Source organism: Anguilla anguilla, chromosome 15 (genome assembly GCF_013347855.1).
Source record: "Anguilla anguilla isolate fAngAng1 chromosome 15, fAngAng1.pri, whole genome shotgun sequence".
Lineage (NCBI taxonomy): Eukaryota > Metazoa > Chordata > Actinopteri > Anguilliformes > Anguillidae > Anguilla > Anguilla anguilla.
The window spans coordinates 3,645,477-3,717,565 of record NC_049215.1 but is presented as its reverse complement, the minus strand read 5'-3'; the positions used below and the strand labels follow the sequence as shown (position 1 = coordinate 3,717,565).

General features: G+C 40.6%; 4 protein-coding genes across 7 annotated transcripts in view; 3 read left to right on the top strand and 1 right to left on the bottom strand.

Moving 5' to 3' along the window:
* LOC118214564 (sodium channel protein type 2 subunit alpha-like) overlaps window positions 1–3,856 on the bottom strand; it is a 42,543-nt gene extending 38,687 nt beyond the window's left edge. Inside the window, exon 1 of the mRNA XM_035394637.1 lies at window positions 3,391–3,856. The gene's annotated coding sequence lies outside the window, so the exon portion shown is untranslated. The remainder of the gene's footprint in view (window positions 1–3,390) is intronic.
* Window positions 3,857–12,901: 9,045 nt separating this feature from the next.
* cobll1a (cordon-bleu WH2 repeat protein-like 1a) lies at window positions 12,902–25,735 on the top strand. 3 transcript variants are annotated; one of them, XM_035392576.1, is made up of 12 exons: window positions 12,902–13,039; window positions 13,546–13,583; window positions 16,663–16,849; window positions 17,414–17,621; window positions 17,984–18,209; window positions 18,450–18,491; window positions 18,607–18,704; window positions 18,839–19,069; window positions 19,467–19,581; window positions 22,671–22,890; window positions 23,054–23,139; window positions 23,558–25,735. In XM_035392576.1, exons 3-12 carry the CDS (start codon window positions 16,716–16,718, stop codon window positions 24,652–24,654), a joined length of 2,457 nt encoding a protein of 818 aa, XP_035248467.1. In that variant the 5' UTR covers window positions 12,902–13,039; window positions 13,546–13,583; window positions 16,663–16,715; the 3' UTR covers window positions 24,655–25,735. The 3 variants fall into 3 exon arrangements, with proteins under 3 accessions (XP_035248467.1, XP_035248468.1, XP_035248466.1); XM_035392577.1 differs by lacking the exon at window positions 13,546–13,583 and having other exon boundaries at window positions 23,561–25,735; XM_035392575.1 differs by lacking the exon at window positions 13,546–13,583.
* Window positions 25,736–26,389: 654 nt separating this feature from the next.
* Window positions 26,390–30,710, top strand: LOC118213600. Its single transcript, XM_035392578.1, has 3 exons — window positions 26,390–27,740; window positions 29,325–29,471; window positions 29,947–30,710. The coding sequence occupies exons 1-3, from the start codon at window positions 27,696–27,698 to the stop codon at window positions 30,676–30,678; spliced, it is 924 nt and encodes a 307-aa protein (XP_035248469.1). The 5' UTR covers window positions 26,390–27,695; the 3' UTR covers window positions 30,679–30,710.
* Window positions 30,711–31,981: 1,271 nt separating this feature from the next.
* Window positions 31,982–65,396, top strand: LOC118213672 (growth factor receptor-bound protein 14-like). Of its 2 annotated transcripts, XM_035392694.1 has the most exons (14): window positions 31,982–32,686; window positions 39,328–39,418; window positions 45,314–45,470; window positions 48,873–48,994; window positions 50,684–50,758; window positions 50,959–51,096; window positions 57,975–58,085; window positions 59,076–59,171; window positions 60,283–60,345; window positions 61,482–61,598; window positions 62,242–62,311; window positions 62,967–63,054; window positions 63,735–63,828; window positions 65,059–65,396. In XM_035392694.1, exons 1-14 carry the CDS (start codon window positions 32,562–32,564, stop codon window positions 65,203–65,205), a joined length of 1,494 nt encoding a protein of 497 aa, XP_035248585.1. In that variant the 5' UTR covers window positions 31,982–32,561; the 3' UTR covers window positions 65,206–65,396. The 2 variants fall into 2 exon arrangements, with proteins under 2 accessions (XP_035248585.1, XP_035248586.1); XM_035392695.1 differs by lacking the exons at window positions 31,982–32,686; window positions 39,328–39,418 and adding an exon at window positions 44,237–44,738.
* Window positions 65,397–72,089: the final 6,693 nt, after the last annotated feature.

The window sequence follows — 72,089 nt, the reverse complement described above, 5'->3', positions numbered from 1 at the left end:
ACCTCATTTTCCTAATTTCTTCAAAATAATTTATGACAATTGGACGTTTGTCAGCAAAATAATTATTTCGGTTGGAAAGCGGTATCGGAATTCAGTGGATCCAGTGCTATTTAAGAGAAAAAATGTGTGCGTACGAAGACCTTTTTAAAAGATTCAAACGCCAGTTCGAATCAGACTGTGACACGGACGGTGATGTGACACCCCAGAGAGAGGTGAAGCGGAAGTCCTGTTGACCGGCATTTCCAGTACACTCCCACACACTGCTGCGCCAGCGCGGTACATCATAGACGGCAACAGTGACAATTTAATATAAGCAAATGAAGCATTGGATTGTTTTGCAACCACAAAATTACAAGGCTTCACATCATCAGCAAATGTTGCATTATGAGCAAACGGTTATTTGTGTACCAAATACAACAACAATGATGACTTTATCAGCAGACCAGCCTCTTGGGACGTACCAAAACAATCTTGCACATGGGGGTTTCTCTCATCGCGCTTGACTTCGGGTGCAGGTTGTCCTTGATAGGCTACCGACCACAGCGTTTCTGTGAATCGTGAGTGCCATTTTCAAATTGCAGTTAAATTGGTTTTTAAATTTTGTGGGTTGGGATGACAGATCACTACTGACACCCCTGCCGGTGGCATGAGAACTGACCAAATTGTGGAAATTTTGTTGATATGAAAAGGGAAGCATTATGGAGACAGAGTTTTAGACTATCTGAGCAATCTAAAAACACAAGACGCTGCATTTTAATAATTGAAAGTCTCTCAGTACATAGACACACATTTAACCCCTGAAACACATACTTTGAACCCAGACTGAAATGCTAAGTAGTTTGCTTATATTTAGCTTTCACCCCTCTGTTCAATAGGGAGGAGTATACAGGAAGTATCATTTCTGAAACTTCCGCTTCACCTGCCTATTGAGAAATTACCCTTTGATGCGGAAATCCACATATGGATAAAGGTTTTGCTCTGTGTCACGTCAGACTTCTGAGGCCTATTGAGCATGTGTTCCACATGCTGAAGAGAAATCTGAAGGCAACCAGCCCCCAAAACAAGCAGGAGCCGAAGATAGCTGCAATACAGGCCTGGAGCATCACCAGAGAAGATACTCAGCACCTGGTGATGTCCATAGGTCACAGACTTCAAGCGGTCTTTGCATGTAAAGAAAATGTCACAAAGTACCAAACATGGCTAATTTAATTTGCATAACATTAATATGTCTCAAACATTGTGGTGCCCTGAAAATAAATAAAAGCTGAGAATGTGCACTTTAACCATATGTGAATTGTTTGATTACAAATCTGCAATTGTGGTGAACAGAGCCAAATCAAGAAAAAATACTCCTTTGTCTCAAACATTATGGAGCTCACTGTATATATATATATATATATATATATATATATATATATATATATATATATATATATATTAGGATTCTTTATGTTGGTATATTATGGTACAGTCATATAAGATGAACTACAGGTGCTAGAAAGTTCCAGGCCCTCCCAGCAGTCTGCTGGGTGAATGAGTAGGGACTGGTTCTTTCCCATTACCTCTTAAAAAATGCTCATAAAAGAGAGGAAGGCAATAACGGGGAGCAATCACTCGATCACAGTGAAGTCCGCAGGGATGCGCACAGTGCTAATCAGATTCCCCTCAGCATAATGGGTCGTAACCACAATCCTGAAAAATACATACAAAAATAAATTAAACCTATTCGACTTCTGGTAATCATTTTATTGTTTGGATAGGCCAGACAAACAAATCATAATTACATTATGATTATTGTAATATTGGATTATGGCCGGCGGTCAAACGTATCTGGTTATGTCATTTATTGGCCATCATCCATCAATTAAAGACTGGGAATTACTTTCAAAAACAATGTTTATTTGACAATTTACAGTAACCTTTAATAGTAGGCTACTATAAATCAGCACTGCAAAAATCTAAACTTGGGTCAAATTCGCCCCTTTGAGACGCAAATCAAGAATTATAAACTGTAGGATTATGAATGAAATTATTAAATAAACGCCAGTCTCAACAGGTTAAACATACAGTATATCTAGTATTACAAAACCATGCAAACACTAAAATATCAAAAAGATTACAATCGTAATTACATTTTTAATTTTACGTATCCTACCTGGAAGGGTATCCTACATAAGTGCGATGGAAATGGCCGATTACCTACTGAATAGGCTATGCGTCTACATATGACCTATAGCTGGAAACTTCTCGGTATGAAAACCACTCAGCATGTGAAATCACAATCTTTTCCTTGTCCTTCGCAGATTTAAAACTGGCAAGGGGGCACTGCAGCTTTCGATATGCAGGAAAGAGACCCATTCAAAAGAGACGGCTCGCCACTCTTATTGACAGAAAACAACTCCACCCTGCTCAATGAGTCTGGCAGGATCAAAAGATCCCCATCGTTTTCCATTTAACTGTGAAAAAATATCCATGCAGCCTTCCTATCTACAGAGGAGGGCAAACATTCGCATACTTTCAAGTGTCGACGTTATTTTCCTAAAAAAGGTTGTAATGTCCAATGTATGCGAATTGACAAGCGGGATAGTTTCCCCGACTTCTATTATGACAAGCAATACTAGTACCACAACGAGAAAACTAGGGACACGGTGCCAAAACATTTGAAATGATTCAACTCTCTTATCAAACCTGAATCGTGATTTGATCTATGCTTATGTGCAGCCTTGGCAACTGTTGAGTGAAACTCCGAGTGAAAATTTTGAGAAATTATACAGGAACCAATTTTAACCGGATCTAAGTCAATTTGATAAAAGCTACAGTAGGCAAGTTTTCCATTTGACAGTGGTAGTATGTGCTCCCGTTTCAGAATAAAAAAGAGCACCCCAAGCACTGACCTATACACATATCACATAAAAAGAAAGAAAATGACAGTTGGATATATGTGTAGTTACTTCCATTTAAAAAACGACCAATAAAGCTGTATGTCGTTTTTTAAATAAAATAATTTAAAATAACACTTTAACGGCATGATCCTACAGTGCGCACCTCACGATTAGAAACTGGATTTGTAGGCAAAACAATATACTAATTTTCAAAATTACAGAACTGTATACAGTACAACAATCAATAAAAATGTCATTAAACTTGTTTTCATTTTTGGCTTGGGTTGTGTATGTAAAAGCATTCGCAACCTACTACGCAAGGAAACCGACCTCGAGAAGGGAATCATTCGTAATAACCTCATAACCTCAAAATAACCTCTGAATCACAAGTTTTATCACAATTTCGAGATTCACCAGTAATTTTAGAAGAAACAGCGCATCTCTAATTGTAAAATATTTTTCATAACCTTCATGCATTCCCCACCCGCCCAAGCATCTCTGTACTCACCATTATCATACAAGGAACGTGGGTATGTTTTGGACGCTGGTTCGATCCTTTGTTTTCTGATGATTGCGTCAAAACTTTGGATATAATAACCAAGGATAACTTTCCACAGAATGTTAATAGTATGTTCCAGGGTGTGGTGCATATGATCATTCATACGAGAGTACTACTCCATTGCTGCCAGTCTACGCTTTTAACACTCCGAGCAGCGCTTCCGGCCACTCATTACTTGGTAGGAATGACGCCAGCTTTTCCGAGAGCTCCATACCCTTTCATGTGAGCTGTCCAAGAAAAACTCTGTGGTAAAAAATGTACCGCGAGTAGAAAATAAGCTGCTGACAAAGATGTTGCGGAAGGTGAATTACTTCTGTGGTACACGTTTCTATTGGCAAGTACTTTTAAGGACGTATATACTTCGTTTGCTCTGAAGTCCACTTTCTACCTCGAGGCTGGTCCTGATCAGCGTCTGCATGATGGGCTGCAGTGTCGATATCGTACAAAGTTGTTAACGTCATCCATTATAATATAGTGAAATGCACGTGACTGACAGTTAAACGTGACGGATGAAAAGTTTACTTAAAGCAATATTCACAAACAGCAGTGCCCTAATATTAAGTTGTGTGTCAAAATATATTCACTATTAAAACCTAAATGAAATCAGTTTACAAAAATGGAAAGAACGAGTGTGCAGAAAATAATTGTAACAATACTAAAACAAATAATCAATTTAGCCCCTTTCCGTTTCTTAAAAAATACTGTTTTTTCGCATCAAAAAACGTAATAGACAAATACCACACGCACAATGATTGGAAAATGATGGCCAAAGTTTCTCACCTACCCAAAGAAAACAGCAAACAGAGAAGGGATGCCATCTAGTGTCAATACATAACCAATACAGGGAAGTTCCAACATCGCATTATGTACTGTCCAAATACATTTAATCCTAAACAACAACAACAACAACAACAAAAACCCCCTTATTTTTGCAGTATTGATGTCAAAATTGTACTGGACACTACATACCCAGATCCAGAGGATTTCTGACTACTTTAAATATATTATAAACTCCTCGATGGTGTATTGTTCATACAAAAAGCCCTGCGTTGTCTCATTCCCATGGCTTCCTACCCAAGCACGCTGATGACGCTGACAGTAAACTAGTGTTACCTGGTGGTTACCACGGGAAACAGCGTAGCTCCACACAAAGATAATTTAGTCAGCAACTGAATGTTCTGCATTACAAGACTTAATTTGGGCATATTTACAGGCTTTAAAACGTATTCCAAATTTTTTATCTGAAGGCATAGCAAAGCAACAGTTTACCAGCTGTGCTGCATTTAGCAGAAGATACGTATTTTGCCACAAAGAGTAAGTCTTGTATATATTTGAGTTTCACAGAGGAAGCATTTGTTTGACCACTGTTTAGATATCGCAACTGTCAAAAGTTTGGACCTTTGTATTCAGAACCCTCTAGCATCATCATAATCCTTTTCTACAAGGCTTTCTTTACATGTAGTTTGATTCAATGCTTCTACAATAATAGAACTCCACTCAATCGATCAATGAAGTTACCTCTAACCCTGTCCAGTCTCTATTTTTTCAAAATAATTCCATTTAGCTATGTTTTAGAAACGATTATTACTGATAGGCTAGCACGTTTATGTGAAAAAAGGGGGACCACTCAAGAATTATCAGAGTAGTTTTAGGAAGGGAAATCTTCCATGGATAATGTAATAGCACTAGATTATGAGATAAGGAGGGCATCTGTGAGTAAACAGGTACGTGTAGCTGTATTCTAGGACATAGAGAAGAAATATGATATGTTGTGGAGGGAAAGCTTGCTCAGAAGCCTCAGACACGAGGAATACGAGACTATGAAAACTAATATTAAATTTGATTTAGGAATTCTGGCAGACAGAATAATTCGAGTAAGGGTCAGGTCAGTGTTCTCAGATACTGCTTCTATTGAAAATGGCACACCCCAGGGAAGTGTAGTATCCAGTGTTGCTCCATATATGAATGAATGATATTTTAGAGATGCAAAACTGGGCCTGGGGGAAGGGTTATATGCAGATGATGAGGCAAAATGGAAGAAGGACAGGAGTGTAGAACATGTCAACTCCAGAAGGCATTAGATGCATTTGAGAAATAAGTAAGCAAGTGAGGCTTTAGAATCTCAACAGCAAAGACAATACATGCAGTGTCTATTAAGAAAGGCAGAACATTGGTTGCTTAATGGTCTCCCGTTCCCAGAGAATCCAATACCTTCAGAAAATTTTGCAAACAGCCATTCTGCGTTGGGATGCTGTGGATGATTATCGGTGTCCTGACTGATCAGCTTTGTCTCTGTGAGCTGGGTCAAGGATGATGGGGTTTGTAGTGTCAGGCTCTTACTGGTCACTATGACAAAGTCTACCACCCACACAAATGAGCTTTGTGATGAAATCATACTCTGAAGCTGAGGTGACCACGCAGTGGTACTGCTCTGTTTACTGCCAAGTGCTTGAGATCCTCTGGAAAACATTCTGCTTGTGCTCACCTAAGGTGGTCTTCTGCTGAATGACCGCTTTGTGGATCAGCCACCCCACAAGGGCATAGTGTCGTCCATTTCTCTGAAATGGCTAAGCTGGTTGGGATCTGGTAATGGGGGGGGGGGGGTGTCTTCCGGTGTGATGGCCAGACCACAGAAGAGTAGGCTTTCTCACCTCATGTCAATCATCGCAGACTTCTATGTCAGGTTTAGCAGCTGGCCAGTGGTCAGGTGATTGCCGCACTTAGGGGCTACTCTGGATCTAGCGATCAGAAATGCTCCCGGGACGTGCCCCTGGGGGGTTCTCTGTGTGCAGATATGCCTCTCACCCATAAGTGCTTTCGGGTGAATCACACAATATGTGTACATCTCTGATGGTGTTTGGGAGGTCCGCCTCATAGCTTGTGTTGCAGCCGGGAAAGTAAACCAGGGGTGAGTGTTTCATTTCTTCTTTCCAGGCGTTCCATGCTTCCTGCAGGCCACCAGGGAAGCAAGTGGTCATTCCGTTGCTGACCTGGGTCAAATATGTATTTGCTTTGGATTGAAATACTTTTCTGTGCTCTGTTGATCTTGCCTGGTGTAACTGAGCCTGCCAGAATGACCAGAAGGCAGGGTTTGCACTTTTTGAGAGTATCTCATTGGTTCCAATACACCAGACAAGATCAGTAAAGCGTAGAAAAGTATTTGAATTCACAAAAAATATGTATTTGACCCAGGTCTGTTGAATTTGGTTTTCACCAGTGCCTTAGCCCTTGTCGTGTAAGGCACAATATTGAGTATCCCAAAGGCTCATCATCTTGTAGTGCATACGGCTGTGCAGCTCGATTTCCGCTGTGGAGAATGACCTTTGTGTTTTGTGACTGCAGCCAGCTCACCGATCCAAGCAGAAGCCATCGCTAGCAGAACTCATGAAGCAGCATCTTCTCCTACCAGATTCTTGCTGAGGTCGTGCAGGACTTCCAAGTCCTACAGGTTGCTTTAAGCTGTTGCTTTAAGCTGTTGCTGCAGTTATGATAGCCTGCCCATGTTGGCGCTTACAGTGGTGCCCAGCCATCAAGGGCTCTGAAACTTGTGGTGAATGGTGAATATTACATTTTTTTAAATTGTGGTACTAAACAAAGATCAACAGCATAGAAACAAAAAACTGTAGTAATTTCAAACTAAAAGTGTCGTCTTTTTTCTCATCCTCTGGTTCGCAAAAGCAACGCTTGCCAATCTGAAACAGCATAAGCAACAGCAGGATGAAGAGGCCAACTGGAGGGTGTCTCAGCCCGATGCCTCCAGCTCCAGGCCAGTCTGGGAATATCCACCCAGCAGAACTGTTCCCGGGAACCATCTATTATAGCTTTTAGCACTGCCATATAAATGCCATAATGTTTAGCAGTATTACATTGTAACTTGGCGCACGCATGCATGGTACATATTTTTCTCCCCACCTGTATCAAGTGCAATAAAATCAATACCATGCAATAAAAATCAGCTTGACAGTGTGCAGTAACTCTGAAGATGGCTCCCTCTGCTGTAATAATATGGTCACTGCAGAGGGGTCATGAAACTATGGTGCATTTGTCTCAAATACATCTATCCTTGCAGGCTGTCCAGAAGAGACTACTCAAGCTAAAAGGCAATAAAGCTAAAGGAGATGGCGGTATATTATATATTTTTCCGTCTCATACAGCTCAGATAAGTTACACTGATTTAATTGTTTTTGGATGGTCATGGATGTTGAGGTAACCCAGTTCAGCTGCTCTACCTCATGCTGACAGGTATGTCAGGCTCACAGCCTCATTTTATGAGATTTCTAAGTAGAAAGGTAGGAAATAAAAAATGTCTGTAAATCAATATTTAACTTTATAAATAAATATTTTCATAATACGAGCCCTGGCTAACATTTTTTGTGGCACTGAGGGAGTGAACAACATAAATACTGATGTTGTGAATTTTCATAATGTTTACGTCCAAATTCTGTATTTTAGTAAATCTCACTTGCTTTTGTTTCCATTACTTTGTTTCTGTAAATAACTATTGACAGAAACATCTCAAACTATTGCAGAATAATCAATATGTTATAACGCAATCTGTCTCTGTACAGCCGCCTTATCTAAATATTTCACTGAATTGCTTAGCAGTTGTTTATTTCATTTTTTTACTTCAGTTTTTCAGAAGAAAGAAAATGTATTGCAAAGCCAAAGAAATATTGACAACAGTATTACATAATGGCATGTCTGAGTCAAAGGCTATAATGCTTTTCTTCTGGAAAAAGAATAAAATATTTTAAAATGTCAATGAAGGAAAAGCCACAGTGCATCACGCGATATTCTTTATTTCAGTCCAAAATCTTGTTTCTTGGTCTGAAACTAAAAGTATATAAATAAGGGCATACCCAGAGCAACAGAACAGCTTCTCTTTTCTATAAAAAGAGAATTTTTAAAATAGGATTAAAAAAAAAATCTGCAGCTGTTCTTTTGTTTCAGATAACCCGTGGTCTGTTTTTGGTATGTGTCACTCAATAATCACCCATTATATTGGCGGGTGTGTGTGTATGTGTGCACATTCAAATTTTCACGTGTGTAGGATCATGTGACGCTGCTCTGGGCAGGGGGGGCAAAACTGCTGTACACACACTGGTGCACACACACACTGCTGTACACACACTGGTGCACACACACTGCTGTACACACACTGGTGCACGCACACTGCTGTACACACACTGGTGCACACACAATGCTGTACACACACTGGTGCACACACACTGCTGTGCACACACTGGTGCACACACACTGCTGTACACACACTGGAGCACACACACTGCTGTACACACACTGGTGCACACACACTGCTGTACACACACTGGTGCACACACACTGCTGTACACACACTGAAGCACACACAATGCTGTACACACACTGGTGCGCACACAATGCTGTATACACACTGGTGCACACACACTGCTGTACACACACTGGTGCACACACAATGCTGTACACACACTGGTGCACACACACTGCTGTATACACACTGGTGCACACACAATGCTGTACACACACTGGTGCACACACACTGCTGTATACACACTGGTGCACACACAATGCTGTACACACACTGGTGCATTTACCCTGCTGTACACACATTGCTGTACACACACTGGTGCATTTACACTGCTGTACACACACTGGTGCACACACACTGCTGCACACACACTGCCACACAGACTGGTGCACACACACGCTGCTGTACACACACTGGTGCACACACACTGATGCACACACACTGCTGTACACACACTGATGCACACACACTGCTGCACACACACTGGTGCACATACACTGCCACACACACTGGTGCACACACACACTGCTGTACACACACTGGTGCACACACACTGGTGATGGGTGCTTCCAGCTCACAGCTGGCTAGCTGCCCTCAAAGCGGGGCAGCGCTATCTCACTGAGGCACAGTAATGGAGGTTCCGGCAGCCGTAAACAGACAGCTGGGCAGCTGCAGTCTGGGAACAACAATGCAGTATTATCGGGGGCAGGGCACACTCTGGCCATACATATGCAAACATAATTACATTACATACTCCTGTTAGCGTGCTCCCTGTGGCTCAATGGAAAGCTTTTCATTCGCTGATTGTATTGACAAAAAAAAAAAAGAGATGTACATCTCATGTGCTCAATGTGTGGAAAACTGCAGGAATGTTTTGACTGTATTAGATGGAAGAGTACAAAACCGACACTTGTGAAAGAGAGGGAGAAAAAAAAAAATTAGGAACTACAGGCCAAATGTTGGTGGTCCCATAATGAAAAGCTTTTTCATTGGCCATTGGCACTGGGGAGAGTTTTATTTGTAGCTCTTTCCAGGTTCCAGGCAGAAGGCCTCTCGGTTGTGTGTGTAGGTGTGTCATTGAGTATTTCTATACCCTCCGCGCACCTTGAGACATAAACGACTTCTTCGTTTTTAGGGAATGGAAAAATGATCACGCACAATTCTCGCGCTTTTATTTTTCTGTAAATACACATTCACATTCTGTACGCACATTTGTGAATAATAAGACAAAATCAGAAATCATATTGAGATCAAGCATAAAATTTTTTACTGGTATTTCTTTCGCTGTTTTTTTCTTCCTGGTTTGTTGTTACCAAGCCTTTGCCTAATCACTGAAAGAGCATATGAGGAGCTCTTAAACATATCAAGTAGGCATTAAACATCCTTTTCTATCTAAACTAACATTAGATTTCATATGCTGAAATTCAAACCTGATGTGGACAGAATTTCCTCACTGCATCCTCTTATTAGATGTGGAAAATTAGATGTGATAGTATCCCCTCCATATTTATTTATTTATTTATTTATGGCATACGACCATCAGTTTTTGGAAGGCTGTTGTATCACATGGTGGATTAACCATACAAAAATCTTGAAACAGGATGCCCATGGAAAGGGCCTATTGAACATATCCAAAGCAGTAGAAGCAGTAAAAAAAACATTTTTTACTGTAGATTATTAATGGACACAGCTTGATAAATTAAAATACGCTGCTAATAAAAACAGAATAATAGTGCAAAAATTATACTATCATTTTACCGCAGCATCATCTTGCAATTGAATAAAATTGCCAAATTAAAAGAAAACCTCTTTTTCTACAATGCCACTTTACAGTTGTCTTGGCACCGCTATAAATTATATTGCTCCAGTAACATAAGTTATAGGACCAGTATTGAAATACAGTCGCACGGTTTTGTTGTCTGATGACCTCAGTGGATTTCTGATTTCAAAACAATACAGTTACAATCAAGCATTGCAACCATAGAAACCATCTCAAAACATTTTTTTGACACATGTACCGGAAAGGCTGGGCAACTGCTGATAATCTATTTGAGTTCATAGTCACCAGAAATTATACAACATTGATCAGATGATAAGATTACAAGATGACAATGAATAAACTTTTCATTGGCAATACTTGAGTTTATGAAGATCTTCCTTTGTGTGATATTGATGGGTGTGTGTCTGTTGTAGAATGATCATTTCTGTCTAGTTTGTCACTAAATCAATATTTTAGTTTGGAGGTACACACACATAGATACAATACTAGCACAAATTATGGAAACACTGAATTTATAAACTCGTTTATACTGTGAATGACGATGAGTTTGACAATAAATGCAATATTTTACAACAATGTCTCTTTTTGGCAAAATAAATGTAATATCTAATACATTTAGCAACAACATAAAATAAAAATGAAGAAATAGTTAGCATTTGAGTTAAACAAATAATAATCATTGGACCTTCCTATACGTATTACTTCATATCTACAAAATTGAGAAGTCTAATGTATCTTACTGTTGGAAATTTTATAGTCAACTTGAACGTGTATTTCTTTGTCCAGTATTTTTACATAAAATAATAATAACATTCATATAAAGAAAACTGTTTATTTTGTAGATAAAAGTTCTCTGGTACATAAAATACAGAGCAGTTCATGGTTCCTTCAAAGTTGACAAGTTATCCAGGTCCCAAGCCAGCAAAGCATCCCCACACCATCACACTACCACCCTATTTGGCTGTTGGTATGATGTTCTCATATTGTTGATATATTTCAACAATATGAGAACTTTTTCTGTTCTGGAATTCCCTTTGATCGTGGCATAGTGTGGTTGTAGAAACTTTGTGGTGACCTTTTCACTCTGATGGTAAGATTCAATATGAGTGAGGTTCAGATTCAACAGGGCTGGCTGCAATCAAGCCTGGCTGTGTTCAATCAGCTGAATCTAATTATCAATTACATTTAGTTAAATGATTAATTGAGTAACTAATGGGGCAATTACTTTTTCACATGGGTGATATGGGTGTTTGATACGTTTTTTCATTAAATAAATGTGTTTACTGAGTTTGCCTTTGTCTAGTATTACATTTTGTCTAAAGATCTGAAACCATACAGTTGTGACAAATAATGCAATAATAGAGGAAATCAGTAAGGGGGCAAATACTTTTTCACGACACTGCATATGTATCCACAAATACTGTATAGCGGCAGCCACACACTGTATGAGTATAGCTTGAGATATGTTGCAGAAAAGCTGCCACTGTCTGCACTGCATTTAATTGGCTAGAGTGCAGGAGGCCCAGGCTGGTTACAAAGCTGATTACCTGTCTGCTCACAATTGGCTGTGGAGCTCCAGCAACACAGAACTAAAGAGCTTTCTCCCAGGAATGGCCACGTCAGAGGGACGTAATGCCGGACGCAGATTTACTGAAGCCACGGGGCTGGGTGGAGCAAATAGCTAATCTCTCCACAAAACAAGGCCAATCAAGTTCCTGGAACCCAGAGAAATTGCAAGTATTTAACGGGAGGAACCACAGTTCAGGGTCCAGGAGAGGTAAGGATTCAAGCAAATGGTGTAGTCCAACTGGTAGGCCATCTGTTGTTGAAATCCTCATTCTGAAACATGCTGGATTTAAATGGATGTAGTCCTCTGTAACTATGGTACTGGCAACACGTGTGGCAGCACACTCTTCAAGCTTGCATTTGGAATCATTTCAACTTTTTTTTTTTTTTGCCATGCATAAACTAATCTACATTTTCATTTGGCAATCCTTAAACCCGATACTTCTGTACGTAGGCAGTTTGCACCACGACAAACATCAACATTTAAAAAAAAGTATAAGCAATGCAATTGGGTAAGATTATTAATAATGATGATTTGGTTTAGCTTTCTGTCAAATAGGCTACGCATCTTCATTCAGCATTTACGTAGATATTTGAGAAAATATCCATAATTGCAAAGAAAAAAGCATGCAGTAGTGAAGTTCTATTTCTGTAGGTGACCAGTTAATGAAAAATTCCGCGTACTGTCTTTTTAAAACCAAGTGTCACTCCAGTGACCACGCGCACGTTGCTGTGAAAAGGCGTAACTCCAGCGGTGCAGCTGTTTTTGTTGGTATGCGCTGTTTCACTCAGATCTTAAAATACGCTGGGTGTTGTAAGATCAGGACGCTTTGCATACAATTTGCGTGCGCACACCTTCTCCCTAAGGACCAAAGGGGTACTCCGCGTTAGTACAACTTGTGAAGACAATAATAGCAAAGCTTTCAGTTGGGTGATCTCCTTTTGAAGTGAGTAAATTATTTTATTAATGGTTGTGCTTGTGTTTCTTTCGCTTTTCGTGTACAGTGCAGCGCTCTGATCATTAGGTCTTATAGCCTGTATCAATATGGTCACCTTACCTAAGATAAAATGATAAAATGTTGTACTTCATGAACTTGATTGCCCTTTAAAAAAATGTGTATTGGTACGTGGAATGTTGCTTCGGAAGTCAAAGAATACATTTAATCTTGAATTTCAAAGGAGACCTACAGTACAACAACGTGCATGTACAGTAGGTGTGCGCGTGTGTGCGCGCGCGCGCGTGTACTGCATAGCCTACATATTAATACATAATAGTTTGCAACATCAAAACCCTTTTAAGTTGGCTGACGCACTTTTATATTTCTTATTGAAGTCCGAATTACATGCAGTCGTTGTAGGCTATTCGACCAGAAATAATAATTACACAGTTGCGCTTATATGTTTTTTTTTAACCTACTAACTTGAGGAATGTCCTGTTCATGCCTCACTGAAGGTAAATGAAGGCTCACTGAAGGCTACAATTTGCTTCAGGTTGGTGACAGCGCCGAAAACTCTCAGAAACATTTATTGGCCTGTAAATGTGTCCGGTGGCACGAATCCATAGGTATCTGCCCGAAAGTTGTTTTGACCCAGCGCAACTATTTTCCGTTTTACATTAATAAAAGCGAAACTGGCAAAAACGAAATTAATGTATTTTTAACAGCTTTTTCGAATGGGAGTTTGTTGCGCTTGGATTCAATTTTGGTTTCAGTTCCTAGATTTTTCTACAAGCTGCTGCATGATTCTGTTTTGTTTTTGGAATTCATACAAATATATATATAACACAAACACGAAGTTGTAATATCGCAGTCACACTTAATATACATTTGAAATAAAAATACGCATGTTTTTTCGTTTATTTCAATCAACATTTTATTGCTTTAATTCTTGGACCAGTTCGAATATGGAGCCAGATTGCAGTTGCTAGTTGTTAAAATATTCTATTAGCTTCAGTATTTCAGTATTGAAATTGGTGCAACCTGGGATGTGCACGGCTGCCCGTATGATATCTGCTGTGACGACATTTTAATCATTTATTTTTTGGTAATGGTCAAAAAGCTTTTCCTTCCAAGTCTGTACACTATTGACAAGTAGGCTACATGTAAAATCATTTCGTATGACTACGAAGAACATGTCTGAAAGAGGAGTCAGTTTTTTAAAAATCCAGGACATATAATCAGGGTAGACGTAGGGCGTCACAGTTTTTTCCGTGTCACCTGTGTTATACTGTACGTGAATACGTGCATACCGAGGAAAAGCTGATGGAAAGGCTCATAACTTCTCTGCTTTTTGCTGTACATCCTCACTAAACACCTGTCTACATTTAAGTTCCCTAAGCCTTTCATTACCTTAAAAAATCTTGCTGTAATGTGTGGACTGTAGACGAGACAGTTATTTGTCTCGAGAGTATTCACTTGCTAAATACATGGATGCGAAGCTTCGATGAGGGCCGTTGAATTACATTCTTGCTTTTCTTTTTTTCATTACATTTTTATGCTGCAGCGTTTCAGAAAAGTACAGTCAAATTTAAAGAGTTGCCCTGTGTACATTTCTCACAGATATAGACACAATGTATTGCTTATTTTAATGGGTGAAAGTATACCAGTGAAAATTGGACTTTACACTTTTGTGTGGATTGTGGCATGTGTCTTGCCTGTGGCCTCTTGACATTCGAGGACTTTCAACCCCTCTAAGGTATTCCTTGCTGCTGTAGAACTGTACAGTGTATGTGCCAAATTCCTCTGTTTGTATCTCACTGTTGATTACCATTGTACAAAATAAGTAACGCAACTTTACAGCCAGAGCAGAACTCTGCACATACTGTACAGTCAAACTGAAGCCTAACAGCTATGGTAATTTGAGTAGTGAAACTACAAACATTACATTACATTACATTACATTATAGGCATTTAGCAGACGCTCTTATCCAGAGCGACTTACACAACTTTTACTTAGCACTTTACATTGTATCCATTTATACAGCTGGATATATACTGAAGCAATGCAGGTTAAGTACCTTGCTCAAGGGTACAACGGCAGTGTCCTTACCCGGGATTACATTCCAGTATACTGTATATGTATGTTTGGGTTATATATAGTGTCAAACTTTAGCCTTCCATTACTCAAAAGTACAGATCAACTTGAGAAATTATTTTTTATTTTTTATCCAACCGTGAAGCACAGCTTCAAGTTGGACAACTTTCGGCATGTTGAATTTTTGTGCTATTTATATCATTGATGTTGGTTGACTTAGATACTGTCTTCACATTAGGTGTGCTGTAGTTGTAGTATATCAGTTATTACCCCATAAAAACCAGCTATTCAATTAAAATTTATTCTAAATGTGAATTTACTCCAATGAAAACTTGTAGTGTATTCAGGTTGCCAACAATACCTTCAGTTTTAGAGCCAATTGGTGAATCAGAAAGTAGTTGGTAAGGACAAAACTTTCATTGTGAACATTTTTATCTTCTAATTATTTCAGCTCCTAGTTCCTGCTTAGGATGCCTCATCAGTAAGATGCAAAAAATAAATAAATAAAAAATCAGAGGATCTCCAGAGTTTCTTAGCTGCCAGATGGTCCGTAGATAATTATTCTGTCTACAGTATGTCACAGGGTTCTTTAACTAATCACAGATGCAGTGTGATGGCAGTGAGGTTCCTCATCTCCTGTAGAGGTGGGTCTGGGATAGTCACAGTATTCCCACCTTCACAGTCTTCCAGGCTTGTATGGCCTGAACAGATCTGATTTCCTACCCTGCACTGCATGTAGCAATATTTGGTGATTTTGTTTATGTACTTCATAAATTATTTGAAAAATTTCATAATGATGGGACTAACAATAAATAACAATGTATGAACAATATCCAAGGACCTTAAATGTATGTTAAAATAAAATGAACTTAAACCATTTTTAACACCATAAAACTTGCGTTTCTTTTCTTCTGTAGTCAACTCCCAATTTTCAGAATGTGCTTATGGTTAAATTTGACTTATCTATACGGTTGATAAGTAATAATTGTGGAAGTAGAGATCTTTTCTCTACTTCATCCAGATCATCCAGATGATCATTTTCTGGATGACAAAATGTAAACGTGTAAACACTGATTATTGATGACAGGAAAAAGCGTGTTTTGGCAAGTATCGTTTATGATAAAGCAAGATAAAGCAGTTTGAGCAAAGGGATGCATGACTACATTTAGCTTACGTTTTGTAACGACTCTTCTTCTAAATCACTGAATACAAACTCAGTAGCATCCACACACCAGTGCTTCATGGTTTTTAGAGATTTACATCTGTGCCAATAATCTCCAATACCAGTGATATTTTACAGCAAAGTACAACATCCATTTCTGTTTCTCATGGTGTTACACACTTACACAAGATGTATATGCAACAGCATATTCATCTTTTTTTATTGCACACATGCAATGGTCTATCCATAATAGCCTACATATTACGGTACACCAATCATTCTCTGTTTTGATAATGAAGGTACTGTACTATATGTTCGAAGTGGCGCAGCAGGACTGTTAATTGCAAATCTTTTGCTTCTCTGCTCTTTCAAAAGATTCCTAAAATCCCCACCTCCTCCCACCCTGCAGTGAGAAGTTTGGATAAGACATGACTCACACTGAGATGGCCAAAAAATCCCCAGACACGGACATGAGTCAGGAGGAGAACCTGGGTGAGAAGGACCTGACACTGGGCGTGGTCTTGCCTGGTGGAATTGAGAAAACAGCCACTATTCACGGGAGGTGAGGCGGGCTCTGATGGTCATGTGACCAGTCATTGTCTGAGACTGAGAAAAGAGGAACAGGGCTTAGTGCATATAGAGCAGTGGTTCTCAAAATTGGTCCTGGGGGACCACTATGTATGCTGGTTTTTGTTCCAACCATAATTGCAATCCTGGAATTTTAACAAGCAGTTAATTTGTCAAATTGCAGGAGTTCCCAATCTTATCCAGAAAGAGCCAGTGTGGGTGTCGGCTTTTGTTTCAACCAAGCAGTAACACACCTTTGACTAATTCTTCTACTAATCAAGGTGCTTTACAAAGACTGTAGTGGTTGATTAGAAGAATCAGGTTTAACAGCTTGTTAAAATTCTGGGAATGCAATTGTGGTTGGACCGAAAACCAACATACACAGTGGTACCCCAGGACCGAGTTTGAGAACCACTGATATAGAGGCTATTATTTGCTTTTGCCTGGACAATGTTAGAACAGCTTCAAATATCTTATAAGTTCACAGGTTTGAACTGTTCTGTTATATTGGATCTCTGACATATTAGTAGGACTAATCTTCTCTTCATTTGGGGTGTAGTAAGCCAGTGATGGACCTGTTGGTCATACTGTGTGCAAAATACCACCTGAACCCATCCAACCACACCATTGAGCTAATATCCACTGATGGGAACCACATCAAGCTCAAGCCGAACGCTGTGATTGAAACTCTTGAGATAAAGAAAATCCTAATCAAACCCAAGGGAATGGTTGACGACAACAACAAGCGAAGCCCTTCAATGCCAGAGGTAATCCAGAGCTTTGACTAGGGCGAATGGTCTGCATTATACAGTAAACTTGCCTTCTGGTACGCTTATTAGTAAACTTATTCTGGGCCTTGTTACAATCTGACCATACTAATTCATTGTTCAGTTATAAACATAAATAAAATTGGCACTGATGTCCAGGACCAGAGAATGGACCCTGGATGTTTCAGTATCATTTCTGATCTTGATAAATATTTTTTCCAGAACATCGCAGTATATTCCATATTTGGAAGGCCTGATATGCCACTTGCTATACTATTTATATTTTAAAGTAGATTTTGTGGTGATGTGGTCCAATTTGAATGATCGTGCAATCCAAACTTCATGTTTGTTTTATTCCGCAGGCTACTGTTCGCCTTGTTATAAACTACAAAAAGACGCACAAGACTGTTCTGAGGGTCAGTCCCCAGGTGCCTGTTGGGGAGCTAATGGCTGCAATTTGTGCGAAGTGTGAACTTGACCAAAGTACCACAGTTTTACGGAGGAATCCCTGCTCAGAAGAACCGCTGGACTTAGCGAAGTCCCTCAATGACTTTGGCTTGAGAGAGGTCTATGCTGTGGACTCAAACGGTATGAGGTTAATCTCCTCGAAATATGCCTTCTGCAGTTGTCCATGAAATTATAGCAATACAAAAACAACAAAATGTCTTTGTGTGTGTGTGCGCACGCACACAGAATTACGTGTCCAGAATTATGTGAATTAACTGAATTGGACTTATTACTCTGATCAAAACATATGCAGTATATTACAATCAATACATTCTGTATATTGCATGCATGTTGTGACATCTTGTGGTCTGTCTTTAACAGGTGTTAACTCAGACGAATTGCCGGCCTCACCAAGACTTGAAGGTAATATGCTAGTTACATTCACCTGTCTCCAGTATCAGCAACTTGACTCCAAATATGGTGTTGATTTAATTAGAACAAACCTCTTTTTTCTAAAGAAATGCTTCTTCTATTCTAGAAGATAAAAGTCTGTCAAGCAAAGAGAAAGTGCTGAAGGAGAAAGAAAACAAGGGATTGTTCAGCATTTTTAGAAGAAGAAAGAAGAAGCCAGACCAGGTCTGTGCTGTGCTTTCCTGTGGTTTACTTACACTTCATGGTTTTATAGTTCAAGCACACAGGAGGATGAGTGTGTTTCTCAGCAGATGGAGATATGGTGTCCTTTTGATGGTTGTAATGGTTGCTCTTTTAAGGTTTGTAGTGCGAGTGCTCCGGCTTCTCCAGTCTTGGCCAAAGACAGACCTGGCAGCCTGACGTCTCTGAATGGCCACGCCTCCACGCGCAGCTCGAACGACGGCCTGTCCGTCACGTCGAAGAAGAGACGGGCTCCCCTGCCCCCCATGATGGTGTCTCAGAGCTTCCTCTCCAACCTCAGCGATCAACAGACGGATTCTCAACCCCATGACAAACCTATTAAGGACCAGGTCAGTGAATCAGCCAAGGTGCCTCTAGAATTGGGCATGTCATATATATGTGTGTGTGTGTGTGTGTTTAGAAGACCAAGGCAAGTCTCCCTGGTTGAAGGTATCTGGTTACAAAAAGTAATTACATTTCAAATACGCATTGAGAACTTTTTTTTTCAGACCAAAATACTCCTCAAAATATATAAAAAATAATGGCTGAGGAGAATCTTGTTCATATATCATGAAAGGCTATTATGTGCTGAGCTGTATTTGGTAATCGCCGTTGATGTTGAAAGCTGAAATACATGCCACTTTAGTGGAGCTACAGCATGAACGAGCTCCCAGATGTTTGTTCAGTGGCATCTGGGGCCATTCACTGTAAGATCTGTAAAGTTGTTTTGTCTGCGATGTTTCGGAGGAATCTGGGATCGATCACAGATCTCTGAAAGGATCGAAGAGGAAGGCTCCCCCTCCCCCCATGCTCCCCTGCATAAGTACGCCAGAGGAAACCACACAGGATAAGAGCATTAAAGGTTTGTCTCATCTCCCACAGTTAAGGTCACGTGGAAGTGCATTATACGTTTCATTGTTTGTTTTTCTACAAACAGGTGGTGGTCCTTAGAGGAAAGGCTTTATTAGAGGTAAAAGATTATTGGTTATTGTCGGGCCTGAAGTTACTGTACAATGCTACAGCTACTGCTATGAGTTCTATGTCTGTAAGCCAGTCTCATTGCCGCAGTCTCCTCCATTAATCTGGCAGATTGACAGCAAGCTCAACCTCTCTGCTTTGGCCACCAGCTGAGCGACAGTCAGTGTGTCAGACACATCAGTGTACTTAATGATGGATTGTCAGACACTGCAGGCGCTCATGTGCCCAGAGGATTTGCTGTTGAGAAAGAGAACTGTTCCACTGTCTGAACTCCACACTTAACTCTGAGGAAAAAAGGGTTCTTTGGCATTTTTCCATACAAGAACCCTTTTTAGTTCTTTATGTAACCCTTAACGGTAGGTGTGAAAAGGGTGAAACCTCCCAGATGATCCGTTTTGCCTGACAAAGAACCCATGAACTTGACAGGGTTCCTCTACGGAGAAACAGAGGAGCCTTTTGGAACCCTTTTTTTGAGAGTGTTCCTGGGTGACACTACAGCTTTGGGGTGCACAAACCAAACTGTCGTCGGAATGGCTATGTGGGAACCCAGTGTATTACGAGCATGAGCCGTCTGCAAATGCAGAACTTTGTTTGGTGCCAGAAGGAAAAGTCGCACTACTGAGTGAAAAATGTGACTGCTCTGCAATGCACATTGAACGTGACGCTACTACTGTAACTGGCAAAGCAATTCTAATGATGATGCCAGTAAAATGGTCCCAGTATTTCACATCCACAGTAGCGTAAATATGTTTATTAGGTCCTGTATCTTATTGGGTGGGTGTTTGTTTGTGTGTATAGCATGTTCACGAAGGGCATTTTGAAGCCGTGGCTCTTTTCCAATCTGCAGACTCAGAGTCGCAAGAGGAGGGTGCTTAAGTATCTGAAGGGCTGTCAACTTCCTGCTTCCTGTCCTGTCGGCCCGCTCCGTGCTGTTGATCTGACCTCTCCAATCATCTCTTCTCTTTGTGGTGGCCTCTTCCATCCTTTTATGCAATTACTTTTGTTTCCTCTATTCTTAAATCATTGTTGTCTGGTTATCTGGTCTTCTTTTGTTAAATCTACTGTAGCTCTTTCCATGCATGGCTTTTTTTTGTTAAATTCACGGTATTGGTTTCAAATTGATATAACTGACTATAAATTAAATTGCAACATTTTACATAGGCCACAACTGTCAGAATTCTTTATATATATATATATATAATGATTCAAACTTTTTTTTTTTACATGAACACAATCCTTGAATTGGGAAGACTATGTATAAAAATGGCTGTAATTTCTACATGGTGAAAACAAAATGTATAAATATAATAATAAAAGCTGAGAATCTGCTCTTTACCCACATGCAAATTTGAAATTGTGGAGTACAGAGCCAAATCAGGAAAAATATGTCTTTGGCCCAAAAATTAATGATGCTCACTATATTTGCATAGCGTAAGGATCAGAATATGTGTTAACACAGAAGGGCAAGCTGAGCAAGTTTGCATACTGTGAAGGCAGACCTTCATGTCAAATATAATATTAATCTAGCCTTAGAGTGGTTCCCATGAACCACCTGCAGAGGACCTCCAGGTTTTTGTTTGTTTTCTGCTTTGAAACTTTTTTGTTCCTGTGTTTTACGTCTTGTCATCTTGTCATTGCTTGTAATTTTCTATATTGTTTGGTTTTTTGTGTAATCCCTAACATCTTTGGAAATTGACAGAACCACTGACAGTGCTGTAACTGGATTGTCTTTGTTTGGTGAACTCACAATGTGAGGGACTGGTGCTGCATGGTGTGTGGGCCTCCTTCCTACAAAAGAAAGCAAGATTGAGAGATGAATTCTGGATTAACCTCTTTCTGGGGAATAGTGCATTCCCAGTAAGCATTTTGTGAATGTCAGGGCTGTTATTTTTTCGAGTTTGTTTGTGCCTAACCCTAGAACATTCCGTACCTTTTCTTTGGAAATTGTCTATAGAAACCAATGAATGGAACAATAATCTCACAATGGCAAATACTGATATTATATTAGTAAGTATTCTATGCATATATAGTTTAAAGCTCATGTTGTTTTAACTGGTTAATGCATTTCTGATGAGCTTTTTAAAACTTATGGAAGAGACTTCCCAGACACCATTCCTTCATATCTGTGTATGCATTTGTTACACACTACTGAATTTTATTAATCCTATTAATATTAATACGATTGCTGCTTCTTGTTTTTTAAATGATTATGTCTGTTGCATTATGTTTTGGCTGTCTGTTTCTTTCGGCTTCAAGTATATTTTAGAAGCTAACTGGTAGTATTTTGCGTCAGGTGTATCTTAAATTTATTGGAATGTTTTTCTAAGCCATTATTAATCTTAAGACAATCCAGTTCCTTCCTTTTTAAAATAAAAAATTGTCCTTACAAAAATATGGGATTCCCCCCTGCCTGCATTTTGTGTGAATGGTCTCACCCTGGGCTCTGAGTTCTGATTTCTTCATGCAGAACTGTTGGGGACCTCAGTTGACCTCAGTGACCTCAGTCAGGGACATTAGCCAAAAATAGTGCTTCAGTTGTAAACCTAGTGTTGAGTTTATCTTTATTTACACTTATATTATCTGATATTATCATGATGTTTGACAAAAACTGCACCACATGTGAGACCTTGTAGCACAAGATTGTTATTTTTAATGTGCTATTTTAGAAGTAGCTCTTTGTGCAATTTCCATTCTAAAAAATGAGTTTTAACAGATTTGATTGGATGATTGATTTATGTAATAACAATAACAGTAGGCTTTTTTGTTCAGTTACATTGTACAGATAAATAGGCATTCCTGAAACGATATGAATAATTTATGATTTACACGCAAGCACGCACACAGGCGCACATGCGCGTGCGCACACACACGCACGCACACACAGACGTGCACACACACACACACACACGTACACACGCACACACACACACGTGTACATATTTTTCCCTTCATTATTGTTGCTTTGTGGTACAGTGACGGCCCTGAGTAACCTGGAGGAGATCGGTGAGCTGGAAGAGACGGTGGCCACTGCAGACCCAGATTTCAGTGCTGTGTGTGTTTCCAAAGAAAATGGCGACAGTCTCAGCGTGTCTACTGATGTCCCAAAGGATTCTGGGAAGGCAGAGCTCACCTCGCCACCAGTGGACATGGAGACGCAGGACACTTCACTGAAACAGGGCAAGGGGGAAGATCAGTTGAGTATTCTGTCCTCAGATACATGGTACTGTAAACATGCTTCAAACAATATATGCCAGTTAATAGTTAATTCCAAGATTACAGTGTATCTGTGTTTTTATGCAAAGTATTTCTCAAATGATTAAAAAAAGCATGGCTTTGCTTGCTAATTTGTTTTCCAGACCAGAACTGGACCCGAACAGTAATGAGTGCACTCAAGAAACGCTGGAAGTTGAAGAAACCTGTACTTCTGATTTGGAAATAAAAGGTGGGTGATACAAAATGTGCAACAGTTCATTTTCCCCATGGGCATACAGTAAAAAATATTTTCCACCAGTCTGTTTGATGAATAACCAAGTTGTGAAAAAAACATCTTTCAGAACAAGTCTAAATCACAAGTGTACTAATATGAGTGCATGTGTATTCGTTGATTTAAAACGGAATATTATAGAGTCTTAGTTTAAAAGATTATCTATATTAGTTCCTGCAGACTGCAACTCATAGCCTTAGCCTGAGACCCAGAAAGCAGGGAGGCAGTCTTTATATCAGGTGAATACCAAAGACATCTATGGGGTAGAATCATAGAAAGTAGGAGGTGGAGAAAGCAGCATCTCCTCTCTAGTGTAATCCAGTCACTATAGCTTAACATACCCATTCTGGGTCCTGACCCTTCTCATCTTTCCCAGCAGGCTACAGGAATGAAATGGTAATGTCCAAAGAGGAACACCACCTTAGAGAGAGACTGGCTGCATTACCCGAGGAATCACCTGCACACCAGTGCCACAATGGAGGAAAATCCGCTCCCTCTTTTGTCGCGGATGAAGAGCTCAAAATGGAGCCCCCCACTGAGCTGGCCAGGCAGTACGTACCCAGGCCTGGGTTGACCACTTACACCATTGTGCCTTCAAAGTCCTTGGAGAAGCTGAAGTACTTTGAGGTGGAGTTGACCCTTGTTGAGGATCCAGCTGTGGCTCTGAAGGAGAATGAAGCTGTAGGCTCTCCCAAGCCTGCCAACCATGATTCTGATGAGCCTCAGGTCTCAGTGGGTCAGCCAGAATGCTTTATGACCCAGGGGGAGGAGCTGAGTAATAGGACTGTAACCAATGAAAATGCTCACTGTGGCCACATGGCTCCCACTCTACTAGCCCCTGCTGGAGTTCCTGAAGCAGAAGAGAACTGCCAGCCCTCCTCATCTTACGATAGGGCCTTCGAGGCAGGACCAGACCAGGAAACTAAGGAAAAGAAAGTTCCTCCAGCAATAAAGCCAAAACCAGACTTTCACAACTTGCCACAGCAAACCTGTGTGGAATATGTAACCTCAGCAGTGACGAAGAACAACGCACGTGCTATTTCTCACTGTGGTCAGGGGGAAGAGTCAGGGACGGCAGGGAAAGAAGAGCCAATTGGAGCCAAGGAGGAGAGTTTCTTCCCACCTCCTCCTTCCTATGCCCCTCCCCCTCCTCCTCTTCCCTCTCAGGCAGGGCAGGAAGCTTCAGAGAGGCAGCGGGAGGATGAGGTAAAGTCCAAGGGAATAATCGGTCCAGGCGATGGCGAGACCAAACACATCACCAGTGGGCTGGAGCAGCCGGAGGAACCGAGCCTGAAGCAGCTTACCAGCTTGGCCACGCCCAATCCATACGAGCCTGCAGAGCCGTCCCCCTTCTGTAAGGCTGTGTTCGCAGCCATAAAGAGGTCCCAGAGCTTCGCCCCACCCACTCAGCCTCCTGATTCCGAAACGTTGCTAAGTGGGACCGTTAGGATGTCTGCGGATGGAGAAAAATAAAGGCCCGTGACTCTGGGAATTTCCTTCACCAAGATGAATGAACTGGACATGTGCAAACCCCAGATCACATGCACAATATTCGCAGAGCAAAGACAAAAGACAACAGATACAGCCAAAACAAAATGCAATAACACCCATAAATTCCAGGGTGTGGATACTACAGCTCTTTCATGGACCCAGTAGCACTCCCTGGGTGGGTTAGCATGCTCGCTTTCAGATTCATGGAACACCGCAATGATGCAATACTTCCTTGATTTGTTTTTACTACATGCATGTAAATTTACCAGTAGGCCTCCTGCTGTGGCTGAAACTGAAAAATACCCGGTGAGGTGTAAAAAATTTTATGCAGTTGCTCCAAAAAAAAGTATCACTGTTTGAAGCACTCAAAAGACATGCAACATCGCCATCTGCTGGTCAATACATGGTGGAAATGTACGGAGAAGCTTTTTTGCAGCTTCACTCATTGGGATCTCACTGAAATGGAGCATGTATTGGATCTATCTATGTATTTGCATCAGTGCCAATAAATCTGTGCCTTGCAGTAATAATATGAATAAGAGGTGTGTCATACTGAGGTGCATGTGCCTTGTTTTTGTAAATTATGTTGTTTCATATGCTTCTTACCCCTATCAATCAAAATATTTAATGTACAATAATATTAGGCTAAGTTGTTCACTGAAAAAAAGTTAACATTTTCATAATTGTTACATGCATCTTTAATTTACCGACAATGCATTCAATGCAGGGCTTTAATAGGTTTGGTGGACATTAATGCAGCCTTGCCCACAATGCTTAGCTCCTGTGATGGAGCTGGTCTACATGTCAGGAATTATTTAATTTTGAGTGTAACTGTGTAAAAATGTAAAAATGAAGGGTCTGATTCATTGGCTGAGGGGGAATGTGTGTGTTAATTCCCACTACAGACCACAGGCAATATAACAAGCAAAGGAACAACATTATTTTAGTAAATAAATTCACTTTTCCACTAATCTAGATATATTGCGTATTTGTTATAATCTGCAAACTGCACTCAAAAAGGTTAGTCATTCAGTTTCAATAAACTTAGACATTATAATCCTCACATGTTGGGACCAGTGTTACAGATTTTCTTTTACACACAATACGATCATCCATATCAGTCAGAGACATTTTCCTTGGTGAAAGCGCTTGCTGGATTCAGCAACTGGAAGCTCATTCAGGATGTTCAATCATGTGATCACAAGTATCCACATTATCCCCTGACCCACAACAGGAAGTCTTCAGCCAAGTTTTACGAACGCAAGAGGAAACGTGTTCCTGGGTGCCATAGAACAAATACTTAATTCAGTGACGTGCCCGACCCCCTTGGTCCAGACTGAATCCTGACTGTACAGGCATGAGAATGACCCATGCACATCAAAATTTATTGGCTTATTGCAACCATGTTTTTAACATAGAAACTTTATTTATATAACTTCTAAAGCACTTCCACAGTAGATGCTCTATATCAAGTTTAGTGCAATTTGGTCAAATTGTCGAGGAGGAGGTTTTTCCACAGAATTTAATATTGCAAAAAGTACAATGCGGTGTCTGTGTTTGCCATGAGCCAGATAATGAGGAAAACATAATATTGACTATATGCCAAACAGGTCAAATAACTAATAGCGAATAGCTAATATCCTTCAACAATAACCATTATTGTGAACAAACAGGTCGCTTGTTACATTTCCAAACAAACGCAACTTCATATTTTTTCAAGTGACTTCAGAAAAAAAAACAAGCCCGAAGTCACATATATAATAAGCAGGCTTGTAAATTTTGGTAATACCCTGCTTAAATACAGTATCCATAAAAAAGAAACATCAATCAACCTTATGACGATATAGTGCACAAGCCTGCTGCCATGCACCATCCACCACATCCGACCTAGAAGTCAATCGCAGCTTTTCCAAACAGAATATCGATGATATCCCAAATCAGTGTGTGTCTACTGTACTGACACACTTCTTAAAGTCGGGTTCAAATCGGGTCGGCTTTTAAAATTCTGCAACATGCGAGGTCTGGTCGGGCTCGGCCTGTAAAGAACGCGGGCACTTGTCAGGTCAGGCTGAAATGTTTGGGCCTCTTTCAAACTCTGGTTATCTGCGTAGATTGACGTCACCCAAGATGATGCTTTTTATAGTTGGTGTGAAAGATGGACAGGAATTCAGAGAAATCAGCTATGGAAAAAGGACACTACTTAGGGTGACTGCACCTTTGCAGGCAGACATTGAAGTATTACAGCATGATATTTGAAAGAACAGAAATCATGTACACAGTGTAGTACCCAAAAGAATAACATTTATACTTTTTTTAAAACACAAAGCATCCCCACAGAATTGTATCCCATAAAGCACAAGTGACTGTGTATGTTCTGTATCTGTGACAAACCAAATAAGAGGACAGGTATCGGTTTTGGTATTTTATTGGTTTTTAATTACATATACAGGAATTATTTCTCATTTTCTACTAAATTTGTCTAATTGGCTCAGTCCTGCTCTTATAAGAACAGGATTTTTATCCAGCATGCGGCCAGGATCAATTTTTAGTTCAAGTACATAACTTGTAAGAAAGAACAAATTATTTTCAGTAAAACTAAAAAGTAAAACCAGTTACAGTTAAAAGAGCCAGTTACAAAGTCTTGGGTATGTTTGGTTGATCTGGGTCAAAACTGAAAATGTTGGTTCATTTTTATTCTGATTGTTATTGTGATTGTTATTTTGGTACCTGTGAACTCCAGAAATTGATTTTTTTTTTCTGAAATGGAAAATGATTTCTTTTCTCCCTTTTGAAAAAATATAAAAATAGTGTTTAGTTAAATATGTTTTTGTTCCACAGTGCTCAGATATAAATTGATTAAAGCAGGTTCGTTAGATGTGTCGGTTTGTCTTCTGCCGAGGTGGAACTAACTGATTGTTTTTCCTATTTTACATCCTCTTTCTGTACAATTATAAAGATACTTCTCTATTAAACATTAGAGGCATGTTTCACACAACCAAGCCTACAGACACCAAGGTGGCAGGATGCTGAAAGGCATATTTGCTTCTCTCATCTGCATCTACATACAGGTATGCTTATACTTGTGCTTATATGTGTCACTTTCTAAAAATAACTCTCAGTTTTTTTTTCCTACTTCTACCTGCTACTAAATAATTTCTGCTGTGCGGTTGTGTATTTTAAATTCATTCTTATCTGTCTGAAGGAATCCGTCACCCAACATTCATATTTTCAGGAAGACCTCAGACCTAATGTCGTACATCTGTCCTGAATTTTGTCTAAATTTCTTTGAAGACATGCTGAGATTGATGGTACATTTGACTCATTTTCCAAGCTTGTATTTCCAAGGCTTTGTGGTGACATTGGTAAAGAACAGTTTCTATCCATATCTGTTTTCCTGTTTTACTGGTTTAATGGGCTGAACACAAAGGGGAATAACTGGAGTGTAAAATATAAAACGTATTGGTCATGTGACAGCTGATGACATAGAAAGCACCTGACACCTCCAGTGTGGTTAATTCAGTAATATTCAAATGTTAATTAAAATTTATTGTTACAGTGAAGTTGTCTGTTTGACTGTTATTTTTTATACACTATAAATCAATCAGAGTGTTATAAGGGACCTATGAGCCAAGATATTTTACACTCTCTTTCTCTGTCATATTAGCGATGAATAAGCACTACAGGATATTAGCATAAGTTTCGCATTTTAAACTACTAGGTAGTATGTCATAGTAGACGTCTGCATATGGACCGGAACCCAACAGGGCCCAAAAGTGTGCCGTGATCGGGCCAGGTAATGGGTCTATTTTTAACTCTGTGACGTCGAGTTAGACTGGGTACACTGCCAACCTGGAAGTTTACAAACAGTAGCGTAGCAGCACTTCTGCCAGCTGTTAACAATGATTGACAACAATGGCTCAATTTTTCAGTTGTTGTAGTGTACTGTTATGCTCAGCTAGAGCATAAACCCCTTAAATCGCACCGGCCTGTATTGGGGCTGGAGTTCAAATTCATTCATACTGTTTTTTTTTTTTTTTACAGTGAACCTTTATGGAATTTTACACCTCTAATAACCAATAATATGACACTGAAGTTAGATGGCTAGCTTGTTCTGATCATTACAAACATCAAAATGTAATTATTCCTTTATTTTACAAACATACTTTATGCAAATCCATACTGAAAGAAAGAAGACATTACTCCAGTGCTGTTTGTTACAGAAGTGCAAGAGACAAGCTTAACGTCACATTTAACACATGGAAAAGCTCACATTATGTCTGTTTTAATTAGCTAGTTGAGTACACTATAGAAACTAGAAGCTGTGGTTTACCCTAGTGTTGCTCACCCACCCAAACCCATCCCCCCTACCCCCTCATTCTGCACTTACACTGGCAGCTGTCCTGTGGGAAATGCTGCAGTCTTTTGCATTCTGCTGTAGGGTGTTGTTGGCTTGTTATTTCAGCAATCAGGGTCAATCGGGTTTGAGGCTTATAATTTGGCTAGAGGTTCTTGGGCTATTTTTTTTTTGTGATCATTGTCATTGAAGATCATGTCATTGAAGAACATTGTAATAATGTTGACGATTGCTTTGTAATGATCAGTGGTGGTTGCACCATCCTCCCTGAGTAAATTTGTTTTGTCTGTTACTCCAGGTTCCAGTGCAAAGCCAAACAGAAAATGCACTTTCCAGTGAGGTCTCCGCATACGAGGCGTCTATACTGGCTCTGCTTGTTCTGCTCAGTCTTTTCAGCATTGGTACTTTCACAGTGGTCTTCATTGTGTGCAGAAAAATTGACAAGGTACATGTAAAATATAACAGTTTGATGTAATATTTATTGTATATTAAATATTAAAATGTTAAAATGAATGTGTTAGTGTGGCTGTTATAGTCCATATCATATCTAATATGTATATTTATTTATTTATTTTATCTCACTGTTCTGTAATTGATTCTGACGCTCCAAACGAGGTTCCCTGGTTGTAATATTATTTAGATCAGGCCTACTCAACTCCAGGTGCTGCAGACTGCAGTGCACTACACCACCTGATTTCAGCATTGAGCTTGCTTCCTAAAACAGGCAGGTAAAATAATCAGTGAAATCTGGTGGTGTAGTGCGTGGGAGGTGCACATACCCGCAGACACTGCGACCTGTAGTAGACTAGCTCTGGTTTTGATGATGGCCCCTCTTTGTTTCGTTGCATCAGCAAAGCTACATTATGTTCAACTATCTGATAATGCTGTATGTATTGCCTTTACTTCCCACTCACGTTCAGATATGGAGGGACCTGTCGGAGAAAGAAGTACCCTGTGACTATGTGAATCATCACGCCAGGCTCGGTGCGTCTGCTCTACCTTCCCCACTATGGGAGGAGGGGGAGACTGCGCGCGCAGACAGCCAGGCGCCAACACGACCCTCTTCTCTCAGTCTCGCGTCCAATCAAAATCAGGAATCGTTCCGGTCACCTGCGACCCCCTCCACGGGTCGAAGCACCCTAAGGATGAAGCCCCCTCCTGACTACGAGGACACAATGTCGCGGCTGGCGAGGCAGAGCAGGGCGCTGAGGTCGTTGTCGCTTGACGGACCTGTGAGAGCAGCGAACGCATCACGTGACGACAGCCAGTCCCATTACGTGGAGATGAAGTCATGCATAATCAGCGCTTTCTCCACCAATCAGGGACCAGAATCCATGTATGACACTCCCAGAAATTCCCACGGCATCCTCAGACGCGCCTCTGCTGCCCAGACCCCACCCTCTCTCATGGGTTCTAAGCACTTCCGAATCCATTCTGACCCCAGCGGCTACACTGCACGTGTAGTACACCCCAAGATGGCTGCACACCAGCCAAGAGAGCACCACTGTAGCAGGGCAGGCTTTAGCTCGCAGCCGCTGAGTCCTGGAGAAAACGGCAGATCCAACTCCATCACATTAGCAGAAACAATACCCTCTGGCCACAAGCGGAAATCTACTGTGAGGAGCCACAAGCAGCCACCTGTTGACATATAACTCAGTTTCAGTGCAGTTTGTTTTCTTTCCAAATTCTTCTTCTTCTTCTTCTTCTTCTTCTTCTTCATCTTCTTCTTCTCGGATTGTTGGCCTGTTCGGAAATAACTGACATAAATTGAATGTGTTTATGATTATTTGATATCATTGGATCAAAGTTCCATATTCACTATGTTTGCTGACATTTTTATACTTGTATTAATGAAAAAAAAGATTTTATATTTTGTTTGAATATTCTGAGTGAATTGTGTAGATTTGAATTTTCTAATTGTGAAATTAATAAATTGAGACATGATTTAAACCTTTTTTGAAGCTTTCACTATAAAATTGATATTTAGAATTCATGAGTGAGTTTAGTTGTTTTGGTTTGAATTCAATAACGTTGAATTTACTGAGAGTGAATATATTTAATCATTTTAAATGTGTTAATTTGCATTGAAATTGTTGTACCAGTTAATCTTGATTTCATGTTATATTTTTTAAATAAATGTTGGTGCCCAATGTGGGGCTGAACATATCCCATTTCTGAGTGGGTTTCCTCCGGGTACCCCGGTTTCCTCCCACAGTCCAAAGACATGCAGGTAGGCTAATTGGAGACTCTAAATTGCCCATATGTATGAGTGTGTGAGTGAATGGAGAGTGAATGGTGGGTCTGCCCTGCGATGGATTGGTGGCATTTCCAGGGTGTATTCCTGCCTCTCACCCAATGCACAATGGGATAGGCTCCATACCCCCCACCTCCTTGACCCTGCCGAAAAATACGGTCACAGCAGTTCTGTTGCTTGGCGTCCTGAATATGTATAAAGTTCCCCTTTAACTGTGACTTTAATAGGTCAGTCAGGAACCTGAAATCTTCCTGATGTGTGGAGACTGCTGCATTCTATCCATTGGATGGAGGACATCTCTGCAACAGGATTGGCTTACAATTACTATTGAGGATTCCAAACTTTGTTAAAAATAAGTACAACTGCCCTGTTGAAAAATGTCTTCTTTTAATTCTGGCCTGTATGTGTTACATATACATATACACGTATGCATGTCAGCCTAGAACAGATGTGAACAGTTTAGAGTCCCTGGAAGATCCAAATGGGGTCAACAGGGTTTATGGGAAACTCCTCCCTCCCTCAAACAGATTGACTGAGTGGACTTTTGTGCAGCATCTTAGATAGTACGTTAATCATTTCTGAATAAATTGAGTTGTCTGCCCGCTACCCCTAGGTTGTTTGTAACACCCCCCCCACTTCCCTATCGTTGACAGTTGGTTGTCCCAACTGCTCCTAACCCCCGACAACCTCCGAAATCTCACAATTTCATCTCATTGGAGGCGATGCCCCCTAAAAGAACTGCACTCATGGAGGTGTCCTGTACCTCCCTCTATGCCCTGAGCACAGCGGTGCATTTGAGTGACCAGGAGCTCAGTGCAAAGTCTGCGGCACAGAAGCAGTTGGTAAACAGCCTTGTTGGTCTCCAGCCCTCATTACAGAACTAAGTGGCATAACAACAAAGACGCTTTTGTGCGAAAGAGCTTTGTATTGGGTACGCCTGGATCAAAAAACAAAAAAAAAAAGCAATAATTCCAGGAGAGGAATGTAGAACGCGAAAACCGCTCTAGGAATGCGGGTTCTGGGAGCCGAACAGGGTGCCGCGCGCGAAGTCGGGATTCTTTCCGAATCTTCGCTTCAGAAATAGCTTTACTGCGGCGGATCGTGTTTTGTGGCCGCGAGGGCCCTCGTGGGTAACAGACGAGCCCGTGGTGACAGGGAGGCTCGCGTGTTTGGTTTGGGCGGAAGGTTACGGCGGTGCCTGAGATGTAGCCGAGCTCCGCGCGCGCGCTGCGAGGGAAGGCCTGGAAGAAGACGTACGCGCCGCCGGGGAGACCGGCGGAAATGGCGGCCGTCAGTCAGCGGGGGAACGGCGATGCGACAGACTCGTCGAACTCCGCACGCCCGAGCTCAAGCTCGCTGGCGGCACGCGCTCTGAGCAAAAGGACAGCTCTGCGCAGAGAGAAAAGGTATGGCGCATGTTTCACTTCAGATGTCCCATTACATGTCGGTTAGGAACCTTTTTTTCATATTGACAGTAATATTTATATTTTTTACACCTGCTGCTGCTTCCAGTACTACTACTAATTACATTATTATCATTAGTAGTATTACAATAATTTACTGTCTGGGAATTCTAATAATAATAGTAATAATAATAATAATAATAATAATAACAATAATAATAACTGGTGGAGTGAGACCAATCAGCAGAGGTGTACAGCTGAATGCTTGGGGTTCTGACTAGCCCAGGTTCCGTATCGGTACTGATGGCCTGGTTGGAGCAGGTGTCCATGGGTCTCTGGAGCTTGGTTCTGTCCTAGGTCTGGACTCTTTGCCCTGCTGTAATAGCTATCTTCCTCACTGCTGAACCCACATGGTCTCCTATCACAATTCCGCTTAAATTATAGTAGCAATAATAATAACAACAATCGCGCTTCTTAATATACAGTAATAACTATGAACACAGGCATAATTATAATATTGTGATCACCTATCATGCTCTGTGGCATGTACAAAAATATTGACCTTGATTTTGTATCAAGATGGCAGGAGAAAAAGATCTAAGTAACTTTTAAAAAGGCTTCATCATTGAAGAACTGATGGCAGGAGCTTCATTCACAAAGGTGTTTCAATAGGAACAGTGACTAAAGTGACATCTGCATTTAAATCTATAGGAAAGATATCAGCAATTGTGGGGTCAGAAATTGTGGTTGAAAGCGTACATTCGATGATCGTGATGCTCGGGCATTAGTGCAATATGTTAGGAAAAACAGAAGAGCAATTCTTCCTCAGGTGACTGAGAATGTCAATGCAGGGCATGATCAGACTGTGTCAACAAGAACAGTCTGTCAGCAACTACATAGAGAGGGATATTATAGTAGGGTTGCAGTGCATAAACCCCTCATTACAAAGACATTTGAGAGTTCACTGGTGAAAAAACCATAGGCACTGGTCTACAGAGATGTGTAGAAAAGTGATATGGTCAGATGAGTCACCCTTCACCATATTCTCGACATGTACGTGGAAGCATTTGTGACGTACACCAAGAGAATGGTACAGGCCTGAATGCTTGACCCCTACAGTGAGGTGGTCCGGTGGTTCTGTTGAGCTGTGGGGGGCATCTTCCTGGCATGGTATGGCTCCACTTAGAGAGAAGGGTCACTGCAAACCAATACAAAGTGATTCTGAGTGATCAGCTTTATCCTATGATGAAACATTTCTATCCCGGTGGGAGTGGTCTCTTCCAGGATGACAACGCCCCCATCCACAGGGCACGAGGTGTCACTGAACCGTTTGATGAGTATAAAAACAATGTGAGTCACCAGATCTCCACCCAGAAAATGAACGTGTCAGCTCTGGCCAGCTGTTGGTTTGTCCCAATCACTGAGTCAGGGGTCAAGCTCCATTTCAGCAGCACTTGAAAAAGCTATGACATCACTTCCCTGCCCCCCTATTGAGCGGATGGCAGCACGCCTCACCACAGGCTGCTATTGGGACTGGCTGTGAGTGAGCTGTTGGTTCAACTTTGTTAAAATATCTGACTTCATTTTAGGAATGTTTAATTTTCTAACTGAATTCTGCTTTAGAAATGATCTCAAACTCAAACTAACAACAACAACAACAACAACAACAACAACAACAATAATAATAATAATAATAATGCATTTGCTTATCTTTTTATTTTGCATGCGCATACACAAACACACAAAATCTCAATTAAATTTTTTTACTTTAACTTTGCTAGTTTCAAGGAAGTCATCAAGACAGTTCTACAAATGTTGTCTTAACAGACAGTACTGTTCTATAATAATGAAATTAATTATTAAAACATATTTCTCCACCATCAATCCCCATAGCAAAGGCTAGAGTGGTTGTAATATTCAAGAGAAAGTGTGCAGAAAAAGTTGTAATGACTCTGCTTTGACATCAGCTGATCAGACACTTCTAAGACATCTGCTAAGAACCATGGAGCTGCTATCTAAACAATACAGACAAATATGTGCAACAAGGGTTGTGTTTGGATGAATTAAATGCACGAAGGGGAACACTGTTTTGAAGTATTGTAAAAATTTAAGTATAAAATCCTTTTGAATGGTACGAGGAAATCTAAGCTGGTTGCCATGACCACTCATTTCGAGGGGGTGTTTGACCAGTTGTTGCCTCGTTCTCCGGTATCGTTTCAGCTGTGCTAATTTACAGAGGGCAAATAGGATGCTGACTACGAAATGTTGTGGGATCCAAGTCTGTAAACATAGCTGGCTTGGTTTTACGGGGGAGCTTTCAGGACTGCTTCAGCCTTGAGAAAGCATTTTGTTCTGCCCCCCCCCCCCTCCCCACAATGAAGCATTTGCAGTGTCATGGTGGATTAGCATCACAAAGCCTCAGAATCACGACCAGCTCCTCCTGCATGGAGACGCTCTGACTCATGAGCTTCTGACAATGTGCTGAACGTGTTAATAAAGAAAATGCTAATGCACACAGCCCCTCGTTAAAGCATGTAAAACTGAAGCAGGTGCATTTACATTTAGATACATTAGGCTCACTTTTACTCTGATTTCTTGTGTGTCCAAAATCCAACGTCGTCTTGATAAATATTTCCTTCCTGGCATGCCCTGATAAACACATTCTGCTTCAATAATATGAAAGTCACTTAAAAGTTATGGAGATTACACATATTAATATTTACAATAATGTGAAGCTGTACATACAGTTATAAGAAACCACCCAGTCTACCTCCCTGGTTTAAAAATGGATACTTTATTATCCATTTTTTTTTTTGCATGAGGTTGTCCAAGGACATTCTCCTAGACTCCTACTGATTTGGCAAAAACACACTGCGCAGCACAAAAGTTTCAAGGTAACGAATATGGATATTATTAGTCAAAATGTTATCTCACTTGTGGCTCTGTGTCCTTATTTTTTGTCTTTTTCTATTTCTGTATTGGACGAGGAATACTCACTATGGAAAACAAACCAAAAATAAAATCACAATTTTAAAAAGCCAAGTCTTTTCCAGTTTACTTACAAAAAACCACTGATTTTCAGTTCTCAGGCTAAATTGAGACAGACAATGGTTGTAATATATTTACTGATTCAGGAGTAAATTAAACTGAATGAGATTAGTGCCTTTCAGACCAGTTATCAAACTGTGGATTAAGAGAGCTGTTGAGGTTGGTCTCAAAATGACATTAAAATAGCTTATACTATATATCATTTTCTATTCCAGATTTGTATATATTATTGCATATAAATGAGTAGTAGGACACAAAAAAGAAATAGCTCATTACCTGATTGGCTGGTGGAACAGAACATTAGAACATTGGTGTACGTTTGAGATTTAACCTCAGTGGCCTTCCACTTGTACTCCCGCTGTTCCTTTTCAGCTCTAACAGTGTTCAGTCACACAATGGTTTCTGACCACTCCTTTCAATACTCTTTCTCAAGGCAAGTCTAAATTTTGCAGGCAAATTGTGTGCTGTGATACTACCTCTCTGTCTTACGTTCACTATATTTCCAAGCTGTTTTTTGCACAGGGAAGTTGTAAGTTTGGAAATTAGTCTTGTAGGCATAATTTATCTGTTTAGATAGACACTGAACTTACTATACTTTAACAAAGATTTGAACAAAGCGAGTAAAAATGTACTTGCTTTTTAACAATTTTAAAAAATGACCGTTATCTTTTTCACAATTATACTTTTCTGCTGTGCTGCCTGATCTGTTGCCTTTACCAGCTTTACCACTTTTGTGTTGTTAGATACTGTTTTGTTCTGCTTCTATATCGGTCCATCACCCCATCCCCCACCCCCTACCATTTCTTTCACAGGCTGCCCTCATAAATAAGAATAGGTTTTTAAGTGAATTGCCTAGTTAAATGATGGTTAAATAAAAATAATTCCATTTGGAATTACTCATCGTAACTGTCTTTCATCAGCACTGCTTGAGGGGCATAAATACTCTAAGTCAGGTTAAGTGAAGATTTGATGGTGTTTAATGCAAAATAGAATAGTGTCAGTACCCGAGGGAGTTACAGAATCAGAGTGGCCACCGCACAGGATTAATCTGACAAATTACTTTTGCTCCCCTAAAATGGGAGGCTCTGTGCATAAACAGGGCTGTAATTTCGACGTGGATCACCCGATATGGATGTGAATACCCCACATTAAAGCAGGCCGTCTGCACTTTAGCCTCAGATTCATTGTTTCATTTCCAAACTAACGGACTGGAGTACAGAGCCAGAACAATAAAGACTGTGTCACTATCCGAATACTTATGCATTGTACTGTATGCATTGTAATGTAATGTAATGTAATGTAATGTAACGTAGGTCCTTACCAACAGAAACAATTTCCAGCCCAGAAAGAAATGTATTTATCACTAATAAATTAGGCCAACCCCATGAAGAGGTATTGCCTTTGTGAAGAACAACAGGAAAATATTTTCAATCACTTTGGTGGTATACAGGGTTGTTAACAGTTGGGAAGTAACTGGCACTCATTGGTTGACATGCCCAAGGGCATCTTTTAATTTCTTGGCCCAGGAGAGGCAGTACATTGCCTTCACTGAACTGCAGTATATAAGGATCCTATCCATTCCATTTTTAATGTTTTACATTTTACAGTTACATAATCAAGAGTTCTTGAACAAATGCAACATACTGCCTCCTGACAATAGCTGATAATATTGTCATAATAGTGCTTAAAACCTAAATATACGTATATTTTATATTCGTTTTCTGCCATAATATGAACAACTGATTTAGGCCCAGGTGAGGTGAATTAAGTGTATCAGTTACTTTAATTGGTCCATTAAGTGTTGAGTAAAAACAAAGGTCACCATACCTGTGGCCATCGAAGACCAGGGTTGACAAAGCCAGTGTATTTGCGTACCGCTTATTTTACTTTAAGTTTCCACTCCAGGAAAGAACTTACATTGGCAAACGACGATGAAAATGTTGGCATTTAGCACAAATAATGAGTCTGGAGCCTTTATTTTTTTCTGGAAACGATGTTCCCTCTCATAGATAATGCAAAGAAATGCAGCCACGAATCGATCGCGCACAAACCCGTCTCCCCTGCAGGCCCTGCAGTTAATGTTTTGCTATCAGTTTTGAGGAAACACTTTCATGCCATTACCGCAGGGGGATAGCTGCGCCTCTGCCCGTGCGATCCTGGGACGCCGGGGGTTCCCAGAATCCCAGGCCGAGCCGGCCCGCAGGAGCCGCCCCGTTTGGATTCAGCCTGCGGTCAAGGCCGGCTCGTCTGGGGCCCGCTTTGTTATGGCCGTGGCGGAGACTCCGTTATCAACCCGGCTTCCTTAATTAAAGCGCAGTTCTGCGGCGCTACGATAACCGCGCCAGTCCGCCTGTCTGCTCTCACTAGAGAAGCGGCTCGCGGAAAAATAAAGTCTGGGGATTCGTCCCCAGAAACGCCTCTGATAACACCTGAGAAGAATTTGGTCTGGGAATACAATGTTGCCATGCACTTCAGTGTGAGACGAGGTTCAGTACTGTTGTCCAATGTACATTATATTTAGGATTTGGCCTTAAAACGAACGTGTGAACGCACTTCAGTTTTTACATCCTCTATGCTCTTGCAGTTCTGGCCTAAGAATGGCATGGGATGTGCCCCATTGTCTGGTTGTGTGGCTCAATGGTAAAAATACTGCTGCCATGATTAGACAGATGGAATACTGGAAGGGGGTGGGGGTGTACTGGCCTGTTTCATGGTCGAGCGTGTGATAGCGATCTTTGTGTGTTAACTGAAAATATGTTCTTAAGGGATTCCCTCAGGTGAAGACTTTAAGAAGATAAAATATGAATTGTTCAAAAGAAAAGAAGCCAACTTGTTTCAAAAAGTCACACATTTACAGAATGATCTGCCCCTTATTCCTTCCATATTGTTTTCCCATCGTCCTTTCAGTGTGAAAATTTGTGAGTCCTGTGTTACCTAAAGGATATATTTTTTATCCTTCACTCATGTTGACAAGCAAGGACAGAACACCTTTCTCTTAGTTTAGTTTAGTAAACAATTTCAACATTCTTGCCAGGGCAGCTAATTAGGCCCTTCTGGGTCACAAGGGGTAAAGATGCATTTTTCAAAACACAGCCTAGGTGTCAAAAATACACCAGAATGTATTACATATTGATATTATTGGCTTTTAGAAAATCTATTTTATGTTTTTATAGCATATTGAGCATGCTGTAATTCATGTTCTTGCATAATGATTTTGCATACATGCTTGTGTCTTGTGAATAAAGATCCACTGCCTCAAGGTTCCTGATTCTAACTGTACTTTTTAGAACGTGTATTTTTGTCTAGGGCTTTTATTAGAAACTGATACGACACTGTATGAAAAAAACCCCACACATTTTCATATTCCAAGGACAAAGGCGGAGTTTGTTATCAGTGGCGAAGACCTTGCCGTGTCTTGGTCTCACACTTCCTTCATGCAGCATTTCATAGGTGCATTTGACATGTCGTGTATCTCAGTGCTTTTCATAAAGCGAATTCTTTCGACTTCACTCACATCGTTACCGCAGTTAGAAGGAGAGAACCTCCCGTTATTATCGGCATTAATGACCCGCTGTGCTTCTTTGAATGCTCTTCAGGCTTGGCTCACACTCTGAAGCGAACAGCATGAACTTCCAGGCAAGAAGAGTCACCTTGCCGGCGATTACTCCCCTCGTTCTTCAGACGCGGGTAAGGAATATCCTTCTGTGTCTTCTGTGTTCACAGTTTTTCCAGAAATGTATATGCAAGAGCACCTGCAAAACAGGAAAAAAACATGGCTTGCCGTTTTTAATCTTAAAATGGCTCAGCAACAGTTTGGGTTAAAATGTCTTTACAGTTTTTGAAAAGATTCAGTCTGTTTTTGTTGATTTGTTTTGTGAAGACATTCTGAGGAGAAAACCAGCAATGGACACCCATAGTCTGATTATCCTGTTAAATGTGTGAGGAAGACACTCTGTCTGGCTGAAAGACTGCTTTTTAAATTCCAAACTGATTTTTAAGTGCCTATTGCATAATCTATCACTTTAGCTTTTCTGAGTATGTGGCATGGTACCAAAGTATGAATGCGATGTCCTTGGCTAATAGAAGCCAGATGCTTACCTGAACATGCCATCAAGCCCTGGAAATGGAAACCAACTACTGCCTAAGAAAACAGGCAATAGAGGACAGTGTGTTATCTGGTGAAATCGCAAAATATTGACTGTGCTGTATCTCATTTTAACATTCATATGACTGCAGTTTCAACAGAAGATTTGCAGAGTTCGGTACCTGAGTAAGCTATGTAAGCTACGTAGACAGGTGTTGTACTGTGCTGCCCAGGGTATCTGAAATCAAGTCTCCAATATGATTATTTGTACTTCATAGTGTGATGCACGGGCTGGAAAATATGTTTAAATCTGGAAGCTTTTGTGAATATGAAAGTATGCTTACTAGACGTAGACCTAATAAAATAGTTGATACTGTGGTTTTAGAGAAGAGGAAAACTAGCCAGTTGCTGTGCGCATTGTAGGAGGACCTATTCATGAGGATTTGCAATGTTTATTTCAGGTTCCCCAGTTCTTCTTGTGTTATTGTAAATATTTTAATTGGAGGGGAGATGAGATTTTAACCTATTTGTTAAAGATTTCACTAACCACGCATGACAGAAATAATGGCATGTCTCTTCACAGTGGCACTTAACGTGACTTAGCCTGAGTTCTCTCTATGAGATTGTGTAAGGCTTCCATAATATGTATAGTATGGAGCATAACCTAGAGGTTACATGTACTGTATGCATGCATGAAAGGCCTGCTTGAAGAAACCAGTTGGGTGATACTTCTCAGGCACAATGGATAGTCAATTTCTAACTCAGTGGACATCTTCATTCTTGCCCCATAGCTGTTTAACAGTAAAGCAGCTACACAGTCACTCCTCAAGCATCGTTATGTCAGCAGATTTGAACTCTTTTTCATTCCTTAACATCTTCTAAGGGATACAGTACAACCGGATCTCACAACAGGACACTAATACCAGATTATTGTTATCTGAACCATACACCAACTGATACTGTAGGTTCATTCACACACTGACAGTTTGAAGGCCAAAGTAGGACAACTATTGACTAAGCCATTTTCAAAGATGAAAGTATTTAAAGTTGTCATCAAACAATAAAATGCCTCAAAGTGTCTGTGATCCTCTAAATCAGTTACATTGAGGTTATAAAGCACTTTATAAAAAATAAGAATGATGATTAAGGTTTTAGGACATCTGGAACACATTCAATTCTTAAAGAATTATTAGCTATGTTTCTTTTTTTTAAAGTATCAACTTAACTGCACTAGGCAGCCCAGCTCCTCTGCTATGGCCAGAATTGAACCTGTTAGCTTCTGGCTACCTATGTATGGTACTCCTGTTAAAACCAACCGGGGCTAAATGCTCATGAATCCCTAAAGCTGTTAAAGTTTTAAATGTTAAAACAAGTTCATCTTTGCCCTCCTTGCACTTTTTCTAACAACCTTTTAGCCTAACTGCCACATGTACTCATTTTTACTCCTTTAAAGGAATTTTGTAGGTTCTGGTACAATATTTATTATTCAAATGACGCAAGTAGAAAGGAGGGAGTACATGCTTAAATCTGTTAATAAGGACAGAATCTCCCCGTTGTACTGGACCACCGCATCACTTTCTATTATTCTATTTTTCCACAACTTAAGACAGAAATATCTGCTGTGCGTCCCACCAAACGTCCCTCTCAGGTCGTCCACGAGTGAGTGAGTGAGTGACCACAATTTGCCGCGCGTAGCCCGTGGCGACAGGCAGTCCTGCGCGCCGCGGGAAAAAGAGCCTCACAAGATGGCTGCCTCTCTAAATGAATCGGTGCCTGTCCGAACACATGGCTGTTGCGCAGACAGCTGTGAATCCGTGCTGTTTACGTGTGGGAAGCCGGGGTCATCTCAGTAACACGCAAACACAGACCGAACTACAGCTGTGAAAACTCAAGGTGTGGGTTCAAGGCAAAAGGGAACCCGGGCAGCCAGTAAACTTATCGCCACAGCGCTGGCCTTGAGATAAAGGGACGTAAAGAACAGCGTATGCCTGAAACTCCATATATGGTGGGAGCTATATGTTTTTTCAACATGTCGGTTGCTGTCCATTTTATTTTCCTAGTTTGAACTTTCTGTTCAATTGGCAGCAAAGCATAACTAACATTTCTCTTCCTAGTTTGTCATGGCAGTTATCGCAATGACCTTATCTTTCCCGTTTGTCACACGGTGTGCGCTACTTTTATCAGGTCCTAATGCTTCACTGTGGTCTGATTGCATGTTTCGTGTTGTGTAAGTAAATAGTTTCTGTAGTCCTCTGCTGTGACACCTTTGGGAATGGAGTAATGAACGATAAATCAGCACATAACTTCTTTACTCTTTATGCTTTGAATTCACAAAATTAGTGATGTTTTGGTCGTCACAGCTTTTATTAAGACCCAAGGAATGCGTTTTTTAATATTCAGTTTAAAAAAAAAAGAGATTTAAAAAAACCCTTTGGTTGTAGTAGCAGTGGGTTAGACTTTTTCAGGGTTGCTATTTAATTGGTACAGTATTTAATTGGTACAGTATTTGTGTTTGACATGTGTGATTATGGTCAGTTGTCATCAGTCAGTCTGTTTGTGGTTTATTTCAGTGTATGTATGTATGTATGTATGTATGTATGTATAAGTAAGATATGCTGTTTACAGGGGTGTGTAACCATGTAAAAAACTGCAGACCATGTAAATGTTGCAACACAGAAAATGCTACAATATTTATTACAATACTAAAATAAACCATTATTCATGTGTCTGTCAAATAGACACAAATATTTCACAAAAATGCACACAATATAAAACAGGTTTATATTATAAAAATACATTATTTTATAACATTGTACTTTGCGGGGACTATTTATTTGCCCAAAGAGATTCCTTGAAAGGTAGGAAATCTACCACCAAGTCTTATGTGCAGTTCAGCAAAGGACATTAATCAAGGACAAGGCTTTTGTGCATGGTCCAATGTTGAATGTATTTTTAAGGACCTCATCAAATATTTGTCTGAGCTCATTAGGAGAGGGGTGCACACAGAAATTAATCCAGAATTATGCATGTGCTCAGTGCAGCAGATGATGCTCTGAAATGGAAATATTCAAAGGAACAGAGAGGTTATTTCAGTTGATGGGGATACTCTATTAGCTGCTGGACCAATAAACCTCCACTTAATGGCTCAAAGATGGCGATTCTTTTATCATTTTTAAAGAAACACAAGAAAACAATGAAACAGTGAAACAATGAAAATGAAAAACACATTTTCGATTTGATTGTCTCTTGCTTGTGTATACACACAAGCTAAACAAATGAACGCTTGCTATGCAGCTAGTGTTTATAATATCTTTGCAATTTATATGTTAATTTATCATTCAACAAATGCAAACGATTTTTATTTATTTATTTTTTTAATTTCACCTTTATTTCACCAGGCAAGTCATTAAGAACAAATTCTTATTTACAATGGCGGCCTGGCAAGCGACAAAAGCCACTCAAGGGAAGGGGAGGTAGGCTAGAAGATAAAAGCACAAAATACATCAATAATAACAAACTGAACATAGGCACATGAAGGACGATAGGAGGATATCAGCTCAATAATGCACACTTTGTGCAGGAAGCATAAGAATAAATAATAAGAATAAATATGAACAAGCGAAGATTTTCAAAAGGCAATATTAATGGAGAGCTGTATATGTCCCGGTCATTTTAGTCCATGTATAATTTTTTATTTTATTTTATTGAATGTAGAAGAATGTAGATCCGAGTTGGCTGGAGAGAAGTGCTATAAGCAGACCATGAGGGAAAACACTGCTGTCTTCCTTATTACTGTGAATCATTTCCCTTTTAGATTCGGTTGGGCAGGTTCTCAGGAAGCAAGCAGTTCTCACTCAGATAGAAAATATTGCACAGATGTGCTTCCTGCATCTCGCTTTAGCTAATCTATTTTCCTAAAAGAGAACACCCATTTTTGTGCGTTTGGACTTGTGACCGTTGGGGCTAAATTCAGGATAGCACTGTTGCCCTTGTCTTTGCGGCAGTTATTGAGAGTTCACACGGGGAAACGTCTTGTGAAAAGGGCATCAGTGAACCAGACCCTTTTGTTAGCTGCCACCAATGGGAGATCCTTAAGGCTTTTTTTTGTCTTGTAAATCTCCACAGCAGCTGATTAAATAGCAGATCATTTACCTCATTTAGGGATGATGTCATAACCAGGGGTTCCCATTCGCTGCGCGCTCCTGAAGGGTGTAAACCCCGGCCCTGCTGGAAAGCTGTGACCTCCTTTCACTTCAAGAAAAAAAGAGAAGAAGAAGGAAAAAAAAGTGGGCTGGCTCATCCTGCCCAGTTGATCCGCCTTAGCCCCAGATCAGAGCACAAAGCGTGTGGGAGCCACTTGATCTTTACTGTTTCTCCTTCCCTCCCCCTTTACCCCCCCCCCTTACCCCCCATCCCCCCCATCCCCCAGCCCATCATCCTCGGCCCTAGAGAGCTGCCCAAGCTAGCACTCTGTTTGACTTGAACCTCAGTAATTGCCTGGGGAGTCATGCAGGGCTTTATGTTGAGAGCTATAGCCGTCGATAGCTTTGGGAGAAGGGAGGTGCGGCTGGCCTTGTGACTTCCCCCCCCTTTTCTCATGGTCTGGGGAGCAGCCTTCTCACCCCTAGCTCTTCTGCTTGCGAGAAGGCGGCGTGTGATTGGACGGAGCCCCGGTGACACGCGTCTGTGAAGTCAGAGGCTCCGCTAAGAGGGTGCTCTGTTTAATTAGCCCATTCGAGCAGGGCTGCAGTCAGGGGGAGGGCAGGCTGTCGGTGCTGTAGCCCAGCTGTGCTGCTTATCTGAGGCATGTGTCTATGCTACGCGCGGAAAGCCGCCTTAGCAATGCTGTGTGCCCAGCCCTATATCAGCTACGGCGCGAGCGCTAACGCTAACGCACAGGTCTGCTCTGCTCCAAACACATGGGTAAGTAGCACAGAAACAGTGTGCATGTATCCTGTTTTTTTCTTGAGTGTGTTTTATATTCTCTGTGCTGATAAATCCTTGTCTTTTCTTGAGAAATATTGTTATATACAGTTTTTACACTTTGTTTTATCTTTATCTCTGTCACCTATTGAACGTTAGAAACTTAGTTGTTAAATGCACGCTCAGATAAAAGACTTTACAGTATATTGGAATATGGAATACGTTCCGTAGATTCTGCAGTCTTGAAAGTTGCTTTTCTGACTGGCTGGTTGGCAGTGTGATGCTAGGTTATTACAGGCACTTGAAACTTTGTGGCTTGAAGGTCTATAGAAAGAGGTTGTTCTCTACAAATAATTAAAAAGGCAAGAAAACATAAATGCATTCGCTTCAGGGGATTGCCTTTATGGGCCACCTGTTTGATGCATTATACATGCATGCATGTACAAATCTAGTATCTATGATACTGCTCATAATGAAAGGGCATACATTGGTACAGAGATGGGAACTGCACATTGAAAATACAATTTATGCTACGCTATGTACTATAATTGCTACTGTGCTTGTTTAACTTGTAGGTTATAAAAGTATACAATGAGGACAACAGCAGTCGAGCGATAGAAGTGCCCAGTGACATCACAGCCCAGGACATCTGCCAGTTGTTCATTTTAAAGAACCACTGCATTGATGACCACAGCTGGACACTGTTTGAACAGCACTCACACCTGGGCATAGGTAAGATCTGATACTTTACCTTTAAATTAATGTCATTCTCATACAGGAGTGATTGACAAGCGTGTGAGCAAATTAAATACGAGGTGTAGCAATGCAATATGGGACACGGAAAGACAGTGTCAAGATTTTTGTATTCGGAAACAAAAAAAAAAGTGTGATTATTAAAAGACAAACAAATGAAGGTTCAGGAGTGACAAACAGAGTAAGTATAAAAATAATAATAAAGGGTCACAGGACTGCAATATTAATGTAAAACACTGCAACCCGAATGTGATTTCGATGTGTATTTGGTAAGATTGCCCCTGTAAAACCAGCCTGTCAGTGCAAACAATAAAATATAAATAAAATAAATAAATAAATAAGTTAATAAATAAACAAATGTAAACCATGCAACCCGAATGTGATTTTGAAGTGTATTTGATAACATTGCCCCTGTAAAACCAGCCTGTCAGTGCAAACAATAAAATATAAATAAAATAAATAAATGAATAAACAAATGAATGAATGAATGAATTAAAAGTAATAAAAAATATTATTATTATTATAATTATTATTATTATTATTAATAATAATAATAAGAATAATAATAATAATAATAATAATAATATTATGTTGTAACATTGTGCTATTTTGATGTTCTTGCCAATGCGCACATATGAATTCAGAATGCATGGATTAGATAAGCGATCGCACAAGAGAGTGTGATGAATGTTGAGAGACAGACTGTCTCTCTGCACATCAAATTGCCTAATGCATTGTTAAATAAATATATGAAAGTGCAACTCAACATATTTGTCTCCAAATTATAGTTGAAGACCTGCAAGCTCATTTTCAGCTCAGCTCTGTTTTTAACTGTTTATAAGCATATGGTTAATAAGACATTTTAAGCAGATGTAACAGTGCTAGATGGGTGCTGCTAACAAACTCGGCATTGTTTCTGCAAAAATAAAGTGATTACACCTTTTAAAAATATAAGTATGAGTGCATTCCTACAAATATAACCAATTCACTTTCACACATTATTTTTCCAAATTATATTATTTTGCAATAGTGGTCAGGCAAACTCCTTTGTCTATTTTTATGGTATTTAGATTTCTTATCAATTGAAAGGTATTCTTTACTGTTTAATGCTCACCTTATTGTGTCAAATATAAAATAGTCTGGTAAAAAGTAGTACAATCAATAAACACGTTCTCGTATGCCCATTGCAAATTATAATAAAATAAAAATAAATTAAATAACTACAGTGGGCCAGGTTTTCCTCCTCTAGTACAGTAACTACCTAGGCTATCCTGACAACATCATTTGCCTGAGGCTTTTTCAAGGTCTGGAAATTGGCCAAAGTGAAACCAAACTTTCACCACACCTGTGGGCAATTTATTCCTCTTAATTCATACAACTGTGTTGCAGGTGCACTACCGTATCTGGTCAGATAATTACCAGAACTGACACACCTTAATTCTCCACTACCAACCAGTTATTGCTAGAGTTTGACCACTGGGCCTTGACTGTGAAAATAGGGGCAATAGTTGCTAGTCACAATATTAGCAATTTTGGTAGTAGCATTAGTAGCAACAACAGCATAGAGCGTCTACTTTTAAGCTTAAAGGTGGTCTGGGTGGGTTAAAAACGCAAAAGAAATGATCTGACAAAATTAGCCTAGCGTGTTAGCTTAACTTGATACATTGATACACCCACTATTCCACCCGTTGACCTGTTGATGCATTCAGCATTATTGCACACCCCAACCAATACTGCAACATTGCAAACCAGAGGCAAAAATATTCAGTTTGTAAAGGACTCCCAGGTGTTTGCACTACCTACCATTGGCACCTAAGTGCCCTGGAAGTTAATTTTAGAAGAGGACTCTTTTCTTTCTACAACTCAAAAAAGAAAAACTTCAGCCTGCCATAACAATGATGCAGGAATGTAAAGTGGCTTAACCTAGAGCATTTACTTTGTAGACACAACAATGCCAAAAGGAACTGATGGTAATCATTTCCAAAACAGGAAGTGTAATTATTTCACTCAACAGACGTGCTCAGCTGCGTCACACGACTAGGCATATGTGCGATGAGGAAGGTGCACAGCAATGACGTGAAAGACGGCTATGTCAAAGTCCACCTCGCTCCCCTTATACTGGTGAGACTGACAGTAGTACACTTGCCTGTGGGAATAACACATGCATTCAAAGATTGCAAATAACACTACAATAGGGAGAAAAGTATTTTCGGACCAAATCAAACATTAATTTATCTTGATTTTGTTAAAGCTAATGAGTAATAAAAATAGCTTCCCACTTAATCTACCAAATTTTATACTGGCAGATACGACATAATATTATGTCAGGCTGCTACAATCATTATATTTCTTCTCTATTCTTTGTTTATTAATTTGCAATAAAAATGTAGATTTTTATCAATTTCTTCAAGCTTTGTTATTTGCTTCGTGACTTTTATTGTTAGATATAGGCTGTAAAAGTAACCCAGCCGCACAAATATTTCACCACAGTCAACTTCATCATTTTTGAAAGTTTTGAGGCTATACGATGAATCCGTCTACAATGTCAAACTTTGTGAGAAAAAAAAAACAATTATAACAATTATAAAGAAATAAAAGCATAATGCAATCACGACATTTCAAAATTTAGTTTCATTTCACTTTATTCATATATTTTTAATCTCAAAGGTAAAATACAGCCTCAGTGTCCTCTTAACTTTCTGCCATAAATCCAGTTTAGACAAGCACAAAGTTCAGTTTCTCTTTTCATAACCCCGTGTGCTACAGCATATGGACGCCAGAACAGTGTTGTCATTAATTAATCCAGACATGTACCTTTGCCAGCAAGGGCACAAAAATATGACATCAATGGAAATACATAATAATAAATCTATATCCATATCCATGTCTGAGTGATAGAAAAAAAAACTGACTGAAAAATAAACATGATTTGTACTAAATATATTGCACAAATTGAATTATGTTTATTTTGCTATTAAAAAGGAACCAAATGAGTTGAGTGGGAAAATGAGCTTACTGAGCGCACGTTATCGAAAACCTGCGAGCGCAGCCAAAAGCTTAATGAGTGAGCGCGATAAAGTGACTTAAAACGCATTATCGATCAAATACACAGTATCAGCAATGGGGGTAAGCTACACGATGAGCGCTCGCAAGGATTTCTGAAAGGTCCTTCAAAAGCACTTTCTGAAAGGTTGCGTTGGTTTCAGATGATACTGTCTTCTTATGTGACATCATCTTTCAGATTCAGCTTGTATCACGCCACACAAGATTCATTTGGTCTAGTCATCGTTTTTGTGGTGGTAGAACAAAAAAGCATTATACGAGTTTATAGATTTGCCATTGATTCATTCATTTTTCTTATTTCTGAATGTTCGCCCCCAGAAAGAACCATAGAAGACCATGAGTCAGTCATGGAGGTACAGTCAGGCTGGGGCATGAACACTGAAAACAGACTGTATTTCAGGAAGAACTACGCCAAGTATGAATTCTTCAGGAAACCCTTGGTGAGTGCCTGAACGTACAATACATTGCATTTAAAAAAAATTTCTTTTTTGGTGCGTTTCATCTTTGCATAAGTTTTATTACTTTTTAAATATTTTTAAATGCATTTTAAAAAAATGCATATTGGGTTTCAGACTATACCTAGACTAACCACCACCACGCTGTATATTTCACTCTAAATCTCCCCCTGCCCCTTTTTTCATGACACTTGTTACATGTTGCCCCATCCCAGCACTTTTTGGTAATTTGTATTTGTCCTAATACTGTAGCTTATTCTTCTGCCTAGTTGGCTTTGCAGAGGTTAGGTCTGAATAGTGTTCACTGTGTGAACTAACTGTGTTCTTGGCTAGAAATAGCTGTACAAAATAAGTATTGTACCTTACTGAACCTGTGTTTAGCAGTTGTCTATGACCATGAAATGCACTTTTGTACGTCGTTTGGATAAAAGCGCCTGCCAAATAAATGTAATGTAATGTAATGTATGCAGTGTCGAGCCAGGGAAACACAAAGAAGTCTTAAGGTGACAATGTAGAAACCATCACTCCGTGAAATTCCACTGCTAAAACACCAAGCTTCTCTGGGTTTCTGAACGGTGTGATCGAGGCATCACTGTGTCTCCTTCCGCCATATTGCTCTCTTCCAATTCCTAAAAACATAAATGCCCAAATCCAGAGTGAGTTCTACGGCTTACGTTCACATTCCGATATTTGGAATTCAGCTTTAGTATTCGTGGGTTTGGGATTGACAGCTCTGCACGTCTGTGCCACGTTCCCTATTTGGCAACATTCTCTATTCCTGGCCAGAGTACAAATCAGAAGTAATACAAAGCATGTAGTCTGTTGCTTCACAAACACCGCCCCCTCACACTGTTATCACCATTCTGCATCGGGTTTTATACATGTTTTTTTGCATAGCTCTATCTTAAGTTTCAGAGAAAGGTTGATGTATTAAGACATCACACAGGCAGTACTACATTCATAGCATTTATGCATATACAGTGCACTCCATAATCTTTGGGGACAAAGACAAAGTTTGGCCTATGTCACTGACTGCTTTTTAAAAAAATTATCCGCCTCATAATGGCATTCTTGACTTTAAATGTCACACCTCTGGTCCACGTGTTGACAAACGCCAGCATGTGCACTTTCACCACATATGTTTGTGAATTGTTTGATTACAAATCTACAATCTTGGAGTACAGAGCCAAATCAATAAAAAATATATCTTTATCCCAAACATTATGGAGGGCACTGTGTGCAGTGCTATTTAGAGCTATGCATTTAAACCTGTGAATTCTTATTGCCATACTCTAGCCAACTTTCTCTTTCTTTATCAGCTAATTTACACCGTGTTCCAGGCATCTTGTGTGGGAGGCTCTTTTACTACTAGTCTAAAAGCATTCTGCCCAGACCAGATTGCAGAGTAACTGAATTCTTACTATGAAATAAGAGATAACACAATGTGCGGCATATCGCACCAATAAGGGTGCGATGGAAGATTGTGAATCTGCACATGAAATGCACTGCATGTATACAAATGGCACATATATAGCATTTCTTTTCAGTCACATGAATGTAATTCCATCAGAGAGGCTGCAAACCTGCATTCAAACTGTATCAATGTGGGGTGGAAGAGTAGCGCGGGGGGTGGGGGGTGAAATCTTAATTGATTTTTTCTCTTTATTTCATCAGGACTTTTTCCCCGAGCACATGGTGTTGTTATCAAGTGAAACCAGTGAAACGATGAACCACTCGCAACTTCTTCAGGTATTTACTTCTGTTCACTTTTGAGAGACAACTACACTGTCAAGCTACAAGCTACAGTATGCCCGTTTCAGTTTTTATCTAGGTAGTACATGGGTGTTTTGCTATAATTAAATAAATATTAATTGTGACACCAAGTGGATAAAAATAAAGTTCCTGAATGTCTGAGTATAATTATTGCTCACCGTCTTCTTTTCCGACAGACGTTTCTACACTCAAGCACGTGTCCAGAAATTCATGGGTACCTCCATGCTAAAGAGCAGGGGAAGAAATTCTGGAAGAAGTCGTACTTCGTTTTGCGGAGGTCTGGACTCTACGTTTCAAACAAGGGGGAGTCAAAGGTCAGTCAATGACGTCATAATACTGAGCCAAAAAGGACGGAAGGGCCTGTTTTCAGGAGATAGTATGTTCTTGTTTTGCCTGAACAAGTTTCAAGAAATGATGTGAGAACTAAAAAAGAAATTGTATAATTGTAGTACAAAAAAAAAAAAAAAAAAAGAGCTAAAAAAAAATTTGTCCAGACGTAAATAAAGAATATGTTTCGGAACTGAGTGATTTAACTGCGTGTGGGTTCTGAAGGCCCTCCTGTGGAACAGGTTGGGCGGGATTTCGTACAGGTGAACCGGCATGCCGGTCAGGACCCAGAGCACTCGAGACAGGAAAGGCTTACGCACCCGCGCCTCGCCGCGCACCAGTTTGCCCTTCTCCGTTTTCGGTAACAAGCGGGCTGTTGTTCGGGCCGACTTAAGAGCGTGTAACTCAAGAGGTCGGGCGAATCAGATCAGAACGTTTCGGTTTCTGCAGCTGCAGTCGTGCTTGTGTGTGTTCTGTCATACTCATAGGCTGTCAATCAGCAGTATCAACACTGGGGACCAGCCCATTACACATGGCGTGGGGAAATGAGACCTAGTCTAGCGTGCGCATTTATTTTCGAGAAATACGGTAAAAGTGCCTGTGGTGCATGATCACCCATCTGCCATTGTTCGGTTACACCAATCCATTGCACAAGTTGTACAGTGGAAATTGAGAATATTGCTTGGTTATATATGCATGGTATAAATGTATTAGTGCGCAGATGTTTCCTATAAGAAACCTGGAGCCCTTTGGTGTGTCACTCTGTGCCTCTGTCATGTGCTCCTAGGCCTCTCACAGCAAATGTAAGATCACATGACATCACACTGAAATCCGTATTTGCCATGCATTTGTACGAAGGGATGGAAACTCAGGATAAATGTGATTTATAATATCGATAAATCGTATTTATCAATTGATTTATCAATTCAATTGATCAATACGAATCAGCATTAAAGTGAAACTTAGATGAGTTTTAAATATTTTTTGTCAGATTTTCATTGTATACATACATACATATATATATCTATCTTTCATAGTAATAAATAAGAAACCACACTGTCACACGCCAGCGTGACACCCCTGGGAGGGAGATGCGGCTGAGCGAGAGAGAGAGAGAGAGAGAGAGAGAGAGAGAGTGTGTGCACCCACACAAACATGAACTAAAATAAATGCCATCTTCACCCTTCCCCCTCACGGGTTCCAGGCAAAAACAATAAACTAAAACAACAAAGTAAAATAACGCAGACAAAAGAAAGCAAAACCGAGCGGAAACTTTTCAGTTCCCCGCTTGCAGCTGGCCAGCTCCTCCCGCTTAACAGCAGTGGAATGCTTTTCTCAGTCTTGTTAAAAGAAACAACACTGAAATTAAACGCAACTCAAATAAAGAAACTCGCTCTCGGTGTGAGCTCCTGGTCTCGGCCCCGAACTGTGGAGAGCAGCACACCTTTAAGCACCTGGGCTGATTAGCCAACGCAGCCCAGGTGCGTGTGCTCTCTCCACCAGCCTGCAGAACCAAGACCAATCCGCCTCTCCGGTGGACCGAATTCCACACACCCCCAACCCAAAAATTCAGCCAAAGGCTAATTCGGCTTACGCCAAGACCACTCCCTCCCAGGTCTCGGCACGAAATCTACAAAACAACTTTTCAGTCCTTTCCGAGCTGGACCCGTCTCCTCTCTCTCGGGCTGTGTTTTCCTGGTCACAGGTCCCTACTGGGAAGAAAGCATACTTTAAATACCTGGATTAATTATTGATGCACTCCAGGTGCGTGTGCCCACTTAACCAGTAGGCGTGGTCCTCCGATTGCCCTGAACCTCTCCCACAAACCCAGCCCTGCCACAAACACATAAACATATATGCATTAATTCATTCTGTAATGATTATGCATACAATATTTATCCTCAGCAGAGAGAACATTTGATGCATAAAGTGAAAACATTTTGTGACTATGATAGCTAACTAGTGATAGCTAACTAGTTAGCAAATAACTTGAAATTACATTGAACTGCTTGACAATGGTTTAATACATTACATGTACAATGCATACTATACCATTTAATATGAATTCACACGCACTGGCACAGTCTGAATTAGATATCAGTGCGGTGAAAGTGCGGTGATTTTGATGTACTGTAATAGAAATGCATTTCTCTTGTTAACACAAGTTGTGGAATTACCAATCAGTCTCCCTTGTCTGATTCTACTGCCTGTCTTCCATACATTTTCTTTTCTCTCACCGTCTGACACAAAGCTGAAATCGCCTTTATTGTAGTGTAATCTCAAAACAGACAAGATCTTTTTACATTCCATACTTCATTAAATAAATTACATTTGTGACCAGTACTGGCATAATGAAACAGAAAACCTCAATGTTAGTGTGGCAAACAAGCCTGCCACAGGCCACCAAAGTGGCTTTCCTAGGGGCCCTCCAGCACAGAGACACAGGGAGATGATGTTCAAGCCGTCCACATTTATTTACGAGGTTGGCAAGATGTTACTGCCAAGGAGCAGATGTTAAAACTGTCATGACAGAGGCTCTCCTGTGTGGGTGGGGATGGCAGATTTAACCTGTGCGCAGTGATTACCTCACTACGCACAGGTGCAGCCACTCCTGTTCCTGGGTCCAATTAGCCTGGCCAATTATCTAATTCTTAACCAATTATCCAATTGGTCAGGTCTAATTAGCTTGACCCAGGGCAGGTGTGGCTGCTTAAACCAGCCATCCCCACACCACAGTTAGCTATTCAAATCAAGTTCATGCTTTAAAATGGTGGCTAGGTCTTTTTCGAATCGCTCAGTATTTGACAGCATGACATTAAATGCTACTCAAGTATTTAGCAAAAGTGAAATAACACTCCCACCATTTTGTTTTTCAAAAAGTATGAGGGAAATGCTTTAGGCCACTCCTTACACTGACACAGTTGTCTTTGTAGCTGGTGATGAACATTGTTTGTATTCTATAGTTAAAGTAAACAATCTCGAAGATTTCTGTTTCGTTCTCTTTGGCGGTACCAATGGCGAGAAGCGGTAATTGCAGGTGTGTTTTTGGACCTCACTTCCCATAGATCCAACCGGATCCAACCAGTGTCGCCTGTGTGACGTCAGTCAATTGGCACTTTACTGAATAAAAATGGTTGTTATAAAAGTAACGTTATGTACATACTCATTCGTTGTCTAACATTAGGCTAACTTGAGCTGTCTTTACACTGCCGAGCCGGGTTAAAATGCTGTAGCAGACCTGGGGTAGAATTAGTGATGATCAATTTCCACAAATGTTCTTTATCCACCTTTTGCCCGGTACAAACATCTTTACACTGCAGAGAAGAATTCGCAGGATTCGCTGTGGCTCGTGCAATTATGTGTCTCGTGCACAATAAACAGTTTTTTTCGTGAATGATTCTTGTGTGATATTTTTGAAACACCTGCCTTGCAAAATGTTACCCCTGGTGTTTCTGGTTTTGTTAGCTAAACTGTTCGAGAATAAAGCTGAGCTGGATGTTAAATCATCAATCAGAACAAGAAGAATAAAACAAAAACAAAGGAGATTTCATCAAGGCTGAAGGAACATATAAGGAAGTGTAATAAAATAACGCTAATCCATACTGCCATATTCTTTTATTTAGTTTTCTTCGGCTTGACATCTTTACACATAAATCAGACCCGGCTTTGCTCCACCTATACCCCGGCTTTATTACAATCATTATAATATATTGATGAACTTGATGGCAATGTAAATAACATAAAGTTAAGGCCAGTTCAGATCAACGATTCGCAACGAGACGAAACGGTTTTAGAATGTTGCAGAGAAAATTGCAGCGGTGTGAACTGGTTAGTTGCAGAGCCTCTGAAGCCGTTGCCTGGGGTCTCAAAAACCCACCTTGTCAAATCGCCAAGTGCAGTTTTAGAACGTTTGCAATCAGATGTCTTGGAATTTTGCAAGTTGCATCCAGTCTCGTTGCGAATCATTGATCTGAGCTGGCCTTTAGTTAGCTACATTGCAACGCTACCACAAGGTAGCATTGCATTCGAGAGACGGTTTACGAGGTACCGGTCGGTAGCGTTAACTAGCGTTTTTTCTAATTGTTAGCTGTCATTAGCTTGTGTTAGTTACATTAGCTAGCTAGCTAACGCAACGTTACCTGATATGAGAGATGTATACTGTGCGCAACGTTGTCTAAACTAATGTTGTCTTTTTTGACATGGTCCGGTAGCTAGCGTTAGCTGTGCAAATAACTATGTCATTTAGTAACGTTACCTTGTCATCAAATGTAATACGGAATCTACATCAACAAATAATATGACCTCTCATGTTACACAAAAACTTTTTAGGGTTCCATACCCCCCCCCCCCCCCACCCTTTCTCTGTTATTGTAACGCATGCAGACACCGGAAAAAACAGTACGCCGCTCACACACAAGTGAGTTGAAGAGCAAGCCTGTTGCGTTAGCTCCGCCCACCCTTTCTGGCGGACCAACCACTGATGGGTGATGGAAAACGCATCACTAACTATGCGCCGCTTGTGATTTTTTCCCGGGAATGTCGCCACAGACACCCAGTTCTTTAATCATAAATTATTATTATAATAATAATATTAATTAATATAATAATAGGCTCAATCACCATTGTGTTACCTAATTCGGCGATAGATAGTGACTTAACAGACATTTATTTTAATGAAATTATTACTTTAAGGACAATGCGGTTTACTTAAATCAAAAATAATTGCCGGCTACAGGCTGCTTTGGTTGGGTTTTGTAGAGTAATGGCCCATATGCTAATTTATTTATGTTTACCAAATGGGGGGAATATGTCCTAATAGGAGTGTTTAAAAAATTCTAATTATCATAAACATTGACAATATCATAATAAACATCCCTGTTACTTCATCTGTTCACAGCAGGCATTAGTACAGATACACTCAGCGAGCCATTCCTCTTTCAGTTTTCGTACCATTGAGTCTTTCAGTGATTTCAGCACATCTAGCACAAGCTGTACCTACGTGAATTTGTACATTTCGGGTTTTTGTACAAATTGAGACTTTCAGTTCATTTTGTATGAGTCATTCTTTTTGAACTTTCTGTAGATCAACAAATTGAATGAAACAAACAAAAGACCAATCTGATATGCTCCAGCACAATCAATACTCAAGCAACTTAAATATTATTTGCAATGCCCACAGTGCACATATGAAAAACATCTGTTTTTGTATCGTGATTACATGCATGCCTGATGCTTACACATTGATAAGTTAGTGAAACGTCTTGTCATCATGTCGCTATTAGCAACTTTGTTCAGGGAGCTTCGGGGAGCTGTGAGCTAGTCAGGGCGGTGTTCAGGCCAATAGGGACCACAAGGGATGGGGAGTTCAGCTCATTTGGCAAATTGAATCAGTCCAGGAGTTGAAAATTATATTCACTAGCTCACAAACTTAGCCAACATTGCGTTGCATTATGTCACTTCCCCAGAAAATTTTCGATCGTAGACTGTAGAACAAACATGGACAACATGACCGTGATATCACCCACCCCGCCGACTTTCCTTGGGCTTGTGAAAAGCGTTTTTGAAGCCACAGAAGTGCAGTTTTTGTGCCGTTATGTTGTACAAATTGAAGCCAGACACTGCACATTAGGGACAAGGGTAGACCCTTATAGGGTCATGAAGTCTGGGCAGTCTGATTGATAGTCTTGGGCCATTACTAGCGTGTGAGATATTGCCCTCCCAAGTAATATGCGGTGATACAAGCTGTCTCTGATTGGTCAACAAAATATTAAAGTATAGTCCAAATGACAAAATAACAAATCGACACATGCACAAACATTACATAAAGACACCTTTTTGCAACTATATGTTCTTGTGGGAAAAAGCATCTTTGACTGTTTTTACCATATTGGTACCATTGACTTGCATTGAAATGAGTGGCTGAAAGACGTATACTGGAGCCAACTTCACTGGTACTAGAGAGCAATGTCTCTCAACAGGACCAGGAAGTTATTTTCAGAAATGTTCGGGAGTACGCTAGCAGGAAAATCCATTCATATTCAACTTTATCTCCTGTTACAGGAAGGTTTGTACATAAAACTGTAAAAACCATTTAAAATTACACAAAAACACAGGAAAGGTATAATAAAATGACAACACCGCCAACTATCAGGCCATAATAAAGTAATACCATTCAAAACATCAACAGCAGCAATATTGAAACCAATGCTATCTAACACCTCAGCATGCAGATTTGTTGTAGGCCTATGTATTAATTTTCACTGCCAACAATCTGAATAATAAATTGGTAAGTAAACAAACAGCTTCTTTTTTCACATAATTTTAGGGAGAGTAAACAGTTTTCAATTTTTACAAATCTATTTGAATCACTTAGTACACTTAATGAAAACATGTACACCACTCTGTTAACTACCACATTAGTTTTCAACACAACCTAAAAAAGGCGATAACAAATTGATGGTGTGAAGATAACTACACTGGGGTAGGCTCGTGCCACTGGTTAAACCAAACAACACGACAAGCGTAGGTCTCGGTGTATGTTATTTATAATGTTATAGGTTTTTTACTGATAGCTGCAATAGGTCAAGCTGCCTAAAAGGGTATCACAAGTGTGGAGATGCATGAATATTTTTCTTAGCTAGATAACATTTCTATTCCGGCATTAGCTCTTGCAAGCAGCCCTCTAACAAACTAATCAATCGACTGGGCGAAGTTATGTTCAAATCAAACTAACTATTCAGAACAATCACACAACTGATATTCTCCCAAAAAATCATATACTGTATAGCTTTCTTTCATTTCATGTATACAAACTAGTGAAAACGTTACTACAGTTTTACATTTGTAAATTTTTCATTTAATCAAGGAACCAAGACATCTACAGTTTGTGGCTGAATTCAGTGACAGTGACGTCTACACTTTACTATCAGCCAGAAAGATGTATGGAGCACCAACAGACTATGGGTTTTGCATTAAGGTATTTTACTTTTCATTCTTTGTGTTTAATTAAAATTTACTATATTCAATTTATTTTTCAATCATGTTTACCAAGGTGTCACTAAAATTCAGGAAATTATCTTATTAGTCTTGCAGAGTACCATTTTTACAGGCTTCGACTTCAACTCCAAACGTGGTTGTAAAAATTACTAGAACAGTAAAGCTATAATGTTAAATATGCAGAGTAATTTCAGGATTTTTAACGATTCTGTTTTCAATGATCTTGTGAACTGTACAGTGGGTTTAAACTTACTTACATTATCTTTATCATATTTTTTTTAAAAGGGTGGGACAGTCTGCCCTTCTTTTGTATTGGTTACTTTATTCAGACAGGTAGAAAGCAGAGAGGGTATCAGTTAGAGAAGGGACCGTAATTGACAATTGAACCCACAGGTGCACAGGAAATCACACACGGCCAAGAGCCTGTTGCCCTGTGGATTGCGCCGTACATCTCGCATGTTTATGTTATCTAAATTGGGATGTTTAGGGTGGGTCATAAAGAATGACTGGCACACTGCTATGAACTTGATAGCACTGGGAAAATATGAGATAATATACCTAGTGAAACAGAAACAGTGCGACAGTCAAATTAGGGGAAATAAACCTACTTAAAATTTAGTGCGGGTTGTAAAAACTCTGGTCTGTCTGGTCCTTCACCTGCAATGCACTTTGTAACATCAGTTAAACTTAGGGCTGAAAAGGCCCATAGAGACAGCGATAGATAGTCAAAAGCAAAACAAAGACTGAACAGGAGACTGTGCTCAGTATTTATAGTGTGTACAGAACAGTTTAAAGGACAGGGCTTTGTTTTTTTTGCCTATAACCTATTTCTCAGTGTGCTTTTGGAGCAGACAGCTATTATAGGAAAAGCTTTAAAAAAAAAAAAAAAAAAAAAAAAAAAAAAACGCTGTTGTTTCTCAGACAGGAAGATATCCTAAATGCTTAGACTTTGTGTTGTGGCTTTCAACAGCCCAGCAAATCAAGCTCCCCCAGGGACCTGAAGCTACTGTGCGCAGATGAGGAGCACATCCGGACCAGCTGGGTGACCGCCATGCGGCTCTTTAAGGTAACCCACAAATACACACACACTCACGTGCACTCACACACATACACGTGTACCCACAAATACACACACACTCACGTGCACTCACACACATACATGTGTACCCACAAATACACACACACTCACATGACCCTCACACACATACATGTGTACCCACAAATACACACACACTCACATGACCCTCACACACATACATGTGTACCCACAAATACATGCACACTCAAGTGACCCTCACACACATACATGTGTACCCACAAATACACACACACTCATGTGACCCTCACACACATACATGTGTACCCACAAATACACACACACTCACATGCCCTCACACACGTACATGTGTACCTACAAATACACACACACTCACATGCCCTCACACACATACATGTGTACCCACAAATACACACACACTCACATGTGCTCACACACATACACGTGTACCCACAAATACACACACACTCACATGCCCTCACACACATACATGTGTACCCACAAATACACACACACTCACATGTGCTCACACACATACATGAGTACCCACAAATACACACACACTCACATGTCCTCACACACATACATGTGTACCCACAAATACACACACACTCACATGCCCTCACACACATACGTGTGTACCCACAAATACACACACACTCACATGTGCTCACACACATACGTGTACCCACAAATACACACACACTCACGTGCCCTCACACACATACATGTGTACCCACAAATACACACACACTCACATGCCCTCACACACATACATGTGTACCCACAAATACACACACACTCACGTGCACTCACACACATACATGTGTACCCACAAATACACACACACTCACGTGACCCTCACACACATACACGTGTACCCACAAATACACACACACTCACATGTGCTCACACACATACGTGTACCCACAAATACACACACATTCACATGCCCTCACACACATACATGTGTACCCACAAATACACACACACTCATATGCCCTCACACACATACGTGTACCCACAAATACACACACACTCACGTGACCCTCACACACATACACGTGTACCCACAAATACACACACACACTCACTATGTCTGTGTGCTGTAAATCTGCAGTACGGGATGCAGCTGTACCAGAACTTCATCCAGCCTAATCAGAAGCAGAGAGCCTCTCCAATGGTAGGACGCTTTGCTTTTCGCTTCAGTTTTGCTAGCAAATGTTTACGAAAGCTCATTTCACCGTGTTCCTTGCGGAAGGACACCGCTAGCTGATACCGCTAGCTAATATCCTAGAATAGTTTCATTCTCACCGGTGGGTAAAATAAGCCTGAATGAATAAACAGATGGTCTATTTTAACTGGACAGGCAGATAACGAAAGGCACGGCCTTCTGAATATAGTCTGCTGATTAGATGCCTCTGGACTCTGCAGCTCGTGACCTCTGGTTTGCTGTTAGCCGAACACCCAGAGATACCCTGCAGGGCTGGGCCTGGAGGTGTGTGTGGAGCAGCGAGGCAGACTGCCTGAGGGAACAGGGAAAGGGGCAGTACTGGATTACAGCTCAGCGGTCACTGAGAGCCGCTGGATAAAGGCATGGCAGGGCACAGCTTTATACCCTCAGGCAAGGAACATGGTAACGTGATTTGCTAAAAAATACAAACTCTTTAGAATGGAAAGATAGATAGATAGATATATAGACAAACAGACAGATAAATAGATGGATTGAGAGACAGACAAACAGACAGATAGATAGACAGACAGACAGACAGACAGACAAACAGACAGAAAGATTGATTGATTGATAGATTGTTAGATGGATAGTGTCTGACATTTTTACATTGACAGAGCACTTTGATGTATTAAATTAACAGGTGGTCCAATCCAGCCCTGATGTCAATGCTATAATAAGCCCATACACACCTGTATACAGACAGTAACAGAAAGGCAGGCAGCTGGTCTCACCCACAGGGGGCAGGAGTCAGGGGAAGCTGGCAGCTGCAGTTCCACGCTGGATGTCTGGATGTTAGTTATGAACAGCAGAGTGGTCCAGAGCAGGTTTTTTAAAGCAGAGGTTTGCAGACAACAGAGGCGCAGCTGGTGTGGGGGCACTAACCAGGGAGGAGGTGTAATGTATAGGTGATTAGAGCCAGCTGACAGGTGGATGACGTCATGAGCGGTTCCAGGCGTAAACGTCCGAGAACAGTTCCATTCTTTCTTTCCGTTTCAGCAAGTCTCTGTCCTTTTCTAAAAACGGGAAAAGGAGAACAAAAGCTCCTCGCAGGTTATGACTCAGGAACTGCCCGCCCTCTTTTCCAGAGGAGCATCTCGGAGAACTCCCTCGTCGCCATGGACTTCTCGGGGCACCGGAGCCGGGTGATAGAGAACCCCACGGAGGTGCTGTCCGTGGCTGTGGAAGAGGGGCTGTCCTGGAGGGTAAGGCCGGTCTCCACCCCTCCCCCTTCCCCCTCGGTCGTCTCCGCTCCGCTACATGACAGCGCTCCCAAACGGGGCATAAGCCAGTTCAGCAGCGTGGGGTCCTATCCCAGGGGCTACCCCCGTGAGCCACGTAAACCCCACCTTTCCAAAACTGGAAGCGAGCCACAAGTGTCAAAGTGAGGTCAATAGGGCTGAGACACCGCTGGAATTAGACTTATTTTCACTGAGACCCCCTCTGTCATTTACATAAGCCAAACACCAATGCACATGAAATGCATTTTCACCTGTCTGTTTTTTGAATAAAAATATACGTAACAGTTAACACTTATTTTGTGCGAACTGCAGTTAAAACCGCCTGTTGTGTGATAATTGGTTAACTTGTTGATGCTACTTGCGTGATGTTGAGTCACCCTCCTTAGTTTGAGGTTTTTCTCCTCGTGCACGAGCAAATTGTGAGCCGTGATGTAACTCAACCTCCGCAGCACCCACAGGTCATTCATTCCGCTTGAAGGAACCTCTTTCACGACTGCGCTGCAGGTGCCGTAGATTCTAGTCATGAGACAAGTGCAAATTGAGTTCCGCAGACGGTCTGTGCCTTTCGCTGTGACAATAGGGAACCTCTGACTCGTTTCTCCTTCAGAGGAAAAGCTGCCACCGCCTGAGTTCCCACGGAAGTCCCTCCTCTTCACACAGCTCCGTGTCCAACTTAGGTCAGTGGAACAAAGCCGTCGCTCTCTGTCCTGGCTTTTCATGGTCGCAGCACTAGGAATGACCAAATAGTTTGGGAACTGGGATTATAGTTTACAGGTTACATGTGCTATTCCTTCACGAGGAGCTGCCGTTGAACCCTTGAACCTAAGTTTGTCTGGATGAGGTTACCTAATTGATGCCTTTATGTACATTTTAAGAGTAATTACACTCAGTGTTTCAGCCTGGCTCCTCCTACTGCACCATTTTGAAAAAAAATGTGTCTTGGAGTGGTTTGAGTAGGTGTGTCCATCTCATTTGCATAAAGTATTCTATATGAAAATGAATTTGTAGAACGTAGCTGTGCCAGGTTCACAAAGCTAAAATCAAACTGAAATCATGATTGGGATAGGGCCAGAGTGGAATGCAGAAAGAGACGGCAGCACCAAGACGTTTTCTATAAGTTTTTTTCAGATAAAATGGCGTTACATTATTTCTGAAAAGTCGAAATAACAGCAGGGATTAAAATGTTTCATTCTAGAGTAGGCAAACAAACAAGTTTAGCGAAAAAAACGTGATCTAGGGCGTAATTACCTTTTAATTGTGGCCTAAAGGAACTGAATATATGTATTGTAATGTCCTTAATTTGAGGGTTCTCTATGTTGGTCTCTCTGACAGCAATACACACAACTCAGCCCTGGTTCCATGGCAGACTGTCGCGGGACGAGGCCCAGCGGATGGTGACAGAACAAGGTCTTATTGACGGGTGAGCAGGGCATTCAGTTCCATATTTACATTTCCCCTTCTGAAAATGCCAGCTTGAACCAGACTAGGCTGGTGAAGCCGATTTAAGCTCTGTGTCTGACACTTTTAGCTCTTCACCAGCTGACCAGTCTATATAGTCAGCTAGTCCAGCACTTGACCAGCAGTGTACTCTACCAGCTTAACCTGCCTTGTACAGCTATGTCCCGCTAGAGACTAACCAGCTTTGACCAGCCACAGACCAGCTTTGGCCAGCTAGAAGCAATGAACACGCAGCTTAAACCATCTTTAGCCATCTTAAAATCGGCTGGTCTTTGCTGGAATTTTCAGCGGGGGCTTTATATTTTCTTTAATTGTCTCAATAATTTGATAAGTCTTTGAAAATAAGTCCTTTTGGAAAACTCTGAATGATGAACAGCTACAGCATGTTGTCTTTACTAACTGCAATGTGCCTAAGCTGTACTTCTAACATTAGATTCTACAAGGCCCATTGAGTCACCAGAAAAAAAAATTCACGCAATTAACCCTTTGGTTAATGAAATATTCACTGAAAATTCTCAGGTATGCTGGAGTGTTATCAGGTTTTACCAGCACCTATAGAGTTAAAGTGTATTCAACGCATATTTTTGACCCAGGTCTCTCTTGTACATAATAACTGTCCAAATGTTTCTCTGCTGTTTTTAGGGTTTTCCTTCTGAGATACAGTCAAAGCGACCCCAAGACGTTTGTCCTGTCACTGTGCCATGCCCAGAGAATCAAACATTTTCGGATCTTACCTGTGAGTACGATGAGCTGCCTCTGGGACATGCAGTAGCTCTGTGTATTCCACACTGTACTCTTGAGTGTGTTACAGTAGAGTTGATTCTTTCCCTATGCCTGTGCTTCTGTACCTGTTCGTTTTTCAGTAAGTGCATGTATGTCTGTGTGCATGTGTGTTTATGCGTGTATGTGTGCATGCATGTGTGTGTGTGGGGGGGGGGGGAACCAAAACTTGTCACGTCGAGGTCACTAACTGCAAGAAACCCCTCCGCAAACCAAACAGCGGAATTATCTCAGTGGTGAAAGAACGCGTGTAGTGTTACCCGGTGCTACTGGAATGGGGTTCATCTAATGTTATTCTGATTATCTGACTCCAAAATATTTTTTTAACCTTTTCTCCGTGATAACGGTTATACATTGACAGAGGAGACTGCTGTCCGCCAGTAGTGTTTCTCTATACAGATCGCTATCTAACTTGGTAGACATGGACATGGCTTGTGTAGACTGCACAAATACAGTTGTGTATCCTGCTATAACACTAGTGTATAGGTGAGTGACTACAGGATGCAAATATCCTAAGTTCTATGTGTATGTTAGGACCTTAAAATTGCTAGGTGCGCAGTGGTAAGAGTCAAAGAGGAATGCTAGGTTAAAATGAATGAAGTGTATTGTTCAGTGTGTTCAGTAATAATGACAATATACTACGGTGCTATGGCTATACGCGTAAATGATGCACAGGAGACCATGTTGACAAGACTTCCCGAACCATTGCACTTCTCTCCTTATATACAAGAAAAAACCCCAAGTCATCAAATAAAGGCAGAATCATGCCAAAACAGTACAACAATTAATCCTGCTTGCAATATCTCTATAAGCATATCGCACTGGGTTAACCTTTGTAGCTGAGGTACCAACTTGTTCCCCATGCCATTGGCTGTCCAACAATACAAAACATGATTACACTGTATTATAGAGAACCTCCATTTTACATAATGCTGATCCGATTGGATGTTTTGAAACTGAGCACTGTCTCTCTGTCACATTTGCTGACTCCGTCAGGGCCATAAACAGCCTGTGTTCTTTTGGAGGTCTGACAAGGAGCACATTTCTGTAAACTGCCTTACACCTGTCCATGTATCTGGATGTGTGTGAGTGCTTCAATGTGTATGCGTGTACACGTATGTGTTCGTGCTCACGCACATATGTGTGTGCGCGTATATGTGCTTATACACAAACATTTGTGTGGCAGGTGGAGGATGAGGGAGAGCTGTTCTTCAGCCTAGACGATGGCCACACGCGCTTCTGTGACTTGATCCAGCTGGTGGAGTTCTACCAGCTCAACCGGAGCGTGCTGCCCTGCAGACTGAAGCACTGCTGCTCCAGGATCGCCCTGTGAGGCAGGAGCATCGCCGGCAGCCTGGTCAATCAGGAGCAACCGCACACACCCACCCACCCCGTCCAACAGGGACCCGCTCTGGGAGGCAGGCACGTCACCAGCAGCCTGGTCAAACAGGATCGACCGCACCCACCCACCCACCCCGTCCAACAGGGACCCGCTCTGGGAGGCAGGCACGTCACCAGCAGCCTGGTCAAATAGGGCAACCACACCCACCCACCTACCCCGTCCAACAGGGACCCGCTCTGGGAGGCAGGCGCGTCACCGGCAGCCTGGTCAACCAGGAGCGACCGCACCCACCCACCCACCCCGTCCAACAGGGACCCGCTCTGGGAGGCAGGCGCGTCACCGGCAGCCTGGTCAAATAGGGCGACCACACCCACCCACCTACCCCGTCCAACAGGGACCCGCTCTGGGAGGCAGGCGCGTCACCGGCAGCCTGGTCAAATAGGGCGACCACACCCACCCACCCACCCCGTCCAACAGGGACCCGCACCATCGCGCTGTGCCTCGGACAGGAAGAGCTGCAGAGCGAGTTCAGCCAATGAAAGGCTAAAAAAAAGCTCCAACCGGCCAACCGCCATATTGTGACAGGGACACATGGTCTAAAGGCAGGCGGGTCATTCCTCTTTGGTCTTCAATGAACTCTGCATTAGCAGCAAAAAAGAGAGGCAGTATAAAGTGAGTAAATGAGCTCAAAATTAGCCATGGTTTGGCCTGAATGGAAAGGTAGCTTACTGTAAAAATGGAAATGAAGAGAGCAGAGATTGTATAGATAGTTGACTCCTTAAACTCCCGATACTGTGCTCTCAGTTTGACAGCGATGAGTTTATCTGCCTGATATCGTCAACAACTACGGCTGCACCGTTCTCTGTGGAACTGAGGAAGAAGGTTATTTTCTAAATACGGGGGATTTAATCATTGTTTGCTATTATCTTGAGTTCACGGTTTATTTTCAAATTTTTCAGTTTCTGAAGTAAGTAGAGTACAATGGGTGTTGCATTTAGGCGGTAAACACAGAAGAAGCCTGGAAGAAGGGCCTGGAGATGGCGGAAACGAGGAGAACAGGCGCGTCCTTGTGCCTCTGTTCTCCGACTGTAGCAACACAATCGCAGCCCTCTCCACAGTCCCCTGGGCACAAACGTTTTCTGGCTTTGTGATTTATGTCTTGAGATATTCAGGTATTTTATAAATGTGAGAGAGTTTTTCATGCTGTAAAATTCTGAATTGTGCCTGTTATGTTTTAGGCACACTAGCTGTGAAAAGACGCATATGTACACACACACACACACACACACACAGATACAGACAAACACCACTTGTACTCTGGCTTGCACTAAACATTTACATAAAATCTCTTGAATGCCAAGAACCCATATGATTGATGTCACATTCAGTTGCAGGACATATTTGGCTTAGTGAGATTCAGAGTAGAATTCATGATAGAAAAATTATTTTTTTCTCCAAATTATTTTACATTTTATTGGAATTTTGCAAAGCTTTATCTTTGATTTAATGTGGGATTTAGGCTACACATAATAATTACATGGTAAATATTTTTAAATAATAAATGTGAATTTTAAATTTGAAGAATCAATGCTGTAAAAACAAGATGAAAAACTGCACTACAGAAAAATCATGTACTTTTTAAATTGGCCAGGATGAAATTTTTTGCTTATATTTTTTTTTAAGTGACAGTATTTTTTTTTTTTTTAAAGCAGTACATAAAAAAGTTATGAAAAAAAAGTCACGAACAACAAGATTTCTTATGAGTCTGTCAATTTGCACTGGATGGGACCTCTTTTATTGTATTAATGGGTCTAGAATTGTGTTGCTTAAGACAAAGTGTAAAATTATTTAAATTGATCAAATTGACATCTTTTCTTGAAACGTGGCATCAAATTTTGGAAGACAATTAGTTGCACTTGCAAGCAAAATAATTGTTTGCTAATTACAAGTATTGAATTTGGCGATGTTACATGTTTGCATTTTCCATCCATTATTAGACTTGTCAGATATAGAGTAAATTTTATATGAAATTTAAATAGCCAAAACATGTATGTAATATGGCCTGTGTACTTGACTATACTGCATGTGTCTTCTGCAAACCTATCTCTGAAATGTTAATTATCTTCTGTGCTCACATACCTTGTTGAAATCAGCTGTCTGCTATTTCTACAATTCCAGGTGTCCTCTAATGCTTAATGTGTGTAGATAGTGTGTTGATCACTACACGATGGCAGCATCTTTATAGAGACATTTGGCATGTTTTCAGGAAAAGGTTAACCCTACTTTACTGTACATTGTGTGCCAAACAATTCCCTTTTAAAATCATGCAAGGGTATTTCTTGAGGTGATACACTTCATTTTAGGTTTTTTTTTTTTTTTTTTGGTCTGGAAGTATGTAACAAGTATCAGTTCTGGTTTGAGGAATGTCATATTAAATACATGTTTTTTTTATCTAAACAACCTGAAATAAATATATAAAATGTGTGTGGGTGCCATGTTTTACATCGGACAAAAATGGCACACTGATATGAAAATACTCTGTTGCCATATGTGTTGATATGCCTTAGAGCAGTGGTAGTGTTGGTCCCACCCAGTTAACTTTTCTGGCAGCCCTATAGACTACATGGGTTCACTCTTGCACATAAGTATAGTAACATTTTTTAGGATGCACTTTCAGTCAGCGGCTGTAATTGGTGCTTATTGAAATGTCAGACCAAGATATGAGCTAAGTGAAAAATTAAGAGCAGACGTTGGCACAAAGTCCTAAAAGGGATCGCCACTTGTTTTGCACCCCTGCTTTTGAGCATCAACTTGAGCCCTAATAAACATTTATTAAATTAATGTTTTATTGGACATGATTTTAAATTGTCTGTACTAAAGAAGCATCGGTTCTTTAATTGCAAATCCGATAAAAGGTTGATTGCCTCCAAGTTTTGGAGGTTTTCAAGTAGTTGCTTGCTTAAGGAAGCCACTAGGTGGGAATAGAGAGCTATGCTTGATTCACTCTCTTGCTTTAAAGCTGAATGATTGTCAATGTTGTTTTTTTCCTAAAGTTTCCAGGCGACGTGTTTACAGGCTTCTAAATATTTTATGATATGCCCATTAATTTAGTAATTTATCATCTCTGCTACACATGTGAGCTCTTAAATAAGTTATGTTTAATCTGCAGAAATAAGTGACAGTTATCAAATTTGCTTCAAATGATCAATCCTAATATACTGGGAGACAGGTACCTTTATTTCAGAAACTGGGATGGATACATAATAAAGGAATTTCCCTCTCTATATTATTTTAATGGTTATTATTTATTTATTTACAACAGAAAGAAACAGGAAAAATTTTTTGAAATGCAATCTTCACCTGGCAACACCATAGCAGCTGTTGCAGCCTGGTGCTGCAGTGACTATAATAATAATAATAACAACAATAATAATAGTAATAATAATAATAATAATAACAACAACAACATTTTATATTTACATTTTACATTAGTCACACACATTTTTAAGACACCTTCCTTGATAAGGACACAAAATGCGTACCTTCTAACAGGCTTAATATCCCCTTCCACAGCCCAGGTCAGCATTAGCTCAGCTTCAGCAGAAACACGCATGTAGATGCTGCGGCTGGACTCCTGCTTCCAGGCAGTGTTGTTAAACGCTCTAAAATGAACTGCGTTTCTGCGATTGATCCACCTGTGGCTGCAGGGAGGGGTGACAGCTGTGCGAGACAACTTTGACCCCAATGAATTCATTCAGCCACACGCAGCCAAAACTGATAGGGCTGCTTCTCCTGGTCCAGGCCTAGCCGTCTGCGTTCTGGAGAGCTTCTCAAACAGCTGGATAGACACAATCCGAGGGCCTCCCTTCTGAAAGCCTGACAGTCTGGCATGCAGCCAGGCCTGTAGTGGTGGAGTGACGTGTCTGAACTGTGAGTGAACCCTGGCTGACCCGCACTGTTCACACCGGGGACCCCTTCTGAGGACAACACACACACACACACACACACACGCACGCACACACACGCACACATGCACACATATGCACACCCAGACACACACACGCACACACAGACGTATGTGCACACACACACACATACACACACATGCACAAACACACACACACAGGCACGCGCACACCCACACACACTCACACACACACATGCACACACATAAACACACACGCACACACAGATGTATGTGCACACACACACACACACACACATACACGCAGACACACACACACACGTACGCACTCGTGCACATACACAGTGCTTTCCTAACACAACTTTCTATAGAAGCACTAGTTCTGATAGAAAAATGTGGATTTTGACCTCTTGGAAGCCAATGTTTGTTAGAGGCTACCATGTATACAACCAGGAAAAAAATATAGCAAAACTTTAACAAATCAATGTGTGGCAACCTTCCATACATTATAGAGATTACTATATAACAGTCAGCACAACAACAATGGCAAGGACGACTCTTGTTTACCTATTCCTTTATCTGGGAACTAGGGTGCTCAGAGAAAGAGCTATATATATGGTGTATATGGGGTAAAAACATGAAGATGTGGCTAGCTACTGTATGTTTACACTATTTTGCTATACTTCTTTGTGGTGTTCATGCAAAATTCTCCCATTGAGTTTTAGAATTTGAATACAAGCCTAATACATTGAAAGGATTGATTGGTGTACCATGCATGAACAGCGTGAACTTGCCACAGCGATATGTTAAAAGTTACAGGCATGCAGGGGGCCTCATTAAAGCAAAGTCATTATAAAGCAATGCATGGCCGCAGACAACCACCCACATCTTTTGTAGATGAGGCTAAATAAAAGTGTTAGCTCATCTGAGTTGTATTTGTGTGTAATGCCTAGAATAGTTTTTACCAACTATGTTACTTTTACCAGCAGTTTGCATGTAAAAAAAAGTAAGTTTTCTTCTCCATCATTTATATTCCCCAAGCTCCATTACTGTTTTATTTTATGGACCTTAAATGTTATTGCCTCCAGCCCATCAAGCTTATGATTATTATTATTATTAACATTAGAAATTTGAGTAGAAGTTTGTGATCTGAATGACAGGTTGATGTCAGTCTCAGGATTTCACACGAACATGCCAAAAGGCACTTTTCCTTACAGTTTAGTGTTCACCGTTCACAATGCACATTACAGTACGCTACTGTATTCTCGCCATTCAGGGCCCGATATACTATGCCGTCCACATTCTGTTATGTACAGAAAATACACGTGATGTTTATGAAGACATTATTTATTTTAAAGAGAGATGAATGCATAGGTCTGCTATAGCCGAGAATGAGAATGAGAATCCCAGGAAATTTAATCATTTGTGACGTCTGAGAAATGTACTTGACCGGGGCCACAAGCCCCAGTCTCTGTGCAGGAGTCACAGTGTAATAAATAAATAAAAGCAGCACACTCTAAAGCCTTTTATTACACTTCCCTCCCTTCCAATACATTTCACGGAAGCTCCGTTTAGCTATGTCCTTTAAATATGTCTACAGGCTTTAAACTAGATATTTGATTCTAACTATCATTGCTACAGACAAATTGATAAATAGATCAGAATAGATTTCTTATTAGGTAATACAGATGTGTTAGCTCTTGCTGTCTATTGTCACATTTTATTAAAACGCAGAACAATTCAAGTTTTTTGAAGTAGGATGTAACTGGTGTTCAAAGCCAGAATTCACAGCCAACATTTTAATCATAAATCAAGAGCACTATACGTGTAACAGAACATAATATAAAGCCTCATGTGACCCTAAAATAAAGGACATTTCCCTTAGATTGACAAAACAGATTCTTCAAAACTTTCAATGACTTTTATGCAAAGATAAGACATCAAATTTGGCTATTTTAGAAGTGAAAATGTTCTTGAAGCTAGAACTGAAATTTCACGCGTAAATGTTTGAAAAGTTGAATAAAAACTTCCTGGTAAACTCTGCTGTCTGATAATCGCATGGCGGCTCATTTTCAATAGCAAGGCTCATGTTCTTGCTAAACATCGCTTATACACATAGCTGCAGCGCACAGCTTATTATGAGGTGAAAGTCTTCACTCCAATAGCGGATATGGTCGGAATTTTAGAGTGCCTGTGGCCGTACGATAATGCAACAGCTCAATGTGTCAGGTCGAATGACCCCCTCAGTAATTACCCTGGAGGATGTGCCACTCCCCTTATATTTCGGGCAATGCTCAGTAGTATACGCACTTATATCAATGCAACATTATGTGCTGAGCAATTTCAAAATGATGGTTGAGCAGTTGGTTTAAACTCTTCATCAATAAAACTTGCAAGCAAACACAGTCAATAAAGCGCACCTTTAAAACTATCCAATCATACCCAAGTCCCCAAGCATGGTCAGTTCAAAGAAATTTATTTCTTGTTTTAAAGTGTTCAGAACTGGTAACGTTAGCCGCTAATTGTAGCTGTTTATCTTACAGTTGACAGAGGGCAGACAAACTCAGCCTAGGGTCTAGCTGGTTGCATGCTACAGAATTGATATTAGGGTTGCATTCAAAGTAATTGAGCCAATGAGTCCACTGTTAGCAGCAGGAGTGGTTACTGTACTGTAAATGCAGCTTTTTCAATGCCTCGCGTTTGTAAATGTAACTTAACGTGCTCCTGCTTTACTTTTCTTAACATTCCCCACATATGCTTGACGTCAAGTTGGCGCCTCCGCAAAAGCAGACAAGCCTCCAACGCGAGGGGCCTTCGATGGTTAGCGCCTGCTAAGTGGCTGCCATTATAATCTTCTATGTATTTTATTCGTGTAAATAAATAATTAGCGCGCACATTTGCATCGGCGCCGTAATTAGAGCATTACAGTCTCTTGCGGCTCACGGTTTTC

Excerpts from the sequence above, each read along its gene's own strand:
- cobll1a (XM_035392575.1), top strand. The coding sequence starts at position 16,716 with ATGACTCACACTGAGATGGCCAAAAAATCCCCAGACACGGACATGAGT. Across the intron at positions 18,492-18,606 it reads GGCCTCACCAAGACTTGAAG|AAGATAAAAGTCTGTCAAGC; the intron begins GTAATATGCTAG and ends CTTCTATTCTAG. Across the intron at positions 23,140-23,557 it reads TTCTGATTTGGAAATAAAAG|CAGGCTACAGGAATGAAATG; the intron begins GTGGGTGATACA and ends CATCTTTCCCAG.
- LOC118213600 (XM_035392578.1), top strand. The coding sequence starts at position 27,696 with ATGCTGAAAGGCATATTTGCTTCTCTCATCTGCATCTACATACAG. Across the intron at positions 27,741-29,324 it reads TCATCTGCATCTACATACAG|GTTCCAGTGCAAAGCCAAAC; the intron begins GTATGCTTATAC and ends CTGTTACTCCAG. Across the intron at positions 29,472-29,946 it reads TGTGCAGAAAAATTGACAAG|ATATGGAGGGACCTGTCGGA; the intron begins GTACATGTAAAA and ends ACTCACGTTCAG.
- LOC118213672 (XM_035392694.1), top strand. The coding sequence starts at position 32,562 with ATGGCGGCCGTCAGTCAGCGGGGGAACGGCGATGCGACAGACTCGTCG. Across the intron at positions 60,346-61,481 it reads AGCAGAGAGCCTCTCCAATG|AGGAGCATCTCGGAGAACTC; the intron begins GTAGGACGCTTT and ends CCTCTTTTCCAG. Across the intron at positions 62,312-62,966 it reads CAGCTCCGTGTCCAACTTAG|CAATACACACAACTCAGCCC; the intron begins GTCAGTGGAACA and ends TCTCTCTGACAG.